At 40.9% G+C, this 72089-nt stretch overlaps 1 protein-coding gene and 1 pseudogene across 1 annotated transcript; one reads left to right on the forward strand and one right to left on the reverse strand.

The window, feature by feature from the left end:
- Positions 1-19664: 19664 nt before the first annotated feature.
- Cetn1 (centrin 1) lies at positions 19665-20551 on the reverse strand. The gene has a single exon (XM_021150919.2). The coding sequence runs from the start codon at positions 20459-20461 to the stop codon at positions 19943-19945; it is 519 nt and encodes a 172-aa protein (XP_021006578.1). The 5' UTR covers positions 20462-20551; the 3' UTR covers positions 19665-19942.
- A 9762-nt stretch (positions 20552-30313) lies between these two features.
- On the forward strand, positions 30314-48757 carry LOC110285101 (kinectin-like; annotated as a pseudogene).
- Positions 48758-72089: the final 23332 nt, after the last annotated feature.

Genomic DNA, 72089 nt, shown 5'->3' on the forward strand with positions numbered 1-72089 from the left:
ATACAAAGAGGGCAGAGAACTTCTGCTGTAGGGCCCAGAAAGACCTAGGCAGGGCATCACCTAAAATTTCTCTCTGCTTCTGGGACATTTTCCTCCCACCTGATGCAGTTTCCAACTGCGGTTAATCCACCTGATTATAAAATCCCTTTTATTAAACCCTATTATTTCTCTGGCCTAAAAAAGCAGCTTCTCGGCAGACTGCCTTCCAGTTGAGTTTCTAGTTCCCAATAACTCACTGAACCTAAGTGAATCCAGGGCACGGGTTTATTGGTGATTCGGTTTAGCCCGTAACAAACTTCTCCAGTATGAATTTTAATTCTTTTCTTCTTCCATGGAGCTCCAAACCAGCATTGCTTCTTCCAAAAGTTCTCTACCATTCCCAGGTCCCAGGTTGGAAGAAACAAGCTGGAGTAGACAGTCTAATATTGAATAAAATCAACTTCCAACCCAAAGTTATCAACAAAAAAAAAGGAGGGGCACTTCATACTCATCAAAGGAAAAATCTTCCAAGAGGAACTCTCAATTCTGAATAACTATGATCCAACTGCAAGGGCAACCACATTCATTACAGAAACTTTAATAAAGCTCAAACCACACATTGCCCCTCAAACAATAATAGTGGGAGACTTCAACACCCCGCTCTCATCAATCGACAGATTGTGGAAACCGAAACTAAGCAGGGGCACAGTGAAACTAACAAGTTATGAACCAAATGGATTTAACAGATATCTACAGAACATTTTATCCTAAAACAAAAGGATATACCTTCTTCTCAGCAACTCATGGTACCTTCTCCAAAACTGACCATATAATTGGTCACAAAACGGGCCTCAACAGATACAAAAATATTGAAATTTTTGAGTAGATGGCAGGAAATAATCAAACTCAGGGCTGAAATCAATCAAGTGTAAACAAAAAGAACTATACAAAGAATCAACCAAACGAGGAACTGGTTCTTTGAGAAAATCAACAAGATAGATAAACCCTTAGTCAGACTCACTTGATGGCACATCGGCAGCATGCTAATTATCAAAATCAGAAATGAAAATGGGGACATAACAACAGATCCCGAAGTAATCCAAAACACCATTAGATCCTTCTACAAAAGACTATACTCAACGATACTGGAAAACCTGGTTGAAATGGACAAACTTCTAGACAGATACCAGGTACCAAAGTTAAATCAGGATCAGATTAATTATGTAAACAGTCCTATATCCCCTAAAGAAATAGAAGAAGTCATTAATAGTCTCCCAACCAAAAGAAGCCCAGGACCAGATGGATTTAGTGCAGAGTTCTATCAGACCTTCAGAGAAGATCTAACTCTAGTTCTTCACAAACTATTCCACAAAATAGAAGCAGAAGATACTCTACCCAATTCATTCTATGAAGCCACAATTATTCTGATACCTAAAGCACAGAAAGACCTAACAAAGATAGAGAACTTCAGACCCATTTGCCTTATGAATATCGATGCAAAACTATTCAATAAAATGCTTGCTAACTGAATCCAAGAGCACATCAAAACAATCATCCATCCTGACCAAGTAAGTTTCATTCCAGGGATGCAGGGATGGTTTAATATACAGAAATCCATCAACGTAAACCACTATATAAACAAATTCAAAGACAAAAACCATATGATCATCTCGTTAGATGCAGAAAAAACATTTGACAAAATCCAACACCCATTCATGATAAAAGTCTTGGAAAGATCAGGAATTCAAGGCCCTTCTCAGTAGTCACCAATAATATAAAATATCTTGGCATGACTCTAACTACGGAAGTGAAAGATCTGTATGATAAGAACTTCATGTCTCTGAAGAAAGAAATCAAAGAAGATCTCAGAAGATGGAAAGATCTTCCATGCTCATGGATTGGCAGGATCAATATGGTAAAAATGGCTATCTTGCCAAAAGTAATCTACAGATTCAATGCAATCCCCATCAAAATTCCAACTCAATTCTTCAACGAATTAGAAAGGGCAATCTGCAAATTCATCTGGAATAACAAAAAACCTAGAATAGCAAAAACTCTTCTCAATGATAAAACAACCTCTGGTGGAATCACCATGCCTTGCCTAAAGCCGTACTACAGAGCAATTGTGATAAAAACTGCATGGTACTGGTATAGTGACATACAAGTAGACCAATGGAATTGAATTGAAGACCCAGAAATGAACCCAGACACCTATGGTCATTTGATCTTTGACAAGGGAGCTAAAACTATCCAGTGGAAAAAAAAACAGCATTTTCAACAAATGGTGCTGGCATAACTGGCGATTATCATGTAGAAGAATGGGAATTGATCCATTCCTATCTCATTTTACTAAGGTCAAATCTAAGTGGATCAAGGAACTCCACATAATACTAGAGACAGCGAAACTTATAGAGGAGAAAGTGGGGAAAGCCTTGAAGATATGGGCACAGGGGAAAAATTCCTGAATAGAACAGCAATGGCTTGTGCTGTAAGATCAAGAATTGAACAAAACACCCATAGAAGGAGTGACAGAGGCACAGTTTGGAGCTGAGACGAAAGGATGGATCATCTAGAGACTGCCATATCCAGGGATCCATCCCATAATCAGCCTCCAAAAGCTGACATCATTGCATACACTAGCAAGATTTTGCTGAAAGGACCTAGATATAGCTGTCTCTTGTGAGGCTATGCTGGGGCCTGGCAAACATAGAAGTTGATGCTCCCAGTCACCTATTGGATGGATCACAGAGCCCCCAATGGAGGAGCTAGAGAAAGTACCCAAGGAGCTAAAGGTTTCTGCAACCCTATAGGTGGAACAACAAAATGAACTAACCAGTACCCACCGGAACTCATGTCTCTAGGTGTGTATGTATGAGAAGATGGCCTAGTCGGCCATCATTATAAAGAGAGGCCCATTAGTCTTGCAAACTTTACATGCCTCAGTACAGGGGAACACCAGGGCCAAGAAATGGGAGTGAGTGGGTAGGGGTGTCAGTGGGAGGGTATGGGGGACTTTTGGGATAGCATTGGAAATGTAAATGAAGAAAATACCTAATTAAAAAAAAAAAAGAAAGTAGGAAAGGTCTTCCATGCTTGTGGATTGGCAGGATTACCTTAGTAAAAATGGCTATTTTATGAAAAGCAATCAACAAATTCAATGCAATCCCTATTAAAAGTCCAACTCAATTCTTCACAGAGATAGAAAGAACAATTCACAAATTCATCTGGAATAACGAAAACTCAGGACAATGAAAACTATTCTCAACAATAAAAGAACTTCTGGGGGGAATTACCATCCCTAACTTTAAGCTGTACTACAGAGCAATAATGATTAAAAACCAAATCATATTGGTACAGAGACAGACCGGTCAATGGAATAGAATTGAAGACTCAGAAATAAACCCACATATCTATGGTCACCTGATCTTTGACAAGGAAACCAAAACTATCCAGTGGGAAAAAGACAGCATATTCAACAAATGATGCTGATTTAAGTGGTAGTTGGCATGTAGAATACAAATTGATCCATATTTATCTCTTGTACAAAACTCAAATCCAAGTGGATCAAGGACCTCTACATAAAACAAGATACACTAAATATATTAGACAAGAAAGTGGGAAAGAGCCTTGAACACATCGGCATATGGGAAACAGAGCAGCAATGGCTCAAGTTCTAAGATCAGCAATTGACAAATGGGATCTCATGAAACTGCAATGCTTCTGTAAGGCAATGGACACTGTAAATAGGATAAAACAGCAACCAACAGATTGGGAAAAGATCTTTACCAATTCTATATCCAATAGAGGACTAATATTCAATATATACAAAGAACTTAAGAAGTTAGACTCCAGATAATCAAATAACCCTATTTTAAAATGTGATACAGAGCAAGACTATGAATTCTCAACTGAGGAATATCAAATGACAGGGAATCAACTAAAGTAATGTTCAACATCCTAAGTCATCAGGAAATGAAAATAACCCTGATATTTTAGCTTACACCAATCAGAATGGCTAAGATTCAAAGCTTGGGAGATAGCAGATGCTAGTGAAGAGAGAAGAAAGAGGAACACTCCTACATTGGTGGGATTGCAAGCTGGTACAACCACTTTGGAAATCTACAGTTCCTCAGAAGATTGGAAATAGCTCTACCTTGAAGACCCAGCTATATCACTCCTGGGTATAAAAAATGCTCCAACATGTAATAAGAATGCATGCTCCATTATGTTCACAGAACCCTTATTTATAATAGCCAGAAGGTGGAAAGAACCCAGATGTTCCCCAACAGAGAAATGGATGCAAAAAAAGGTGGTACATTTACACAATGGAGTACAATTCAGCTATTAAAACAATGACTTTACCTTGGTTTCAAACTCTGTAGCCAGTTCCACAGCACTCAAAAGAGGCTCCACTCCCAGGTGCTTTAGCATGTCCATGATCTTAGGATCAGGGGTGAGTAGGACACAACATCTGTTCCAACACCACTGGGAGTAACTAGGAAAAGCAGGATCCAGGGACACAGGAACCCTGCCAGACCAGTGGCTCAGTTTCCTCCTGGTATGTACGAGTTTACCTTGGGTACAAACTCTGCAGCCAGTCCCACAGCACTCAAAAGACGCTCAAATTCCAAGCATTCTACCACAGCCAGAATCATAGGATCATAAGATCTCAGGATCCCAGAAGCTGGGTCACACCAGGATCTCAGGGTCCCAGAGACAGCTTGACTCCCAGGAACTCTGACACACCCAGAATCTCAGGATCACAGAATCCCACAATCAAAGAGAGAGTTGGACTATGAGGAGTTCTGACACAACAAGGATCACAGGAAAGAAAAGCTCCAGTCAGATAGCAAAGACAGGTAGTACTAGAGATATTCAGATAGAGGAAGGCAAGCTGGAGAACATAAGCAACAGAAACCAACATTACTTAGCATCATCAGAACCCAATACTACCACCATAACAAGTCCTAGATACACCATCGCACCGGGAAAGCAAGACTCTGATCTAAAGTCACTTCTCGTGACCATGCTAGAGGACTTTAAGAAGGACATAAATAATTTCCTTAAAGAAATACAGGGGAACACAGGTAAAGAGGTAGAAGGCCTTAAAGAGAAAACACAAAAATCCCTTAAATAATTACAGAAAAACACAATCAAACAGGCAAAGGAAAGGAACAAAGGCATCCAAGATCTAAAAATGGAACTAGAAACAATAAAGACATCACAAAGGGAGACAACCCTAAGTTAGAAAATCTAGAAAAGAGATCAAGAGTCATAGATGCAAGCATCATCAACAGAATACAAGAGAGAGAAGAAAGAATCTCAGGGGCAGAAGATACCATAGAACACATTGACACAACAGTCAGAGAAAACGCAAAATGCAAAAATCTCCTAACCCAAACATCCAGGAAGTCCCGGACACAAGAAAAACAAAACTAAGGATAATCAGTATACAAAAAAGTGATTCCCAACTTAAAGGGCCAGTAAAAAAATTATAGAAGAAAACTTCCCAAACCTAAAGAAAGAGATGCCCATGAACATATAAGAAGCTTACAGAACTCCAAGTAGACTAGACCAGAAAAGAAATTCCTCCCATCATAATAATAATCAAAACACAAAATGCATTAAACAAAGAAAGAATATTAAGAGCAGTAAGGGGAAAAGGTCAAGTAACATATAAGGCAAACCTATCAGAATTACACCAGACTTCTCATCAGAGATTATGAAAGCTAGAAGATCCTGGACAGATGGCATACAGACCCTAAGAGAATGTAAATGCCATCCCAGACCCAGCAAAACTCTCAAGTACCATAGATGGAGAAAACAAGATATTCCATGACAAAACAACATTTACACAATACCCAGCCCTATAAAGCATAATAGACCGAAAACATCAATACAAGGAGGGAAACTACACCCTAGAAAAAGCAAAAAAGTAATCAGTCAGCAAGCATAAAAGAAGATAGCCACAAAAACATAATTCTAGTTCTAATAACAAAATTAATAGGAAGTAATAATCATTTTCATTAATATCTCTTAACATCAATAGACTCAGTTCCCCCTATAAAAAGACATAGACTGAGAGACTGGATATGTAAACAGGACCCAACTTTTTGCTGCATACAGGAAATGCATCTCATTATCAAAGACAGACACTACCTCAGAGTAAAAGGCTGGAAAACAATTTTCCAAGAACACATCAAAATGATCATTCACCATAATCAAGTAGGCTTCATCTCAGGGTTGAAGGGATGGTTCAATATATGGCAATCCATCAATGTAATCCACTACATAAACACACTAAGAAAAAACCCTCATGATCATCTCATTAGATGCTGAGAAAGCATTTGACAAAATTCAACATCCCTTCATGTTAAAAGTCTTGGAAAGATCAGGAATCCAAGGTCCATACATAAACATAATAAAAGTAATGTACAGCAAACCAGCAGCCAACATCAAACTAAATGGAGAGAAAAATTGAAGCAATCCCACTAAAATCAAGGACAAGAAAAGGCTGCCCATTCTCTTCCTATCTATTCAATATAGTACTTGAGGTACTAGCTAGAGCAATTAGACAACAAAAGGAGGTCAAAGGAATACAAATTGGAAAGGAAGAATTCAAAATATCACTATTTGCAGATGATATGATAGTATACTTAAGGGACCCCAAAAATTGCACTAGAGAACTCCTTAAGATGATGAACAACTTCAGCAATATGACTGGATATAAAATTAACTGAGCTCTGTTCACAGGACCAGGTGAGAACACTATCTTGTATTCCAGGTCCCAAAGAGACCAGTCTGTGCAGAAGAGCCTGTGGGGAGGAGAAGCAACATAGCTTCTGGGACAGGGACCCTTTCTAGCCTTCATCTTCAGCAAGGAGGCAGAGCTGAGATCCATACCTCTGCATACTTGCCTGCAGAGAGTACTCTGACAACTGAGACTCAGTACAGAGTTGGACTCCCAGGAGTGCTGACAGAGGCTAACAGAATCACAGAATGGACATGCTCCAGCCAGAGACAGCTATAACAACTAATGACAGAGATTACCAAATGGAGAAAGGCAAACGTACCAATCTTACTAAGAGAAACCAAGACCACTCAGCATCATCAGAACCCAGCACTCCCACCACAGTGAGTCCTGGATACCCCAATACACGTGAAAAGCAAGACTCAGATTTAAAATCATATCTCATGATGCTGGTAGAGGATTTTATGAAGGACGTTAATAGCTAACTTAAAGAAATACAGGAGAACATGGCTAAACAGGTAGAAGGTCTTAAAGAGGAAGCACAAAAATCCCTTAAAGAATTACAGGGAAAGACAACCAAACAGGTGATGGAATTGAACAAAACCATCCAAGATCTAAAAATTGAAGTAGAAACAATAAAGAAAACCCAAAGGGAGACAACTCTGGAGATAAAAACCCTAGGAAAGAAATCAGGAACCATAGATGCGAGCATCAGCAACAGAATACAAGAGATGGAAGAGAGAATCTCAGATGCAGAAGATTGCATAGAGAACATGGACACAACAATCAAAGAAAATGCGAAATGCAAAAAGATCCTAACGTCCAAGAAATCCAGGACACAATGAGAAGACCAAACCTATGGATAATAGGAGTAGATGACAATGAAGATTTTCAACTTAAAGGGCCAATAAATATCTTCAACAAAATTATAGAAGAAAACTTCCCAAACCTAAAGAAAGACATGCCCATGAACATATAAGAAGCCTACAGAACTCCAAATAGACTGGACCAGAAAAGAAATTCCTGCTGATACATAATAATCAGAACAACAAATGCACTAAATAAAGATAGAATATTAAAAGCAATAAGGGAAAAAGTTCAAGTAACATATAAAGGCAGGCCTATTAGAATTAAACCAGACTTCTCACCAGAGACTATGAAAGCAAGAAGGTCCTGGATAGATATTATACAGACTCTAAGAGAACACAAATGCCAGCCCATGCTACTATACCCAGCCAAACTCTCAATTACCATAGATGGAGAAACCAAAGTATTCCATGACAAAGTCAAATTAACACAGTATTTTTCCACAAATCCAGCCCTTCAAATGATAATAAAGGGAAAACCCCAACACAAGGATGGAAATTATGCCCCAGAAAAAGCTAGAAAGTAATCCTTCAACAAACCTAAAAGAAAACAGCCGCAAGAACAGAATCCCAACTCTAACAACAAAGATAACAGTAAGCAACAATTACTTTTCCTTAATATCTCTTAATATCAATGGACTCAATTCCCCAATAAAAAGACATAGACTAACAGACTGGCTATTCAAACAGGACCCAACATTTTGTGGCTTACAGGAAACCCACCTCAGGGAAAAAGACAGACACTACCTCAGAGTGAAAGGCTGGAAAACAATTGTTCAAGCAAGTGGTCTGAAGAAACAAGATGGAGTAGCCATTCTAATATCAAATAAAATCAACTTACAAACCAAAGTTAAAAAAACAAAGCAACAACAACAACAAAAAAAAAAACAAAAACCAAAAAACAAAAAACAAAAAACAAAAAACAAAAAACAAAAAAAACCAAGGATGGGCCTTCATACTCATCAAAGGAAAAATCTACCAAGATGAACTCTCAATACTGAATATCTCTGCTCCAAATGCAAGGGCAGCCACATTCATTAAAGAAACTTTAGTAAAGCTCAAAGCACACATTGCCTCTCAAACAATAATAGTGGGAGACTTCAACACCCCGCTCTCATCAATGGACAGACCTGGAAACAGAAACTAAACAGAAACACATTGAACCTAACAGAAGTTGTGAACCAAATGAATTTAACAGATATCTACAGAACATTTTATCCTAAAACAAAAAGATATACCTTCTTCTCAGCACCTCATGGTACCTTCTCCAAAACTGACCATATAATTGGTCACAAAACAGGCCTCAACAGATACAAAAATATTGAAATTATCCCATGCATCCTATCAGATCACCATGGAGTAAGGCTGATCTTCAATATCAACATAAATAATAGAAAGCAAACATTCATGTGGAAGCTGAACAACACTCTACTCACTGATACCTTGGTCAAGGAAGAAATAAAGAAAGAAATTAAAGACGTTTTAGAGTTTAATGAAAATGAAGTCACAACATACCCAAATTTATGGGACACAATGAAAGCAGTCCTAAGAGGAAAACTCATAGCTCTGAGTGACTCCAAAAAGAAACTAGAGAGACCATACACTATGAGCTTGACAGCACGTCTACAAGATCTAGAACAAAAGGAAGCAAATACAACTAAGAGGAGTAGACAACAGGAAATAATCAAACTCAGGGCTGAAATCAACCAAATGGAAGCTAAAAGAAGTATTCAAAGAATCAACCAAACCAGGATCTGGTTCTTTGAGAAAATCAACAGGGTAGATAAACCCATAGACAGACTCGCTAGAGGGCACAGGGACAGCATCCTGATTAACAAAATCAGATATGAAAGGGGAGACATAACAACAGAACATGAGGAAATACAAAACATTATCAGATCCTACTACAAAGGGCTATATTCAAAAAAACTGGAAAACCTGGATGAAACAGACAAATTCATAGATAGATACCAGGTACCAAAGTTAAATCAGGATCATATTAATGATCTAAACAGTCCTATATCCCCTAAAGAAATAAAACTAGTAATTAATAGTCTCCCAACCAAAAAATGGCCACGACCAGATGTGTTTAGTGCAGAGTTCTATCAGACCTTCAAAGAAGACCTGATTCCAATTCTCCTCAAACTATTCCACAAAATAGAAACAGAAGTTACTGTATCCAATTCATTCCATGAACCACAATTACTCTGATACCTAAAGCACATAAAGACCCAACAAAATAGAGAACTTCAGACCAACTTCCCTTACAAATATCGATGCAAATACACTCAATAAAATTCTGGCTAACCGAATTCAAGAATGCAAGAAAACAATCAGCCATCATGATCAAGTAGGCTTCCTTCCAGGGATGCAGGGATGGTTTAGTATACAGAAATCCAACAACGTATTCCACTATTTAAACAAACTCAAAGACAAAATCCACATGATCATCTTGGTAGATGCTGAGAAAGCATTTGACAATACCCAACACCCATTCATGATAAAAGTCTTGGAAAGATCAGAAATTCAAGGCCCAAACCTAAACATAATAAAAGCAATATACTGCAAATCAGTAGCCAACATCAAACTAAGCAGAGAGAAACACGAAGCAATCCCACTAAAATCAGGGACTAAATGAGGCTGCCCACATTCTCCTTACATATTCATTATAGTACTTGAAGTCAAGCAATTAGACATCAAAAGAAGATCAATAGATACAAATAGGAAGAAGTCAAAATATCACAATTTGCAGATGATATGATAGTATATATAAGTGACCCTAAAAATCCCACCCAGGAACTCCTAAATCTGATAAACAGCTTCAGTGAAGTAGCTGGATATAAAATTAACACAAACAAATCAGTGATCTTTCCTTTAACAAATGATAAACAGGCTGAGAAAGACATTAGGGAGACAACACCCTTTACAATAATCACAAATAATTTAAAATAGCTTGGTGTGACTCTAAGAAAGGAAGTGAAACATCTGTATGATAAGAACTTAAAGTCACTGAAGAAAGAAATCAAAGAAGATCTCAGAAGATGGAAAGATCTCCCATGCTTATGGACTGACAGGATTAATATAGTAAGAATGACTATCTTGCCAAAAGCAATCTACAGATTCAATGCAATCCCCATCAAAATTCCAACTCAATTCTTCACTGAGTTAGAAAGGGCAAACTTGCAAATTCATCTGAAATAATAAAATACCTAGGATAGCAAAAACTATTCTTAACAATAAAATAACCTCTGGTGGAATCACCATGCCTGACCTGAAGCTGTACTACACAGCAATTGTGATTAAAAACTGCATGGTACTGGTACAGTGTCAGACAGGTAGATCAATGGAATAGAATTGAAGACCCAGAAATGAACCCACACACCTATGGTCACTTGATCGTTGACAAGGGATCTAAAACCATCCAGTGGAAAAAAAAACAGCACTTTCAACAAATGGTGCTGGCTCAACTTGAAGTTATCATGTAAAAGAATTCAAATTGATCCATTCTTATCTCCTTGTAAAAAGCTCAAGTCTAAGTGGATCAAGGAACTCCACATAAAACCAGAGAGAGTAAAACTTATAGAGGAGAAAGTGAGGAAAGCCTCAAAGATATGGGCATAGGGTAAAAATTCCTGAACAGAACAGCAATGTCTTGTGCTGTAAGATTGAGAATTGAAGAAAGAAATCTAAGAAGATCTCAGAAGATCAAAAGTTCTTCCATGCTCATTGGCAGGATTAATATAGTAAACTGCCAAAAGCAATCTACAGATTCGATGCAGTCTCTCCAAATGAATTCTTCGTAGAGTTGGAAAGAGCAATTTACAAATTCATTTGAAATAACAAAAATCTCAGGATAGAGAAAACTATTCTCAACAATAAAAGAATTTCTGGGGGAATCACTATCCCTGACCTCAAGCTGTAGTACAGAACAATAGTGATAAAAAACTGTATGGTACAGAGACAGGCAGGTAGATGAATGGAATAGAATGGAAGACCGGGAAATGAACCCACACACCTATGGTCACCTGATCTTTGACAAAGGAGCTAAAATCATCCAGTGTAATAAAGGCAGCATTTTCAACAAATGGTGCTAGTTCAACTGGCAGTCAGCATATAGAAGAATGCAAATAAATCCACCCTTATCTCCTTGTACAAAGCTCAAGTCCAAGTGGATTAAGGATCTCCACATAAAATCACATACACTGAAACTTATAGAGGAGAAAGTGGGGAAGAGTCTGGAACATATGGGCACAGGGGACAAATTCCTGAACAGAACACCAATAGCTTATGCTCTAAGACCAAGAATCGACAAATGGGACCTCATAAAATTGCAAAGGTTCTGTAAGGCAAAAGACACTGTCAATAGGACAAAAGGGCAACCAACAGATTGGGAAAAGACCTTTATCAATCCTACATCTGATAGAGGGCTACTATCCAACATATACAAAGAACTCACGAATTTAGACTCCAGAGAACCAAATAACCCTACTAAAAATGGGCTACAGAGCTAAACAAAGAATTTTCAAGTGAGGAATATGGAATGGCCAAGAAGTACTTAAAGAAATGTTCAACATCCTTAGTCGTCAGGGAAATGCAAATCAAAACAACCCTGAGATTCCACCTCACACCAGTCAGAATGGCTAAAATCAAAAAACTCAGGTGACAGCAGATGCTGGTGAAGATGTGAAGAAAGAGGAACACTCCTCCATTGCTAGTGGGATTGTAAGCTGGTACAAGTACTCTGGAAATCAGTTTGGCAGTTCCTCAGAAAATTGAACATAGTACTACTTGAGGACCCAGCTATACCAGAAGATGCTCCAACATGTAATAAGGACTCATACTCTACTATGTTCATAACAGCCTTATTTATAATATCCAGGAGCTGGAAAGAACCCAGATGTCCTTGAACAGAGGAATGGATACAGAAAATGTGGTACATTTACACAATGAAGTACTACTCAGCTATTAAAAAGGACGAGTTCATGAAATTCTTAGGCAAATGGCTAGAACTAGAAAATATCATCCTGAGTAGGTAACCCAATAGCAAGAGAAAACACATGGTATGCTCTCACTGATAAGTGGATACTACTCCAAAGACTCCAAATAGCCAGGATGCAATTCACAGACCACATGAAGCTCAGTAAGAAGGCAGACCAAAGTGTGAGGTTTTTTTGGGTCCTTCTTAGAAGGAGAACAAAATACCCACAGGAGCAAATATGGTGATAAAGTGGAGAGCACAGACTAAAGGAAAGGCCATCCAGAGACTGTCCTACCTCGGGATTTGTCATATATACAGTTACCAAACCCAGACACTATTGTAGATGCCAAGAAGTGCTTGCTGAAAGGAACCTGATATGGCTGTCTCCTAAGAGGCCCTGCCAGAGACTTACAAAAACAGAGGTGGATGTTAGCAGCCAGCCATTGGACTGAGAGGAGTTAGAGAAGGGTCTGAAAGAATTGACGGGGTTTGCAACCCCATAGAAAAAAAACCAATATCAACTAACCAGACCCTCCAGAGCTCCCAGGGACTAAGCCATCAACAAAGGAGTACACATGGCTCCAACTGCATACATTTTAGAAGATGGCCTTGTCATGCATCAATGGAAAGAGAGGTCCTTAGTCCTATGAAGGCTAGATAGATGCCCCAGTGTAGGGGAAATGAGGACTGGGAGATGGGAGTGGGTGGGTGAGTGAAGGAACATGCTCATGCAGGGGGAGGGAGGATGAAATAGGGATCTTGGGGGGATCAGGAAAGGGGATAACTTTTGAAATATAAATAAAGAAAATACCCAATTAAAAAAAATGACTTCATGAAATTCGCAGGTAAATGGATGGAACTGGAAAATATCATCCTAAGTGAGGTAACCCAGTCACAAAAGAAAACACATGGTATGTACTCACTGATAAATGAATATTAGCCAAAAAGCTCACAATACCCATGATACAACTCACAGACCAAATGAAGCTTAATAAGAAGGAAGGTCAAAGTGTGGATGCTTCAAATCCACTTAGAGGAGGGAACAAAATAATCACAGGAGGCAGAGGGAGGGAAGGATCTGACTGTGAGAGTGGAGGGGAAGGGAAAAAGGGGGGCATGGCCAGGTATGGGAAGAGACAAGAGAGAAATCCAGAGGGCTAGGAGAACTAATAGAAATAAGTATGAGTGTGTGTGTGTGTGTGTGTGTGTGTGTGTGTGTGTGTGTGTGGTGAGAACTTGGGAATTCCAGATGGCAGAGATGCTAGATGTTCCCTAGACCCAATGGAGATGACATTAGCAGAAATATCCAATAGTAGGGAGACAGAACCTGAAGAGACCACATCCAGTAGATAAGCATGGTCCCCAGTGGAGTGATGAGACCACCCACCCATCTCATAAATGTTTAACCCAGAATTGTCCCTGTCTAAAGGAAATACAGGGACAAAGATTGGAGCAGATACTGAAAAAAAGGCCATCCAGACACTGTCCCCACAGTGTGTGATCCATTCCATCTGCAGACACCAAATCCTGACACTATTGCTGATGCCAAGGTGTGCTTGCAGACAGGAACCTGGTGTAGCTGTCCTCTGAGAGGCTCAGCCAGCACCTGACTAAGACAGATGCAGATACTCACAGCCAACTATTGGACTGAGCCTCAGGACCCCAATGGAAGAGTAAGGGGAAGGGCTGAAGGAGCTGAAAGGGATTACAACTCCATAGGAAGAACAACAGTATCAATTAACCACAGGATCCATCAGAGCTCCCAGGGACTAAACTACCAACCAAAAAATATACATGGGCTAGTCCATGGCTCCCACTACGTATGTTGCTGAGTACTGCCTCATCTGGCATCAGTGGGAGGGGATGTGCTTGATCCTATGAAGCCTTGATGCCCCAGAGAAGGGGGATGCTAGAGGGGTGAGGCAGGAGTGGGTGGGGGAGCACCCTCTTAGAGGCAAGGGGCGGAGGAGAGGGAAGGGAGGGTCCATGGAGTGGAGTCTGGGAAAGGGGATAACATTTGAAATGTAATCAAATAAAATGATTAATAAAAAAGTAATTTCCCCAAGTTTAGGCAGAAAGATGACTGTGGGTAACTCAGCATAGGTCTACCTCACTACACTGTTCACTGTTGTACCTGTGATGGCAAAGTCTGTTGCTTTCCTAATCAAGTGTTTGTGTTGAGCGTTTAACGCAAGGTAATCTCTTACTGGCTTAGCTTCTGTCTGTCCTGTGCAATTATTAAGAAATTCTTCTACACAGCAAATGCTACAGAGTTGTATACAACTTAGAAAATGACATCAGCACCCAGCATGGTGCTACACACTTGCAGTCCCAGCACAAAACAATGAGGAGTTCAAACCCACTCTTGAATTAGAGGCTAGCCTGAGCTACATGAAATCCTATCTCAAAACCAAAACCCCAAATTGCCCTCTCCAAAAATAAAATATAAAAGAAAATGGACAGAAAGAGAGCATCACCAGTTATGACCATTAAGTGAATGCCATTCCTTAAAACCACTAGGTTGCCTTGGTGATCAGAAACTTATCCCAAAGATGCTGTTATCACTACTCCCTTTCTGGAGCTGTTCCTTTAGAAATACCTTCAAAGGCAATTTACAGACTATTGAAAGAAATTAGACTCATCAGTTCAAAGGCACTTCCGACTTCACAGTACAGGTAACAATATCCCACTTCTCAAGCTCTTCATCTGAGTTGCCCACAAACAACTTGAGTTTGTTTGTTTGTTTAATTAAGCCTAGTTTGAATGAAAAATATATCTTCTCTTAATTTTCAGAATACATTTCTGGAACTTGTTAGGTTGTATCCAAATAGGGAGTTTCAAAAACTGTTCTAAATTCAACAGCATTATTAAGTCTGTGATTTAAGAGGCAAGGCTCCAGGGCTTTTGGGCTATAAAGCCCACAGCTCTTAACACTGTGACCAAAGATTGATGTTCTTCACAGAGAAAATCCTGCACTGTTTTGATAGTGCTGTGTTTTTCTGAGAGAAGATAACATACATTTCCCTGAATCACTTAACTCATCATTAATCTTCCTTGTCTTCTCTTTCAGGGGACCTGCATGGACAGCAAAGGAATCAAATCCCTTTAATTTATTTGACTTAATTTTTAAAAATAAATAATTATATACAGTTAAAAAAAAAGAGGCAAGGCTCCTTCTGTCCTACACAGACTGGCAAATGAGTTAAATGCAATAAATAGAGTTAGGGTAGGATATTAGTCTTGTGTACAAAGTCTAGAGCCAGAGTAAGTGAGATTGCAGCCTTTCCTTTAGCACTTATTAGTTACATAATTTTGAACAAGATGCTTAATCTCTCCATCGACTTAATTTCTTTTTTGATAATGGATATAATATTGAAGTATACAGATGATTTGAGTTAGTACTTAATACAGTATATGTGCTGTTTCAAGAGTTATGCTGAGTTCTATTGTTTATGTGCTGTATTAACTTCTTTGGTACAAAGTAAGTTAATTTTAGTAAGTTATTATCACATACATCACTTAATAACACTATCTTTAATTATAAACATATCAGATAAGGTCTAATGTAAGATGCATGCAGAAATAATCCTAAGGTTATTGTCATCAACAGTTCTTATGTAAGAAAATTATAAATCTGCAGTAGTTATATCAAAATGAAATGTTCAGGGCTAAGGAGATGGCTCAATGGGTAAATGTGCTTGTCTAGTAAACCTGACTTTGATCCCAGATCCCATTGTAGAAGAGAAGAATCAGCTCCTGAAAGTTTTCTCTGACTTCCACATGCACATCATAGCACATGTGTACCTGCATATATACACACTGGTAAAATAATAACTAATATAATAATAGTTTTGAGTCTGTAGGTTCTCTGCCTAGATATTTTGCTTCATATTATATCCTGGAAACACATCCTGGAGTGGAGATGCCTAATAGATCACCTAAAATTAATAGATAAAAACCATGCATGGCTCCTGGGGAAAGGACTTTAACCCATGCTGCTATACCTTGACTGTATAAGAGGAACACAATCCTGAGACAATATTGTCATTTATCAGGAAGGTTTCACGTTGAGAAGTCTTCTTTGGTAAGATTTCTTTTTATTTATTTTTATTATGTATATGTATGTTTGCCATATATGTGTGTGGGTGCCCAGGGAAATCAGAAGAGGACATCAGACCCCCATGGGGCTTCATGGGTTTCAGGCAGTTATAAGCTGTCCAGTGTGGGTCCTCTGCAGTAGCTCTCTTAACCACTGGGCTATCCCTCTGACACCTGAGGAGTCTTCCTGGAACCCCCATCTCTTGTCTTTTTCTCATGGAACCCAGTGGCACAAGTCCTAATTCTTTGGAGATCATGTGCCTCCAGAGCATTCTGTTTTCATGATAAATATCCTCAGTTCTCATTTTACTTTTCTCACACCTAAAAAAAAAAAGCAACTTAAGGAAGTATTTGTTTTCAGCTCATTGAGGTTGCTGTCTATGGTGGGAAGGCAAGGCAGCAGGAGAGGAAAGCAGCTCACCACTCTGTCCATGGTCAGGAAGCAGAGAGAGAGAAATGGTGGTGGCCCTCAGCTTGTTTTCTCCTTTTATTCTTTCTTTAAAAGTGTTTTACTTATGCACATGCATGTTGTAAATTAAACCTTCCTTATTCTAACATGAAAGAAGATGCTGTCCTTGGAGATTCACAAATCTCAAATTACAGAAAATTCAGATAATATGCTTCTGATGAGATGGAAGTTTTGAAAGCTAATGGCAAATACCAATAAGATAAAAATAAACGTGTTGTGGTCATAAGTGACCCAAAATGAAATCTTCACATAAAGTTGCTCATTAAATGCTTCAATTCTGGAAATTTTCTTGGCTTGTTTTCCTGCCTGATGGTGGCTGTCACTAAAGAAGGCAACTAATTTTCTGGACTTAATTCTCATATTAGGGACTAACTTGTCAAAGTAACCGTACTACCTGATTGCCATCAGAAAGGCTTTGATGAAGTAGCTGCAACAGAGAACTCACCCAGGCTGGAGACACTAACAATTCAGATTCAGAGTCTTCACGTGGACCATTGTAGTGGGCACACATGTAATAATCCAAGTAGTATGAACACATACTCTTGTCACAGTGAAATAGCTTACTAGAATTTATAAAATGACTGTTATTACCTAGACACTCTAATATTAACCACATATCACAAGAGAATAAAAAGCAAGTGCTCTAATAATTAGCAGACAGCAGCTTGAAGCTAAAAGCTAATAACACATGTACATAGTTTAATAACTAAAACTGCCATTGCTATTGCTAAGAATGAGTAGCTTAAAGTGTAGCTGTGCATGTATGGTTTGTCTGTATGCATGCATATGAAGAACAGGGTGTCTAGAGCATCTTCCTCTATTTCTATCATACTTATTTGAGACTCATTGAACCTGAGACTTACTAATTGGCTGCATTGGTTAGCCAGTGAGCTTAGGATCTTCCTTCCCCATCCCTTCCTCAACTCCTAGCACTGCAGTTAGAGGGGCATACTTGCTTCCTCATATATGGATTCTGGGTATCCAGACTCAAGTCCTCATAATTGAACAAAAAGTGATGTACCCACTAAGCCATGTCCTCAGCACCATAGATCAGTTATGTGAAGAAAAAAAACTGAACATGGTTTTGAACATGTGATTTCCAGTACTAGGATAGCTGAGACAAAAGTTTGAGTCTAGCCTGGGATACAAATGAAACTGTGTCTCAACAAGCCCAAGGGTTTGTGGCTCAATTGGTAGAGTGTTTGCCTAGCATGAAGGAGGACTGCCTTCTATCCCTAGCACTGCATAACCTGGGTATGGTAGTGATGAACTTCTATAATCCTTACACTTGGGAGGTAGAGGCAGGAAGATTGGAAATTCAAGGTCATCTTTGGCTACATGGTGAGTATGGAATCAGTCTGGAATACAGGAACCGGTCTCAACAAACAAAGGAACTAGTAAGCTTAATTTCTTTAAAAAGTTATAATTTGCTTAGGCAACAATTAAATTACTTTATCCTGTGCTAGGTCTTCCTGTCCTCTCTCCATACTCCTCAGTAGATAATTTAGACTCATTAAAGGAAGACACTGACATGCAGTCAAGCTAGAAAGGTCACCATTGCAGTTAATCACCTCCCAAAGGCAAGTCTATATACCTTTTCTTGTAGGCCTTAAAGTTGCTAGGCGAATAATCTAGTACTGAGCTAAAGTCCCGGTTCTGTGTGTGTAATGTATATGTTTGTGTGGATGTGTATACCAGCATACACATGTATATGTGCTCACCACCTTTCTTTTGAGGAAGGGTCTCACCATGAAGCCCTATATATCCTGAAACTCACTACTGGAATCAGACCATCCTTGAATTCACAAATTCTCCACTATCTGTCTCTCTATTGACAGAATTAGAAGGGTGTGCCACTACACACAGTTCACTACACAGACAGCTTTCTTCCTGAACCTAAAGCTCTCTAATTGGCTAAAGCTGGATACTGTAGGAGCTCTAGAAATCTGTATCTAGAAAGAAAGAAAGAGAGAGAGAGAGAGAGAGAGAGAGAGAGAGAGAGAGAGAGAGAGAGAAATCTGTCTTATCTGCTCTGCCTATCTCCAAACTTTGGGGATACCACTGGACTTTACCCTGAGTTTGGGATACCCATGATACCCCCGAGTTTGGAAATCCAAACTCAGATTTTCAAGATTGCACAACAGGCACTCTTTCAAGTGGGCTATCTCCTCAATACACTTTTGTTTTTTGAGACAGGGTCTCACTCTATACTCTCCAGATGACCTGGAGTTATGTAAGCCTAGACTAGCTTTGCACATTGCCTCCCAATTGAATTATAGCTGTGTGTCATCACACTCAACAAACCTACACTTCCTTTTTGAAGGGCAAGCAAGGGTTTATTGAGGAATATCTTTCCTTAATTTAAATAGTTCTTAAATACCCACATTAGTATCCTTCAGAGCAGTATGCACTTAAGTGGAAAGCTAGAATGAACTTTCTGGTAAATTCTAACTCACCATGCTAGTACACTGACGTGAAATGAAGGAATCACCAGAATATTCGTGTTATTTAGAGTCACTAAAGTGACCAGAGAACCACGATTTTATTTGACCGAGGAAGCTGTCCTCTCTTCAGATTAATGAATGGCAAGCAGTGAGTGGACTCCAGCCTCAAAGATCCTTAATTGAGATGTGTTCTTGAGAATTAAACAACAGAAACTCATATAGTAAGTATCTTCAAAATTTATAATTGATCTAGAGGCTTAGAAGCCAACCAAGACAAAGGAGGCAGGAAGAAGGAACAGACCACAGCTGTTCTGTTATTCTTTCACAAAAGCAGAAGCAGGGAACTTAGCCAGTCACTTAATAAAGGTTGGTCTTTTTCATGATCTTAAGAAACTCTTCCTCGTTCACCTCTCCGTCGCCATCGCGATCAGCTTCATCGATCATTTCTTGCAGCTCCTCGTCTGTGAGGCTTTCCCCCAGCTCATTCGCCACACGCTTGAGGTTTTTGAATGAAATTTTCCCAGTTTCGTCGTCATCAAACAACCTGAAAGCCTTCAGGATTTCCTCTTTGGTATCTTTCTCGGACATCTTCTGAGTCATCACAGCCAAGAAGTCATTGAAGCTGATCTTTCCTGTGGCCTCTTTGTCCACTTCTGAAATCATTTTCTTCATCTCTTCCTTCCTGGGTTCAAAGCCAAGTGCTCTCATGGCCACCTTTAGCTCCTTCACATCGATGGTCCCGCTCCCATCAGAATCGAAGAGGTCAAAGGCTTCCCGAACTTCTTGCTTTTGATCTTCGGTGAGTTCAGGCTTAGGACCCACCTTTCTCTTGTAGCTGGTAGAGGCAACGTTTGACTTCCTGAAGGTGGACGCCATCTTCCACAACAGTTGGGTTCTTAACGGTGCCCTGACATCGCACGTGTGAGAGGTGCCCTGCTAGTGCGCCTGCGCCCGTGCCTGCGCCTGCTCCAGCCCCTATGCGCAGGCGCCTGCGCCTGCGCCTGCGCCTGCGCCTGCGCCTGCGCCTGCGCCTGCGCCTGCGCCTGCGCCTGCGCCTGCGCCTGCGCCTGCGCCTGCGCCTGCGCCTGCGCCTGCGCCTGCGCCTGCGCCTGCGCCTGCGCCAGCCCCTATGCGCCTGCTACCTGGGCCACAAAGTCCCAAACCATCAATGAGATCTTATTTACCCTATAACCCAGTTTCCTCAGTTTGTTATTCAATTTCCAGCAGTTAATACCTACTGGCAAGAAAGTGCTGTAGCTATTGTCTCTATAATTCTTTGGAACATGCAGTTCTTTCCAGGTCATAGGCATCTGCAATGCCTGTGTATATTTATTTGAAAATCATCTGCTCCTTTTCCATACTAATTAAAAGGACAAATATAGGGTAATCAAGTTTGAGTTTGACACTTGGTATTAAATTCAAATAAGAAGGAAGACCATTAAATGGCACTCCATGTGTTCAGTAGACATGATTAGGAAACAGGTAAGATAAAGGCACTTACGTGTAAAATTTGAGGAAGTTTGTCTCCTATTGAACCTTAGTAAACTTTCCTGGCAGTTTCTCAAGTATGATATGTAATATCCAGTATAATTCACTTCTAGTACCTGGGTGTTTGTTGTAATTTCATTCAGTAGGCTTTTGACTTCAACAGATGAGGGTGAAGTGTTCTGGTATGTATTTGTAAAATTCTAGCTGTGTGTTTTTATTCTCACTCACTATTCGCTACCTGCTGTACAGAGCTCCACATTCAGGCAGAAACAACCACTAAGCAAGAAGGTATCTTTAGGGGCAAACTGTATTTACAAGGGAGATAGCTCCCTTTTTAACTCCACCTGAAAATTTATAGGGGAAACATTTAAGGAAAGAGTCAAGATCACCTAAAGGTAACTTTTGCTCTTAAAATCCTAACCAAATGCATGAAAATTTCATGTCCACCATCTTTCCTTTGAAGCCTGTGATACATGACCTTAAATTGAACGTGCCCAGTAATGGACACCTTACACCAAGCAAAGCTCAGAAGTGCCTACAATTTCTCCTTTCTTATAAGAGTATGTATAAGCTTCTGAAATAAAACTCCCACACTTTATTTGATGGCCTTGTTGTTTTGCAGATAATGTCAATGTTCTCCTTAGGTGCTGCAAGTAATAAATCTTTCTGTACACTTTCGTCTGGTCATGCTAGTAGGTTTCACACTCGTCTAGAGGAGAATCCACTGTATTCAGTTACAGTTGTCCCTCTCTGACTGCAGACAAGGAAGGTGATGGTGCAGCATAGTGGAAACCTAAAATTGTCTTTTGAAGTTAAACGGGCCCTTCTGGGAACCAAAGCAACAAGAGAAAAGTGGAAGCTTTTTAGGAAAGGAAGAAAGAAAGAAAGAAAGAAAGAAAGAAAGAAAGAAAGAAAGAAAGAAAGAAAGAAGGAAGGAAGGAAGGAAGGAAGGAAGGAAGGAAGGAAGGAAGGAAGGGGAAGGGGAAGGGGAAGGGGAAGGGGAAGGGGAAGGGGAAGGGAAGGGAAGGGAAGGGAAGGGAAGGGAAGGGAAGGGAAGGGAAGGGAAGGGAAGGGAAGGGAAGGAAGGGAAGGAAGGAAGGAAGGAAGGAAGGAAGGAAGGAAGGAAGGAAGGAAGGAAGGAAGGAAGGAAGGAAGGAGAAAAGTTACCTAGCAAATGCAGATAGCTGACTTAATTTTTAGTATTCTTTAACCCCCTTCCCCCAAAATGTATATTTACCAGTATTTGATCTGTACAACAGATGACATCTGGAAGATTTTTTTTGTTCCAAATGTTCTGTATTCCAGGCATCCAGAACAGTGCTTGACACATTGAAGGGATATTGCTATCCATTGACTTCTTGGATAATTAATATTGATCCTAAAATACCTTGTAAGTTACCAAATGAAAGGTGATTCAAAAGACCCAATAATGCTAGGAATATTTTACAAAACTCTGTTTTTATTTTGTTTTGTTTTGTTTTGTTTTGAAATTATGATTCAATGTTGATTATAAGGTGTGTTTAGAAATTTTGTTTAGTTATTTGGTTTTCCTGGAGTAAAATGCAGGATTGCATCTATGCTGTGAAAGTACTCTCCACTGAACCCCTGCCCAGCCTTTCATGGCATGTTCAGCTGGTCAAATCTTATTTCTTTCCCCCAGTGACAATGGACACAGGTTTTAGGTATAAGGTTTTTGAAAATAAATAAATTTTTAAAAAAGCTTTTTTGGTCCCTTCCCTCTCCTGCATTTCCTGTCTTTATTGCATCTTCTTTGAATTCTACATCTAATTATCTCTGCAGATTTGAAGAAGTTAACTTATCCCCTTCATGACATCCGTATCTCTCATTTGAAAACCCATACTAAAATTCCCTAATGTATTTTTATTTTAAAAACCCACAAAATCTTCAGAGACACTTTTCTAATGGGACTGGCAGATACAGACCTCAGGTCCTTCCAGGCGTGCGTTTCCTTTGGCAGCCCCTCTTTTGCCTAAATTTGAGACAAGCTATGATGTGTTGGGGAAAACTAAGGGCTAAAAGCTGCCATATAGAGAGCAATATTTGAGGCCAAGTTGAACTCAAAGCAAACTGGTTGTCATAGTTTCCAGATGTGTGCAATCAGCAGTCACAACAAAGGGCCACCAAAAGTTCTCTTCATAGGAAACAATTCCCTCAAAATCAGTTCTTGATGAACATTTTGTGTTCATAGTCTTAACCCTGACTTGAAAAGGAGACATTATGTCTCCTTTTGCCTCATTTGAACCTTGTATTCATTTCCTGTCTCATAGATAGAAAAAACAAAGCAAGGCATAGAAGAGGCCTGTAATGCATGTTTAATAGTATATAGTCAATAAATGTATTTTGAGGTCATACCTTGGCCTTGTCTGAACCCAGAACTTAAACATTGTTCATTACATCATGCTGACTTAGAATTGAGATTATTAGTAAAACATAGCATGGCTAGAGAGATAGGCTCCTGGTCATCATCCATGTACCTAGGAGTAAGTAAGTAAACAATCTTTGTAGAATAATTCAACAGGGATTTGCATCATTTGGCTGAATCCAGGGCACTTTGCTAGCTGCTAAGTGAAGAAGGCACCTCTGGGGACAAACTCATGAGTGGATATATAGAGAAAACTGGTGACTCTTTAAAAGAGTCTTAGCTGGGCTGGAATATGCCAATGCCTGTAATCCAAGCATTTTAGAGACTAAGGAAAGAAGAGTATCAGGAAGTTGGGGCCAGCCTGAGCTACATAAAAATAATCCTCTCCACCACACCCTCAAATTCTTAATGCACCTTCAAAGTAGTTCTTTTTTTTTTTTTTTTTTTTTTTTTTTTAACTAGAGCTCTTTGGAAAACTTTATGAGGAGGCCGTTGAGGCTACCAAATCACTCTGACTCATTCTTTTAAATGACTTTGCTCACTATAATACCAAGTTCTCTACCCAGAAGTGTTAGTTGTTGCTGCTTTCTTTTTTGAATATGTGATAAATGACCTAAGTGCAGCATGCTCAGAAATGTACCTCTGTTGGACAGTGGTGGTGCACACTTTTACTCCCAGCACTCAGGAGGCAGAGGCAGATGAGAGGCACCCTGGTCTAAAAAGTGATATCCATGGCTGCATGAGAAAGCCTGTCTTGAAAACAAACAAATAAAAAACAATTAAAAGGTGCATCTAAACTGAGAAAACCTCTATGTATATATGGGCATCATGTTCATGCTCAGTGCCCATGGAAGGATCCCCTAAAGTGGACTTACAGATAGTTGTGACTTGCAGGAGCAACAAATGTTCTTTACTACAGAGCCAAAGCTCCAGAAATGTGCTTTCTAATATGAACGTTATAAAGTAAAGTTCCTGGGGAGCAGGGGGCAGGGGGGAGCCACACTTTAGTTAAGGATTCTACAAAGCTGGTTGAATGATTGGAATTTTGTTGTTGTAGAGTTGGAATATAGCAGATCTACTGCCAAATTATCTTGGGATATCTTTAGTATGTATCTATCCTCATTTTATTTCTGTTGTTGTGATTAAACACACACACACACTGACAAAAAGCAAGTCAAGAAAGAGAAGTTTTAACTCACAATTTCAGGCTATGGTCGATCATTTCAAGGAAGTTAAGGTTTCAAGAACTTGAAACAGCTAGTCACATCCATAGTCAAAATCCGAGAGGGAATGAATATATGCATGCTAAATAGTGCTCAGCTTGCTTTCTCTGCTCTCATCCAGTGCAGGATACACACCCAAGAAATGGTGCTGCCCACAACGACCAGGTCTTTCCACCTCAAATAGTATATTAGACAATCTCCCATAGATATGCCTGTATACCAACCTTATCTAGACAACCTTTTCTTGAGATTCTCTTCCCAGGTTGTTCGAGATTGTGCCAACCCAACAAAACTAAGAACCATAGTGCCTGAAATAGCCAATCATTGTCCACCTTTGTGTCTGAACATCTCTGTGACCACAAGCTAAAACCTCCTAGGGTACATTAACAGACAGTTAACTTCTACCAACCCAAGAGCTAAAAGTGCCATCAGGTGGCATCCAAAACCTAATACCCAGAGAGTTTCCTGCTTCTTTGTAACCAGTCTACCTGTTTTCATCTGTATTTGAGAAATGACTTGATTCTGACTTCATTTTACTCTAGAGCTATAGAAGTTTCATGAAATCATTTCCACACTGGAAGATGTCATTTAGAGCAATCTAAATTCATGTATGCACCATGATTATCCATATCTTGCTTAAGAATCAATTCTTATTCCCTTTGAGGTAAGAGCTGTGATTTTGTAGATGATATGTATGGGTTTCCCTGTAAAAGGCCCCTTGAATCTTCTTTTATGGATAGCATTTCATTCCAGACAATCTCACTGCTGTGAGTAATATATGTCTCTACTCTTATGTCCTGGTTGTTTGTTGTTTTTAAAACAAAATCCTAAATATTTTATTTTACCAAATGAAGACTCAGGACACTGATGTACAAGAAGGAAAAGTTCCTCTTCCTCCTGTTCCTCCTCTTCTTCCTCCTTCTCCTCCTACTTCTCCTTCTCCATTCTTAAATACCCTTCAACTCAAAGACCCTCCTTTCTCTCTCCTGGGTTTTCTGATGTTCATTTCCACTCAATTGTTTGCTTGTTCTGTTTCTTGACCTATTGTTGACTTTATTTAATCCTGTTTACAGAAAACTTTTGGGTTAAAGGTATGGGTTAGGACTGAGCCACATTGCAACCACTTGTTTACAGTAAACAGAAAGCTTTTGGATAAAAGGTGTGTGCTATGGCTGAGCCATACCACAACAAGGTTTTTCCAATTCACAATCTTGGGATTCACAATGTGATCAAATGTCCTGCAGCAGTTGCTTTTGGCTTTACACTCACCAAGAGGCAAGCACATTGGGTTCAGTGGCATAACCATGAGAACACACTGTCTTAGTTAGGGTTTCAATTGCTGTGACCAAGTTCTATGTCCAAAAAGCAAGTTTAGGGGGAAAGGGTTTATTTGGCTTACATTTCCACATTGTATTCTATTATTGAAATGAGTTAGGGAAGGAACTCAAACAGGGCAGGAACATGGAGACAGGAACTGATGCGAAAGCTAGAGAGGGTGCTGCTTATTGGCTGATACCCATGGCTTGCTCAGCCTGCTTTCTTATAGAACTCATAACCACCAGCTCAGAGATGGTACCACCCACAAAGGGCTGAGCCCTCCCCCATCTATAACTAATTAAGAAAATGTCTTATATCTGGATCTTATGGAGGCATTTTCTCAACTGAGTTTCCCTCCTTTCAGTTAACTCTAGCTTGACATAAAACTAGCCAAGTCAGTGTCCATGCTTTTTGTTTACCTTTATTCTTAGAAGGAAGTATTATTAGAATGTATGTGAGTACACATGTCCATGAATACAGGTGTGGTGTGTGTCTGCTTTCAAATGGGTGGCATGAATCAAACTCATATAGCAAACATAGCAAGCTCACATGACCTTTACTCACTGAGTCATGTCACAAGGTCCTACCTTTGTTCATTTTCAATTCTTTCTTATGATATTTATTATATACTTTTCAATTCCATATACAAGTTAGTAACACATGGTTGGCATTTGTCTGAGGTTACAATATATGCACTTGGAAAATTAATGGAAATAATCAGTTTGTTTGTTTGTGGTTTCTCTGTGTGTGTGTGTGTGTGTGTGTGTGTGTGTGTGTGTGTGTGTTCAGGGATGTCCTAGGTAATCAATTGTGGATTCTCTGAAGGAAAGGATATGGTTGTTTCAATCTAACCATGCATAATTAAGAGCTGAAACAGAGAGGACAGAACCATTAGAAGTCAACCACAGTATCTATAGCCGGGTGAGATCAAGTACACAGGTGCCTCTTCCCACTGACTCGGGTTCTGATGGACTTGCATGGCAGGAGAAATTATGTTTCAGAGTCTTTTAAATTTTAAGTTGCACTCAGAAGATTGAGTGAATCCCAGTGTCACCCAAGGCAGAAAACATGCATAGTAAAGTGCCTAGAGGCTGCCTGCTTACTTTCCTACAAGCACAGATCAGAGAGGCTCCAAAAATAAGCATGATGACTACACTGGACCCTGGAGAGTGCATTCCAAAATCAACAATACAAAACAAAATATGTGCTCCTATTATGTGGAGCTATTTACAAGAAATTGACTGAGCAGCAAGCATTTACAGTCCCAGTGGTATCTTGAATGGGACTATGAAGCCAAGCCCAGCGACTCAGCCTCAGTCCTTTTGGAAAGCTCAGGGACAGATTTTAGTGTCCAGACGAGGGCTACATGAATTCTCCTTCTCTGAACTTTGGTAATGAATAAGTACTCCTTTCAAAAACAAAACCAGACTGTAATTTATAAAGAGAATTTGTCAGAGCTTCACAATTCCTTCAACTTTCACCCAAATATTCCATTAGCAAAGAAGAGCATGAGGCAATCAGTTCACTGGGAGCCAGAAGAGCGTGAGGAAGAAGCTACAGCAGAGGGAAATGTTTTATCTTTTCAAAAAGCTAAGTTTACTTTTTTTATTTATTATGGTACCAAATTCCATCTCTCTTCTCAGGGTGTCTGAGCACCTGACAGTATACCTGCTTAGAGAGGACTGGATGAAGTCCAGAATGGGTAGGGTCCACAGTCCACCTCTTCCCTTCTGGCCACATGCCCACCAGGCCAGGAGAGTGTGAAACAGAATCCTGGAGGATAAGGATCCTGGTTGGGCTAACAGTGAGTGGGGAAGGGAGAAAAGTGTTCTTTGAGAATCTTAGTGTTACAGATCCTTTAGGCAAAGGCCTTCTCTGACAATCCTTAAGGAAGCAGCTCTCTGAGACAATCTTAGCTTGTTTGTATTTCTTTATTAGAAGTAGGTTTCAACACATACCCATGCTGGAGCTAGCTACAGTCCCTTCATCTTATATGTTTAGAACTTGTATATTTTAGCAAACATGTAGACACAGAGATGGTATTTAATATGGGGTCTGATCTACAATACAAATCTACCAACTAAGATCTCCACTTCATACATCATTTGAGTTTGTTAGTTAACAATGAAAAGGGAAGGAGGAAGAAGAAGAATGATCCAAAGTATTTTGAACCTGGTAGATGGGTATGGGAGTGCACATCTGACATCTCAACATCTGGAACCTGAGACAAGGCAGGAGAATTGCACATTTTCTCTAGCTTGGGCTATATAGTGAAACCCTGTCTCAAATATGAAAAAAATAATAATCAATCAATTAACTAACTGTTTCTAACTTTCTATCTTTTTCTCTGAATCTCACTATGTAACCCTAGCTGACCTGGAATCCACTATATAGACAAGCTATATGACCAAAACCAGCTGTGTCTACTGTCAAAAACAGAATGAGTGATTAGAACTGCAGTGATAAGCCACTGCGGAGGGGCCTCTGAGTGCACTACCTGAAGGTAGAGCTTGTGCTGCCATGTCATCCCGGCCTGATTCCTGCTGTGCATGATTCTGCATAAGCTCACATTAAGAGAAGACTCTTATCTCCTTGTACAAAGCTCAAGTCTAAGTGGATCAAGGAACTCCACAAAAAACCAGAGACTCTGAAACTTATAGAGGAGAAAGTGGGGAAAACCTTGAAGATATAGACACAGGGGGAAAATTCCTGAACAGAACAGCAGAACAGAACAGCAATGGCTTGTGCTATAAGATCAAGAATTGACAAATGGAACCTTATAAAATTACAAAGCTTCTGTAAGGCAAAAGACACTGTCAATAAGACAAAAAGGCCTCCAACAGATTGGGAAAGGATCTTTACCAATTCTAAATCTGATAGGGGACTTATATCCAATATATACAAAGAACTCAAGAAGATGGACTCCAGAAAATCAAATAAACCTATTTAAAAATGGAGAACGGAGCTAAACAAAGAATTCTCAATTGGGGAATACCAAATGTCTGAGAAACACCTCAAAAAATGTTCAACATCCTTAATCATCAGGATCAAAACAAATCAAAACAACCCTGAGATCCCACCTCAAACCAGTCAGAATAGCCAAAATCAAAAATTCAGATGACAGCAGATGTTGGCAAGGCTGTGGAGAAAGAGGGACACTCCTCCATTGCTGGTGGAATTGCAAGCTGGTACAACCACTCTGGAAATCAGTCTGACAGTTCCTCAGAAAATTGGACAGAGTACTACTGGAAGATCCAGCAATACCTCTCCTGGGTATATCCCCAGAAGATATTCCAACTTGTAATAAAGACACATGTTCCACTATGTTCATAGAAGCCTTATTTATAATAGCCAGAAGCTAGAAAGAACCCAGATGTCCCTCAGTAGAAGAATGGATACAGAAAATGTGTTACATTTACACATGGAGTACTACTCAGGTATTAAAAACAATGAATTTATGAAATTCTTAAGCAAATGGATGGATCTGGAGGATATCATCCTGAGTGAGGTAACCCAATCACAAAATAACACACATGATATGCACTCACTGATAAGTAGATATTAGCCCAGAAACTTAGAATACCCAAAATATAATTTACAAAACACATGGAAACTCAAGAAGAAGGAAGGCCAAAGTGTGGATACTTAGTTCCTTCTTAGAATGAGGAACAAAATACCCATGAAAGGAGCTACCGAGACAAAGTTTGGAGCAGAACCTGAAAGAATGACTATCCAGAGACTGCCCCACTTGGAGATTCACCCCATAAACAACCACCAAACCCAGACACTAGGCAGATGCCAACAAGAGCCTGCTGACAGGAGCCTGATATAGCTGTCTTCTTCGAGGCTCTGCCAGTGCCTGGCAAATACAGAAGTAGATGCTCACAGTCATCCACTGGACAAAGTACAAGGTCCTCAATGAAGGAGCCAGAGAAATACCCAGGGAGCTGAAGTGGACTGAAGCCCCATAGAAGGAACCTCAATATGAACTAACCAGTACCCCCCAGAGCTCCTTGGAACTATACCACCAATCAAAGAAAACACATGGTGGAACTTGTGGTTCTATCTATATATGTAGCAGAGGATGGCCTAGTTAATCATAAATGGGAGGAGAGGCCCTTGGTCCTATGAAGGCTCTATGCCCAAGTATAAGGGAATGCCAGGACCAGGAATGGGAGTAGGTGGGTTGGGGAGCAGGGGGAGGGGATAGGGGATTTTCAGGGTGGGGGACTAGGAAAAAGGGTAACATTTGAAATGTAAATAAAGAAAATATCTAATAAAAATTTTTTTTAAAACAAGAGAGAGAGTGAGAAGACCATGAAGCTGTATGAGTCAACGTATTTCATTGTCCTCATCCCTTCAGTAGTTATTACCGTCATTTTCCTTTTCTTCCAGCTTTTCATGAAAGAAACATTGTATGATGAAGTTCTTACAAAACAAAAAATGAGAAAAGTTGATTTCTACAAAAACAGATCAAAAGAAGGCAGAAAAGAAGAATAAAAAGAAGAAATCCAGGACACTCGCCAGCTACCCACAACACCCGCCACAGGATCTTAAGACTTCTGGTGAGTGGAGCACAGCTTCTGCTCCAATCCAATTGCGCGGGACCTGAGACTGCATTAGTTAGGGAAGCAGAAACCGGCCTGAGTAGGGCCACAGGCAATATCCGGCCGGATCAGCACCGGGGTAGCGGGAGCGCAGGGTTGCCTGACACCCGCCAGCTACCCACGACCCCCGCCGCAGGATTTTGGGACTGCTGGTGAGCGGAACACAGCTTCTGCTCCAATCCAATTGCGCGGGACCTGAGACTGCATTAGTTAGGGAAGCAGAAACCGGCCTGAGTAGGGCCACAGGCCTCATCCAGCCAGGTCAGCACCGGGGTAGCGGGAGCGCAGGGTTGCCTGACACCCACCAGCTACCCACGACCCCCGCCGCAGGATTTTGGGACTGCTGGTGAGTGGAACACAGCTTCTGCTCCAATCCAATTGCGCGGGACCTGAGACTGCATTAGTTAGGGAAGCAGAAACCGGCCTGAGTAGGGCCACAGGCCTCATCCGGCCGGATCAGCGCCGGGGTAGCGGGAGCACAGGGTTGCCTGACACCCGCCAGCTACCCACGACCCCCGCCGCAGGATTTTGGGACAGCTGGTGAGTGGAACACAGCTTCTGTTCCAGTCCAATCACGCGGGACCTGAGACTGCTCTGGTTGGGGAGAGAGAAATCCGGCCTACATAGGGCCACAACCCTCTTCCGGTCAGAAAAGCACCGGGGCAGCTGGGGCGCAGGGTCGGCTGACACTCACCAGCTACCCACAACACCCACCACAGGATCTTAAGACTTCTGGAGAGTGGAACACAGCTTCTGCTCCAATCCAATTGCACGCGGGACCAGAGACTGCATTAGTTAGGGAAGCAGAAAAACGGCCTGTGTAGGACCACAGGCCTCTTCCGGCTGGTCCAGCACCGGGGTACCGTCAGCTACCCACGACCCCCACCGCAGGATTTAGAGACTGCTGGTGAGTGGAACACAGCTTCTGCTCCAATCTTTAAACAGTGACAACGATAACAACTAACCCCAGAGATTACCAGATGGCGAAAGGTAAACGTAATAATCTTACTAACAGAAACCAAGACCACTCACCATCATCAGAACCCAGCACCCCCACTTCGCCCAGTCCAGGGCACCCCAACACACCGGAAAAGCTAGACACGGATTTAAAAGCATATCTCCTGATGATGATAGAGAACTTCAAGAAGGACTTTAATAACACACTTAAAGAAATGCAGGAGAACACTGCTAAACAGGCAGAAGACAATAAAGAGAAAGCACAAAAATCCCTTAAAGAATTGCAGGAGAACACTGCTGAAGAGTTAGAAATCCTTAAAGAAAAACACGATAACATAATCAAACAGGTAGAAGTCCTTAAAGAAAAACAGGAAAACACATCCAAACAGATGATGGAAATGAACAAAACCATACTAGACCTAAAAAGGGAAGTAGACACAATAAAGAAAACCCAAAATGAGGCAACACTGGAGATAGAAACCCTAGGAAAGAAATCTGGAACCATAGATACGAGCATCAGCAACAGAATACAAGAGATGGAAGAGAGAATCTCAGGTGCAGAGGATTCCATAGAGAACATCGGCACAACAATCAAGGAAAATGTAAAACGCAAAAAGATCCTAACTCAAAACATCCAAGAAATACAGGACGCAATGAGAAGACCAAACCTACGGATAATAGGAGTGGATGAGAATGAAGATTTTCAACTCAAAGGACCAGCAAACATCTTCAACAAAATTATAGAAGAAAACTTCCCAAATCTAAAGAAAGAGATGCCCATGAACATACAAGAAGCCTACAGAACTCCAAATAGACTGGACCAGAAAAGAAATACCTCCCGACACATAATAATCAGAGCAACAAATGCTCTAAATAAAGATAGAATACTAAAAGCAGTAAGAGAAAAAGGCCAAGTAACATATAAAGGCAAGCCTATCAGAATTACACCAGATTTTTCACCAGAGACTATGAAAGCCAGAAGATCCTGGACGGATGTTATACAGACACTAAAAGAACACAAATTCCAGCCCAGGCTACTATACCCAGCCAAACTCTCAATTAACATAGATGGAGAAACCAAAGTATTCCACGACAAAACCAAATTCACACATTATCTCTCCACGAATCCAGCCCTTCAAAGGATAATAACAGAAAAAAACCAATACAAGGACAGGAACCACGCCCTAGAAACAACAAGAAGGTAATCCCTCAACAAACCTAAAAGAAGACAGCCACAAGAACAAAATGCCAACTTTAACAACAAAAATAACAGGAAACAACAATTACTTTTCCTTAATATCTCTTAATATCAATGGACACAACTCCCCGATAAAAAGACATAGACTAACAAACTGGCTACACAAACAAGACCCAACATTTTGCTGCTTACAGGAAACTCATCTCAGAGAAAAGGATAGACACTACCTCAGAATGAAAGGCTGGAAAACAATTTTCCAAGCAAATGGCATGAAGAAACAAGCTGGAGTAGCCATTCTAATATCTGATAAGATTGACTTCCAACCCAAAGTCATTAAAAAAGACAGGGAGGGACACTTCATACTCATCAAAGGTAAAATCCTCCAAGAGGAACTATCAATCCTGAATATCTATGCTCCAAATACAAAGGCAGCCACATTCATTAAAGAAACTTTAGTAAAGCTCAAAGCACACATTGCACCTCATACAATAATAGTGGGAGACTTCAACACACCACTTTCACCAATGGACAGATCATGGAAACAGAAACTAAACAGGGACACAGTGAAACTAAGAGAAATTATGAATCAAATGGATCTGGCAGATATCTACAGAACATTCTATCCTAAAACAAAAGGATATACCTTCTTCTCAGCACCTCATGGTACCTTCTCCAAAATTGACCACATAATTGGTCACAAAGCAGGCCTCAACAGATATAAAAATATTGAAATTGTCCCATGCATCCTATCAGATCACCATGGACTAAGGCTGATCTTCAATAACAAAATAAATAACAGAAAGCCAACCTTCACGTGGAAACTGAACAACACTCTTCTCAATGATACCTTGGTCAAGAAAGGAATAAAGAAAGAAATTAAGGACTTTTTAGAGTTCAATGAAAATGAAGCCACAACATACCCAAACTTATGGGACGCAATGAAAGCATTTCTAAGAGGAAAACTCATAGCTCTGAGTGCCTCCAAAAGGAAACTAGAGAGAGCACACATTAGCAGCTTGACAACACACCTAAAAGCACTAGAACAAAAGGAAGCAAATTCACCCAAGAGGAGTAGACGGCAGGAAATAATGAAACTCAGGGGTGAAATCAACCAAGTGGAAACAAGAAAAACTATTCAAAGAATCAACCAATCAAGGAGCTGGTTCTTTGAGAAAATCAACAAGATAGATAAACCCTTAGCCAGACTCACTAGAGGGCACAGGGAAAGCATCCTAATTAACAAAATCAGAAATGAAAAAGGAGACATAACAACAGATCCTGAAGACATCCAAAACACCATCAGATCCTTCTACCAAAGGCTATACTCAACAAAACTGGAGAACCTGGATGAAATGGAGAAGTTCCTAGACAGATACCAGGTACCAAAGTTGAATCAAGATCAGGTTAATGATCTAAACAGCCCTATATCCCCCAAAGAAATAGAAGCAGTCATTAATAGTCTCCCAACTAAAAAAAGCCCAGGACCAGATGGGTTTAGTGCAGAGTTCTATCAGACCTTCAAGGAAGATCTAATCCCAGTTCTTCACAAACTATTCCACAAAATAGAAACAGAAGGTACTCTACCCAACTCATTCTATGAAGCCACAATTACTCTGATACCTAAACCACAAAAAGACCCAACAAAGATAGAAAACTTCAGACCAATATCCCTTATGAATATTGATGCAAAAATCCTCAATAAAGTTCTTGCTAACCGAATCCAAGAACACATCAAAACAATCATCCATCCTGACCAAGTAGGTTTCATCCCAGGGATGCAGGGATGGTTCAATATACGGAAATCCATCAACGTAATCCAGTATATAAACAAACTCAAAGACAAAAACCACATGGTCATCTCGTTAGATGCGGAAAAAGCATTTGACAAGATCCAACACCCATTCATGATAAAAGTCTTGGAAAGATCAGGAATTCAAGGCCCATACCTAAACATGATAAAAGCAATCTACAGCAAACCAGTAGCCAACATCAAAGTAAATGGTCAGAAGCTTGAAGCAATCCCTCTAAAATCAGGGACTAGACAAGGCTGTCCACTTTCTCCATACCTATTCAACATTGTACTTGAAGTCCTAGCCAGAGCAATTCGACAACAAAAGGAGATCAAAGGGATACAAATTGGAAAAGATGAAGTCAAAATATCACTTTTTGCAGATGATATGATAGTATATATAAGTGACCCTAAAAATTCCACCAGAGAACTCCTAAGCCTGATAAACAGCTTCGGTGAAGTAGCTGGATATAAAATTAACTCAAACAAATCAATGGCCTTTCTCTACACAAAGAATAAACAGGCTGAGAAAGAAATTAGGGAAACAACACCCTTCTCAATAGTCACAAATAATATAAAATATCTTGGCGTGACTCTAACTAAGGAAGTGAAAGATCTGTATAATAAAAACTTCAAGTCTCTGAAGAAAGAAATTATAGAAGATCTCAGAAGATGGAAAGATCTCCCATGCTCATGGATTGGCAGGATCAACATTGTAAAAATGGCTATCTTGCCAAAAGCAATCTACAGATTCAATGCAATCCCCATCAAAATTCCAAATCAATTCTTCAACGAATTAGAAAGTGCAATCTGCAAATTCATCTGGAATAACAAAAAACCTAGGATAGCAAAAACTCTTCTCAAGGATAAAAGAACCTCTGGTGGAATCACCATGCCGGACCTAAAGCTCTACTACAGAGCAATTGTGATAAAAACTGCATGGTACTGGTATAGTGACAGACAAATAGACCAATGGAATAGAATTGAAGACCCAGAAATGAACCCACACACCTACGGTCACTTGATCTTCGACAAGGGAGCTAAAAACATCCAGTGGAAGAAAGACAGCATTTTCAACAAATGGTGCTGGCACAACTGGTTGTTAACATGTAGAAGAATGCGAATCGATCCATTCCTATCTCCTTGTACTAAGGTCAAGTCTAAGTGGATCAAGGAACTTCACATAAAACCAGAGACACTGAAACTTATAGAGGAGAAAGTGGGGAAAAGCCTTGAAGATATGGGCACAGGGGAAAAATTCCTGAATAGAACAGTAATGGCTTGTGCTGTAAGATCGAGTATTGACAAGTGGGACCTCATTAAACTACAAAGCTTCTGCAAGGCTAAAGACACCATCAATAAGACAAAAAAACCACCAACAGATTGGGAAAGGATCTTCACCTATCCTAAATCAGATAAGGGACTAATATCCAATATATATAAAGAACTCAAGAAGGTGGACTCCAGAAAGTCAAATAACCCCATTAAAAAATGGGGCTCAGAACTGAACAAAGAATTCTCGCCTGAGGAATACCGAATGGCAGAGAAGCACCTGAAAAAATGTTCAACATCCTTAATCATCAGGGAAATGCAAATCAAAACAACCCTGAGATTCCACCTCACACCAGTCAGAATGGCTAAGATCAAAAATTCAGGTGACAGCAGATGCTGGCGAGGATGTGGAGAAAGAGGAACACTCCTCCATTGTTGGTGGGATTGCAAGCTTGTACAACCACTCTGGAAATCAGTCTGGCGGTTCCTCAGAAAATTGGACATAGTACTACCGGAGGATCCAGCAATACCTCTCCTGGGCATATATCCAGAAGATGTCCCAACCGGTAAAAAGGACACATGCTCCACTATGTTCATAGCAGCCCTATTTATAATAGCCAGAAGCTGGAAAGAACCCAGATGTCCCTCAACAGAGGAATGGATACAGAAATTATGGTACATTTACACAATGGAGTACTACTCAGCTATTAAAAAGAATGAATTTATGAAATTCCTAGCCAAATGGATGGACCTGGAGGGCATCATCTTGAGTGAAGTAACACAATCACAAAAGAACTCACACAATATGTATTCATTGATAAGTGGATATTAGCCCAAAACTTAGGATACCCAAGATATAAGATACAATTTGATAAACGCATGAAACTCAAGAAGAATGAAGACCAAAGTGTGGACACTGTGCACCTTCTTAGAATTGGGAACAAAACACCCAGGGAAGGAGTTACAGAGACAAAGTTCGTAGCTGTGATGAAAGGATGGACCATTTAGAGACTGCTGTATCCAGGGATCCGTCCCATAATCAGCTTCTAAACGCTGACACCATTGCATACACTAGCAAGATTTTGCTGAAAGGACCCAAATATAGCTGTCTCTTGTGAGATGATGCCGGGGCCTAGCAAACACAGGAGTGGATGTTCACAGTCAGCTATTGGATGTATCACAGGGCTCCCAATGGAGAAGCTAGAGAAAGTACCCAAGGAGCTAAAGGGATCTGCAACCCTATTGTTGGAACAACATGATGTACTAACCAGTACCCCGGAGCTCTTGTCTCTAGCTGCATATGTATCGAAAGATGGCCTAGTCGGCCATCAATGGAAAGAGAGGCCCATTGGACTTGCAAACTTTATATGCCCCAATATAGGGGAATGCCAGGGCCAAAAGAATGGGAATGGGTGGGTAGGGAAGTGGGGGGCGCTATGGGGGACTTTTGGGATAGTATTGGAAATGTAATTGAGGAAAATATGTAATAAAAATATATTAAAAAAAAAATTATAAGCATGGGTGATTGGGACGGTGGGGAGGAGCCGGAAGGAGGCAGGGGAGGGAATCCATGATTGGAATATATTGTATGAACGAAGTATTTTCAATAAAAAGGAAGAACTTTCCTAAAAAAAAAAAAAAAAATTTAAAAAAAAAAAAAAAAAGAAGAAGAAATCCAGAATGAGGCCCTTCATGAATCTGATTCTGAGCATGTATCTCGGGACTTTAAATTATCCAATGCTTCACCCATGGAGGATGAACAGTTTGTACTTGCTCCATTGAATGTGGTTGAAACTTCCAGTAGTGTTAGGGAAAGAAAGAAGGAGAAGAAACAAAAACCTTCACTTGAAGAGCAGATCACCTTGGCTCCGGGACTCCGCCGAACTTAGTCTACAGGTTAGAGTGAGGACCACAGAGGCAGACAGCTTCTGGGACAGGCGGGAGCCACAGAGCCGCTGAGGCAGCACCCTTTTGGGGCCGCAGACATCCGGCACCCTCCCAGTCGGAGGACAGTGACCTGCCCTGCAGGGAGCACCATCTTGGCTCCGGGACTCCGCCGAGCTTAGTCTCTACAGGTCAGAGTGGGGACCACGGGGGCAGACGGCTTCTGGGACAGGCAGGAGCCACAGAGCCGCTGAGGCAGCACCCTTTTGGGGCCGCAGACTTCCGGCACCCTCCCAGCCGGAGGACAGAGACCTGTACTGCAGAGAGTGCCATCTTGGCTCCGGGACTCCGCCGAACTTAGTCTACAGGTTAGAGTGAGGACCACAGAGGCGGACAGCTTCTGGGATAGGCAGGAGCCACAGAGCCGCTGAGGCAGCACCCTTTTGGGGCCGCAGACATCCGGCACCCTCCCAGTCGGAGGACAGTGACCTGCCCTGCAGGGAACTCCATCTTGGCTCCGGGACTCCGCCGAGCTTAGTCTCTACAGGTCAGAGTGGGGACCACGGGGGGCAGACGGCTTCTGGGACAGGCGGGAGACACAGAGCTGCTGAGGCAGCACCCTTTAGGGGCCTCAGTCATCCGGCACCCTCCCAGTCGGAGGACAGTGACCTGCCCTGCAGGGAGCGCCATCTTGGCTCCGGGACTCCGCCGAACTTAGTCTACAGGTTAGAGTGAGGACCACAGAGGCAGACAGCTTCTGGGACAGGCGGGAGCCACAGAGCCGCTGAGGCAGCACCCTTTTGGGGCCGCAGACATCCGGCACCCTCCCAGTCGGAGGACAGTGACCTGCCCTGCAGGGAGCGCCATCTTGGCTCCGGGACTCCACCGAGCTTAGTCTCTACAGGTCAGAGTGGGGACCACGGGGGCAGACGGCTTCTGGGACAGGCGGGAGCCACAGAGCCGCTGAGGCAGCACCCTTTTGGGGCCGCAGACTTCCGGCACCCTCCCAGCCGGAGGACAGAGACCTGCCCTGCAGAGAGCGCCATCTTGGCTCAGGGACTCCGCCGAACTTAGTCTACAGGTTAGAGTGAGGACCACAGAGGCAGACAGCTTCTGGGATAGGCGGGAGCCACAGAGCCGCTGAGGCAGCACCCTTTTGGGGCCGCAGACATCCGGCACCCTCCCAGTCGGAGGACAGTGACCTGCCCTGCAGGGAGCGCCATCTTGGCTCCGGGACTCCGCCGAGCTTAGTCTCTACAGGTCAGAGTGGGGACCACGGGGGCAGACGGCTTCTGGGACAGGCAGGAGCCACAGAGCCGCTGAGGCAGCACCCTTTTGGGGCCGCAGACTTCCGGCACCCTCCCAGCCGGAGGACAGAGACCTGCCCTGCAGAGAGTGCCATCTTGGCTCCGGGACTCCTCTGAACTTAGTCTACAGGTTAGAGTGAGGACCACAGAGGCAGACAGCTTCTGGTATAGGCGGGAGCCACAGAGCCGCTGAGGCAGCACCCTTTTGGGGCCGCAGACATCCGGCACCCTCCCAGTCGGAGGACAGTGACCTGCCCTGCAGGGAACTCCATCTTGGCTCCGGGACACCGCCGAGCTTAGTCTCTACAGGTCAGAGTGGGGACCACGGGGGCAGACGGCTTCTGGGACAGGCGGGAGCCACAGAGCTGCTGAGGCAGCACCCTTTAGGGGCCGCAGACATCCGGCACCCTCCCAGTCGGAGGACAGTGACCTGCCCTGCAGGGAGCGCCATCTTGGCTCCGGGACTCCGCCGAACTTAGTCTGTACAGGTCTGCTGACAGAGGATACTCAGAATCCCCAGAAGAACAACCTCTGAACAGAGACAACTATAACAACTCCAGAGATTACCAGATGGCGAGAGGTAAAGGTAAGAATCTTACTAACAGAAACCAAGACCACTCACCATCATCAGGACCCAGCACTCCCACTTCGCCCAGTCCAGGGCACCCCAACACACCTGAAAAACTAGACCTGGATTTAAAAGCATATCTCATGATGATGGTAGAGGACATCAAGAAGGACTTTAAAGAACTACAGGAGAACATGGCTAAAGAGTTACAAGTCCTTAAAGAAAAACAGGAAAACACAACCAAACTGGTAGAAGTCCTTAAAGAGAAACAGGAAAACACATCCAATCAGATGATGGAAATGAACAAAACCATACTAGACCTAAAAAGGGAAGTAGACACAATAAAGAAAACCCAAAATGAGGCAACACTGGAGATAGAAACCCTAGGAAAGAAATCTGGAACCATAGATGCAAGCATCAGCAACAGAATACAAGAGATGGAAGAGAGAATCTCAGGTGCAGAAGATTCCATAGAGAACATGGGCACAACAATCAAGGAAAATGGAAAATGCAAAAAGATCCTAACTCAAAACATCCAGGAAATACAGGACACAATGAGAAGACCAAACCTACGGATAATAGGAGTGGATGAGAATGAAGATTTTCAACTCAAAGGACCAGCAAACATCTTCAACAAAATTATAGAAGAAAACTTCCCAAATCTAAAGAAAGAGATGCCCATGAACATACAAGAAGCCTACAGAACTCCAAATAGGCTGGACCAGAAAAGAAATACCTCCCGACACATAATAATCAGAACAACAAATGCACTAAATAAAGATAGAATACTAAAAGCAGTAAGAGAAAAAGGCCAAGTAACATATAAAGGCAAGCCTATCAGAATTACACCAGATTTTTCACCAGAGACTATGAAAGCTAGAAGATCCTGGACAGATGTTATACAGACACTAAAAGAACACAAATTCCAGCCCAAGCTACTATACCCAGCCAAACTCTCAATTAACATAGATGGAGAAACCAAAGTATTCCACGACAAAGCCAAATTCACACATTATCTCTCCACGAATCCAGCCCTTCAAAGGATAATAACAGAAAAAAACCAATACAAGGACAGGAACCACGCCCTAGAAACAACAAGAAGGTAATCCCTCAACAAACCTAAAAGAAGACAGCCACAAGAACAGAATGCCAACTTTAACAACAAAAATAACAGGAAACAACAATTACTTTTCCTTAATATCTCTTAATATCAATGGACTCAACTCCCCAATAAAAAGACATAGACTAACAAACTGGCTACACAAACAAGACCCAACATTTTGCTGCTTACAAGAAACTCATCTCAGAGAAAAAGATAGACACTACCTCAGAATGAAAGGCTGGAAAACAATTTTCCAAGCAAATGGTCTGAAGAAACAAGCTGGAGTAGCCATTCTAATATCAGATAAGATTGACTTCCAACCCAAAGTCATCAAAAAAGACAGGGAGGGGCACTTCATACTCATCAAAGGTAAAATCCTCCAAGAGGAACTATCAATCCTGAATATCTATGCTCCAAATACAAAGGCAGCCTCATTCATTAAAGAAACTTTAGTAAATCTCAAAGCACACATTGCACCTCATACAATAATAGTGGGAGACTTCAACACACCACTTTCACCAATGGACAGATCATGGAAACAGAAACTAAACAGGGACACAGTGAAACTAACAGAAGTTATGGATCAAATGGATCTGGCAGATATCTACAGAACATTTTACCCTAAAACAAAAGGATACACCTTCTTCTCAGCACCTCATGGTACCTTCTCCAAAATTGACCACGTAATTGAGCACAAAACAGGACTCAACAGATACAAAAACATTGAAATTGTCCCATGCATCCTATCAGATCACCATGGACTAAGGCTGATCTTCAATAACAAAATAAATAATAGAAAGCCAACCTTCACGTGGAAACTGAACAACACTCTTCTCAATGATACCTTGGTCAAGGAAGGAATAAAGAAAGAAATTAAGGACTTTTTAGAGTTCAATGAAAATGAAGCCACAACATACCCAAACTTATGGGACGCAATGAAAGCATTTCTAAGAGGAAAACTCATAGCTCTGAGTGCCTCCAAAAGGAAACTAGAAAGAGCACACATTAGCAGCTTGACAACACACCTAAAAGCACTAGAACAAAAGGAAGCAAATTCACCCAAGAGGAGTAGACGGCAGGAAATAATCAAACTCAGGGGTGAAATCAACCAAGTGGAAACAAGAAAAACTATTCAAAGAATCAACCAATCAAGGAGCTGGTTCTTTGAGAAAATCAACAAGATAGATAAACCCTTAGCCAGACTCACTAGAGGGCACAGGGAAAGCATCCTAATTAACAAAATCAGAAATGAAAAAGGAGACATAACAACAGATCCTGAAGACATCCAAAACACCATCAGATCCTTCTACCAAAGGCTATACTCAACAAAACTGGAGAACCTGGATGAAATGGAGAAGTTCCTAGACAGATACCAGGTACCAAAGTTGAATCAAGATCAGGTTAATGATCTAAACAGCCCTATATCCCCCAAAGAAATAGAAGCAGTCATTAATAGTCTCCCAACCAAAAAAAGCCCAGGACCAGATGGGTTTAGTGCAGAGTTCTATCAGACCTTCAAAGAAGATCTAATCCCAGTTCTTCACAAACTATTCCACAAAATAGAAACAGAAGGTACTCTACCCAACTCATTCTATGAAGCCATAATTACTCTGATACCTAAACCACAAAAAGACCCAACAAAGATAGAAAACTTCAGACCAATATCCCTTATGAATATTGATACAAAAATCCTCAATAAAATTCTTGCTAACCGAATCCAAGAACACATCAAAACAATCATCCATCCTGACCAAGTAGGTTTCATCCCAGGGATGCAGGGATGGTTCAATATACGGAAATCCATCAACGTAATCCAGTATATAAACAAACTCAAAGACAAAAACCACATGGTCATCTCGTTAGATGCGGAAAAAGCATTTGACAAGATCCAACACCCATTCATGATAAAAGTCTTGGAAAGATCAGGAATTCAAGGCCCATACCTAAACATGATAAAAGCAATCTACAGCAAACCAGTAGCCAACATCAAAGTAAATGGTCAGAAGCTTGAAGCAATCCCTCTAAAATCAGGGACTAGACAAGGCTGTCCACTTTCTCCATACCTATTCAACATTGTACTTGAAGTCCTAGCCAGAGCAATTCGACAACAAAAGGAGATCAAAGGGATACAAATTGGAAAAGATGAAGTCAAAATATCACTTTTTGCAGATGATATGATAGTATATATAAGTGACCCTAAAAATTCCACCAGAGAACTCCTAAGCCTGATAAACAGCTTCGGTGAAGTAGCTGGATATAAAATTAACTCAAACAAATCAATGGCCTTTCTCTACACAAAGAATAAACAGGCTGAGAAAGAAATTAGGGAAACAACACCCTTCTCAATAGTCACAAATAATATAAAATATCTTGGCGTGACTCTAACTAAGGAAGTGAAAGATCTGTATAATAAAAACTTCAAGTCTCTGAAGAAAGAAATTATAGAAGATCTCAGAAGATGGAAAGATCTCCCATGCTCATGGATTGGCAGGATCAACATTGTAAAAATGGCTATCTTGCCAAAAGCAATCTACAGATTCAATGCAATCCCCATCAAAATTCCAAATCAATTCTTCAACGAATTAGAAAGTGCAATCTGCAAATTCATCTGGAATAACAAAAAACCTAGGATAGCAAAAACTCTTCTCAAGGATAAAAGAACCTCTGGTGGAATCACCATGCCGGACCTAAAGCTCTACTACAGAGCAATTGTGATAAAAACTGCATGGTACTGGTATAGTGACAGACAAATAGACCAATGGAATAGAATTGAAGACCCAGAAATGAACCCACACACCTACGGTCACTTGATCTTCGACAAGGGAGCTAAAAACATCCAGTGGAAGAAAGACAGCATTTTCAACAAATGGTGCTGGCACAACTGGTTGTTAACATGTAGAAGAATGCGAATCGATCCATTCCTATCTCCTTGTACTAAGGTCAAGTCTAAGTGGATCAAGGAACTTCACATAAAACCAGAGACACTGAAACTTATAGAGGAGAAAGTGGGGAAAAGCCTTGAAGATATGGGCACAGGGGAAAAATTCCTGAATAGAACAGTAATGGCTTGTGCTGTAAGATCGAGAATTGACAAGTGGGACCTCATGAAACTACAAAGCTTCTGCAAGGCTAAAGACACCATCAATAAGACAAAAAAACCTCCAACAGATTGGGAAAGGATCTTCACCTATCCTAAATCAGATAAGGGACTAATATCCAATATATATAAAGAACTCAAGAAGGTGGACTCCAGAAAGTCAAATAACCCCATTAAAAAATGGGGCTCAGAACTGAACAAAGAATTCTCGCCTGAGGAATACCGAATGGCAGAGAAACACCTGAAAAAATGTTCAACATCCTTAATCATCAGGGAAATGCAAATCAAAACAACCCTGAGATTCCACCTCACACCAGTCAGAATGGCTAAGATCAAAAATTCAGGTGACAGCAGTTGCTGGCGCGGATGTGGAGAAAGAGGAACACTCCTCCATTGTTGGTGGGATTGCAAGCTTGTACAACCACTCTGGAAATCAGTCTGGCGGTTCCTCAGAAAATTGGACATAGTACTACCGGAGGATCCAGCAATACCTCTCCTGGGCATATATCCAGAAGATGTCCCAACCGGTAAAAAGGACACATGTTCCACTATGTTCATAGCAGCCCTATTTATAATAGCCAGAAGCTGGAAAGAACCCAGATGTCCCTCAACAGAGGAATGGATACAGAAATTATGGTACATTTACACAATGGAGTACTACTCAGCTATTAAAAAGAATGAATTTATGAAATTCCTAGCCAAATGGATGGACCTGGAGGGCATAATCTTGAGTGAAGTAACACAATCACAAAAGAACTCACACAATATGTATTCACTGATAAGTGGATATTAGCCCAAAACTTAGGATACCCAAGATTTAAGATACAATTTGCTAAACGCATGAAACTCAAGAAGAATGAAGACCAAAGTGTGGACACTGTGCACCTTCAAAAAATTTGGGAACAAAACACCCAGGGAAGGAGTTACAGAGACAAAGTTCGTAGCTTTGATGAAAGGATGGACCATTTAGAGACTGCCGTATCCAGGGATCCATCCCATAATCAACTTCTAAACGCTGACACCATTGCATACACTAGCAAGATTTTGCTGAAAGGACCCAAATATAGCTGTCTCTTGTGAGACGATGCTGGGGCCTAGCAAACACAGGAGTGGATGTTCACAGTCAGCTATTGGATGTATCACAGGGCTCCCAATGGAGAAGCTAGAGTAAGTACCCAAGGAGCTAAAGGGATCTGCAACCCTATTGTTGGAACAACATGATGTACTAACTAGAACCCCGGAGCTCTTGTCTCTAGCTGCATATGTATCGAAAGATGGCCTAGTCAGCCATCAATGGAAAGAGAGGCCCATTGGACTTGCAAACTTTATATGCCCCAATATAGGGGAATGCCAGGGCCAAAAGAATGGGAATGGGTGGGTAGGGAAGTGGGGGGCGCTATGGGGGACTTTTGGGATAGTATTGGAAATGTAATTGAGGAAAATATGTAATAAAAATATAAAAAAAAAAAAACCAGAAATACCATGCAACCCAGAAATTCCAGTCAGTGGGTCTCTACATAATGGATTCTAAGTCCTACTATAGAGATACTACATATTCTTGTTCATTTTCTGAGTGTTCATAACAGGGTATTAAAAACTAAGCTTACATTTCAACCTAATAAATAGAAAAAGAAAATATGGTACACAGAAAAAAAAAAAAAAAAAAAAAAAAAAAAAAGAAGAGCAGATCACCAAAGAAAGTGATGCATCAAAGATTTCAGGCAAAAAAGTAGAACTTGTCCTAGTTACAAGCAGCCCCACCCCAAGCAGCTGCCTTGAAGAAGAAAGCAGGGCAGAAGACATCTAAAAGTGGAAGCAATGAACAAGATTAAAAGATGTAAATGCTGATGGCACCTTTAAAAAAGCAAGAAGTATTACTTTTCCATCGAGACACTAAACAAGAAGGTGGACTAGGAAAGAAGAAAGACTTGTCAAAGAAGCAAAAGACAGAAAACATCTTGGTGGATGAGCCCCTTATTCATGCAACTACCTGCATTCCTTTGATGGATAATGCTAACTCAAATCTCGTGGTGGATAAGAGAGAAATTATTGATAGGATTAAACCTGATCATGTAGAAGGAATCCAGAAATCTAGAACAAAAAAAGCTGAAGATTGAAACTGACAAAGAAAATGCTGATGTGAAATTTAAAGATTTTCTTTTATCCTTGAAGACTGTGAAGTTTTCTGAAGATGAGGCTCTTTGTGTTGTAGACCTGCTGAAGGAAAAGTCTGGTATGATAAAAGATGCTTTAAAGAAGTCAAATAAAGGAGAATTGAGTGGTCTTCTGCATCAGCTTCAGGAGAAGGAGAAGCTGCTCATTGCCATGAAGGAAGATGCTACTGCCACAAAGGAGTGCTGTAAGCAGTTGACTCAGAAAATGATGACAGAGAACGAAAGAAGCAGTGTTGTTATAGCAAGGATGAAAGATCAGATTGGAACACTAGAAAAGAAACACAATATATTTCAAAACAAAATGCATGTCAGTTACCAAGAAACTCAGCAGTTGAAGATGAAGTTTCAGCAAGTTCAGGAACAAATGGAAGCAGAAATAGCTCATTTGAAGTAGGAAGATGGTATCCTGAGAGATGCTGTCAGTAACACTACAAACCAGCTGAAAAGCAAGCAGACTGCAGAGCTAAATAAACTGTGCCAAGATTGTGGGAGGCTGGTGAGCAAGCTGAATGAGAAGACAGGAAAGTTGCAGCAAGAGGGAGTCCAGAAGAAGAATGCAGAACAAGCTACTACCCAGTTGAAGGTTCAACTACAAGAAGCTGAGAGGCAGTGGGAAGACGTTCAAAGCTATGTCAGGAGGAGGATGGTAGAGCATGAGGCTGCACAGCAAGACTTACAAAGTAAATTTGTGGCCAAAGAAAATAAAGTCCAGAGTCTACATAGGAAGCTCACAGACACCTTGGTATCAAAACAGAAGTCGGAGCAAAGACTGACACAGTTAATGGAATCAGAGCAAAAGAGGGCAAGCAAAGAAGAGTCTCTGCAAATACAAATGCAGGAGATTTTGGAACAAAATGAGGCTTTGAAAGCTCAGATTCAACAATTCCATTCCCAGACAGCAGCTCAGATCTCTGCTTCAGTTCTAGCAGAAGACTTACATAAGGTGATTGCAGAAAAGAATAAACAGCTAAAGCAGACTGAAGATTCATTAGCAAGTGAACAGGATCATTTAGCAAGCAAGGAGGAGGAGCTTAAGGATGTACAGAATATTAATTTCTTATTAAAAGCTGAAGTGCAGAAATTGCAGGCCACACCTGAAGTGGAGAAGATGCAGAAGAATATTCACATAAAGGATGATAAAATAAGACTGCTTGGGGAGCTGCTGCAGCACGAGGTTGCCAGCAAAATGGAAGAATTTAAGATTCTGAATGACCAGAATAAATAAAGCATTATAATTGGAAGTTCAAAAGTTGCAGACCGTTGTTTCTCAACAACCTAATAAAGATGTTGTGGAACAAATGGAAAAATGCATTCAAGAAAAAGATGAGAAGTCAAGAACTGTCAAAGAATTGCTGGAAGCTAGACTCATTCAGGTGGTCACCAGAGAAGAATTGTTGAATGCCATAAGAACAGAGAACTCCACCCTGATGAGAGAAGTTCAAGAGTTGAAGGCTAAGCAGAGCCATCAGGTTTCTTTTGTGTCTCTAACTGAAGATCTTAAGAGAGTGACCCATGAGAATGATGGACAGACAGATCAAGTCTGTGGAAGAGCTTCTAGAAGTTGAACTTCTCAAAGTTGCTAATAAGGAGAAAACTGTTCAGGCTTTGAAACAGGAAATAGAAGTTATAAAAGAAGAAATGGGAATGCCCATCTTGAAAAGGCTCACCAGCTGTCTGTCACTTCTCAAGTCCAGAGCTGCAGAACTGATTAAGAGACAAGGAAGAGCAGGTGAACAGCATGCAGGTTGCTTTAGAAGACAGGGACAGAGACCTGACAGAGAGAGGGAAGAGCACACAGTTGAAGAACTGGAAAGTATGTTGAAAGAAAAGAAATTAAGAGAATAGAAGCTAAATTGAAAGACATAGAGAGTGATCTTTCTACGAAATCAGAGCTGTTAAAGGAGGTGCAAGATGAAAACAAATTATTTAAGTCCCAACTCAATCATCAGAACCACCAACAGGCATCTTTTCCCTCTCAAGAAAAATTACAAAGAGTAATTTCAGAAAAAGAGAAAGAAATAACTATCTCTGCAATGAGTTAGTCTTGGAAGAATGCTGCTGAACATCAGAGGAAAAAAAAAACAGTGAAAGACAGCAACAAGTAGAAGCTATTGAGTTTGAGTCCAAAGACCTTCTCAAGAGGTTATTTTCAATGGTGTCTATCCCTTCTAATTTGAATTACAGTGAAAGGTTGCATGGCTTTGAAGAGAAGGCAAAAGCGTGCATAGCTGGAACTTTGGACACAGAGGTGGTCAAGGTTTTGGAGCACAGACTGAAAGAAGCTAATGAAATGCACATGGTGCTACAGTTGGAATGTGAAAAATACAAATACAAATTGGTCCTTGCAGAAACAGAAGGGATTTTGCAAAAGCTTCAGAGAAGTGTGGAGCAAGAAGAAAGTAAGTGGAAAATTAAAGCTGAAGAATCTCAAAGGACGATGAAGCAGCTGAGAAGAGAAAGAGAACATTTGGAAATGGAGCAAGAGAAGGCTGAGATGGAGTGACCAACTTATGTGACAGAGAGCTCAAGACAGTTAAATGAAACACACTCAAAACTTCAAAACAAACAAACCGAGAGAAAGAAAGTAGCTGATGAGTTGCTGCATAAGGCTTAACAGTCACTAAACTTTCTTCACTCAAAAATTTCACTCAAAGCTGCTAGAGACACTGTTGTTACTGAGAATAGTGACATTTCCCTAGAAATGGAGACTCCTGAGAAAGAAATGTCTGTAAGTCTCAATCAGACTGTGACACAGTTACAGCAATTGCTTCAGGAAGTAAATTGACAACTCACAAAGGAGAAGTAATCCAGGTGTGGGGTACAGACACTAAGAACTGCTGCTTCCTTGTACATAACACAGTACAGATGACATTACTCAATGTAAAGTGATCTTCATGTCACTCAAGAAATGTTCCCTCTCATAGTTTCTAGGTGGCAGCTTTGACCACTCTTGTTTTGTTCCTTTTGTGTACACATTTTGAAGTCTTTTGGTTTAGACGGAAAGAACTATAGCATAGTTACTGCAGCCTCCTGGCAGGCAGCTTGGTTGTGATGTGGCTACGTGGGTTGGTCTGCTGCAGTGATGCCTTCAATTACCCTTTAATTGATTCTGATCCTACTTCAGGGCAAGTGTCCATGGGCATTTACCTTCTTTTTATGACTGGTTGCTTTTGGCTTTGTTTTATCAATGTTGGACTGAAAATAAAGGCATTCTAGCTTTGTAACATGGAAAAAAAAAAAAGAACTGCAGTGATATGGAGAGGTTTTTATGTGGCAGGTCCAAGCTTTATTACCTAGTCTAGGCTAGCTTTAACTAGCTGCACAGCCATTCCTTGTCAATCTCTGAGTTAGGACTAGCATCCTGTGACCAATAGATTAAAACCACCTTGGAATCTATTAACAAGCTACTATGTTTCACCAATCCAAAAGCTAAAAATGTTATTGAGAAGGTTAGACTGACTCCATGACAGGCTTCAAATTGGCAGTTCAGGAGACTATGCCTAAGAACTGGACAAGTCCAGGAGAGCCCAGGCAAGTCATGTCCATCCTGTGTTTCTGTTTTGGGTTTAATCTGGAGGCCAATAGGGACAAAGTAGATTCTTACTTTGTCAACTGGCCAGGGGCACTGGAAGATGCTCCCCACCCCTACCAGAAGCCGGAGAACTTGCTAGTTCTCATCTTGATTCTGAACTGGCCGTGGGTCTATGGGCTTCCCATGCACGGGGAAGAAGGCCATCTGAGGCAGTCTATTCATTTTAGTTTTGTTTTCTCAGGAACATGCTTCTGTGTCTGTCTCTGTATATTGTTTGTGCTTTTTGTCTTCTTGTACAAATTTCTCTTTGATAAAAGAACCACTGGGCCTGGTCCTAAACCATTTTAAGGACTTTCACCAAGACTTCAGTCTGGTTGTTCATCCTTGCAAACTAACCATCTTTTGCAGGAATGAATGACCCACCTGTGGCCTGACTTTCCATCTCCCCATGATTTATAGGGTGAAAGTTTAGTTTATGAGGCCTGGAGCCACCCGGACTAAGTGCCATATATCACCAGGTGACAATACCTGGTCTAGAAGCCCCTGTTTGGATGAGACCTCTTTTTATTATAGGTCTTGCCACTCCCAACCCTACCTCCTCTAAAAAAGAGTCAGCCTTGGCCCCTATAATGGGCCCCCTTTCTGCTCCCAAGAAGGATCTCAGTCTCCCTCCTTATGTTCTTGTTCCTACAGCTGCTGCACCTGCCCAGCCAGCACAGACAAATGGAGGAACAGCCCATGACTCCCCTGACTCTCCTGACTCCACTTGGAGTCCTCCTCACATTCCGACCAGTACTGCCAAGAGGGCTGACTCTACTACAGCCTTACCCCCTCTGTGCTACAGCACCCCTAGATGCTCAGAGGAGACAATTCATGGCATATGTGTCATTTGCCAGTAATGATCCTTATAATTGGAAGTTGCAGAACCCCCCATTCTTAGGAAGATCATCAGCTCTCACAGATCTTCTAGATTCAATTATGCTGACTCACCTGCCCACCTGGAATGACTGTCAGCAATTGCTCCAGGTCCTCTTCAAAACAAAGAAGAGAAAGAGGATCCTGGGAATTGGTTCTGGGAGCAAATGGGCTGCTCACTCAAATCCAGGCTGATATCGATGTAGCCTTTCCCTTGACTCTACTATCCCACTGGGATTTTAACACTGCTGAAGGTAAGGAACAGCTCCAGGTCTTCCACCAGATTTTGACGGGGGGCTTTTGAGAGGCCATCAGAGGGCCCACAAATTTATCTAAGCTGAGTCAGGTGATGCATGTAAAGAATGAAAGTCCCAGGGAATAACTAGCAAGCCTTTTTTAAGCCTACAAGACCTACACTCCTTTTGACCCCGAAGCCAGAGAGCACCAGTCAGCTATGAACGTGACTTTTATTAACCAAGCTGCCCCTGACATCCGTTGGAAGTTTCATCCACTGAATGGCTTTGCAACCTGCCTCTGGCACCCAAAAGCTAAACCCTATTTGACTTTAAATGGTAAGACTTGAAGAGAGACTTCAAGGGACAATTGACTTGGACATGCCTGCCTCAAGGATTCAAGAACTCACCTACCATCTTTGAAGAGGCACTACATGAAAAGGCTTGGGTGACTTCTGATGGGCCCACCCCCAGACAACTGTGCTCCAGTATGGAGATGGCATCCTGATGCTTGGCTCCCTACTTGGAGACATGCCAGGAGGCCACATGAGACCTGATACAGGAGCTGAGTCAACTTGGCTACTGAGTGAGCATCTGCTTAGAAGGCCCAGCTTAGTCAACTTGGGGCCACCTATCTAGGGTACATATTCAAGGGAGCAGCCATATTCATGCTGTCAGACACCTAGAAGCAAACCATCCTTAACATCCCATAACCTGAAGGCAAGTATGAAATCCGCCTGGTTTTGTAGACTTTGGGTGCCAGGGTTCACTGAGATAGCCAAACCATTGTATGAGGCCACCAGGAGCCAAGAAGACAAAATAAAAAGGATCCCTGAGATGGACATGGCTTTTAAGACTTAGGAAGAGCCTTACTTGAACTGCCAGCTTTGGCGTTTCTGGACATTGAAAACCTTTCCAGATGTATGTGGATCAGAGAAAGGGAATAAGCAAAGAGGGTGCTCACCCAAACTTTAGGGCTATGAAAAAGATCTGTGGAACCAAGGAAAAGACCTGTGGTTTATTTATCTAAGAAGCTGGACCCAGTGGTCAAAGGATGGCTAGCCTGCCTCAGGATCATAGCTGCCACTGCCCTGCTAGTCAAGGATGCTGACAAAATAACCATGGGGCAGGAACTTGTTATCACCATCCCCCATGCTATTGAAGGAACCCTCAAGAATCCACCTGATAGTGACTGTCCAACACTATACTGGTGCACTTTCAGCCTATACTTTTAAATTCCCCTCAAATAAGATATAACCCATCATCTGCCCTAAATCCAGCCACCCTGCTTCTGACCCATCCTCAGACATGCAGCATTTTTGCTCTGTAGTTCTGGGGCATGTCGAGAACATCATGCCAGACTTGACTGACATACCCTCCCCAGATGCAGAATGTATCTACTTCACAGATGGGAGTAGATTCATACAGAATGGAATCAAGTATGCAGGGGCAGCAGTAATAGACTTGAACTGTTATTTCAGCAATTGTTTTGCCACTGGGAACTTCAGCCTAGAAAGCTGAACTAAAGGCTTTAACCCAGGCTTTAAAAGTGGCAAAAGGAGGCATAGCCAACATTTACACTGACAGCAGATGGGATTATTGACTGCTGAAGGAAAAAAAAAACATCAAAAATAAGGAAGGAACACTTACTTTATTGAAGGAATTATGGTTTCTTCTCAAAGTGGCCATGATTCATTACCTTGGGGCATCAGAAAGGGACATCAGAAATAGTCCAAGGGAACAGGGTAGCTTATAAAGTCAAGAGAGACACCACCCAAGTTTCTATTGCCAATATCCTGGTAGCTTTGCCACCCCTTGCATTCCCAGCCATCATTTGATATACTGCTGAAGATGCCAGGTGAAATGCCAAGGAGTTTACAGAAGAGACTGTTGGTTACTGACCTCTGAAGGCTGCACCATCATAGCTACTAAGAAGTTTGCTAAGCAACTCATGCATCAGAGTCATCAAGCTTCACACCTGGTCACCAAAAGATGAAAGAATTGTTGTGAGGGGCAAGATACAAAATATTTGACTTAGGATACTTGGTTGATCAGGTATTCTCAGACTGTGCTACCTACCAGGATATGAACTCCTCAGGCCCCAAACAAGGAGCTGCTCCAGGAACCATAATCAGGTGTCAACAGACAGGTACTGATTGGGAAATAGATTATACAGAAACATACGGATATAAGTATTTGCTAGTTTTTATAGATACCTTTTCAGGATGGGTAGGAGTCTAACCAACAAAGACAGGGATTGCCAACATAGTGGTAAAGAAGCTTCTGGAAGACATCATACACAGGTATGGTTTGCCTATCTTGCTTGAGTCTGACAATGGACTAGCATCCATCTCTCAGATAACTCAATCTCTAGCACATTCTGGGGACCCAAAGGAAATTACATTGTTCATACTGACCCCAGAGTTCAGGGCAAGTAGAGAGGATAAATCCAGCTTCTTGACCAAATTAACCCATGAAACTGGTGGTAACTGTGCATCTCTCCTACCTTATGCCTTATATAAGTCTAGGAACACCCCCTATATTTTAGGTTCCCCCACCCTCCTAAATGGGAGGCGCTCTCCCATGTTGCCTGATCTCCAGTCTGATATCTTAGCTGCGTATGACCAACAAAGGTTTTTTAAATTCTTGGAAGCCCTCCATAGGTTTCAGAGGCAACTCTGGCCCAACATCCACCAGGTTTCTGAGTCTGGTCCTCCTTCTAAACCCCATTGCTTTGAACTAGGTGACAAAGTCTGGATTAAGAAACAACCACAATAGCCTGCTGACCAGGGGCACAAGTCCCTTCTGGTCAGCGCCAGCACCAGGTCACCTTGGTCGTGGAATCAGAGGACACCCCCACAGTCCCCAGAGGACTCCCCATGCTATCTTAGGATCACTGGTGAGTGAAACACAACATCAGTTCTAATCCAATCGCTCAGGACCTGAGACAGCAGTAGGGAAGCAGGAAAACGGCCTGGCAGGGGCACAAGTCCCTTCCGTTCAGCACCAGCACCGGATCACCTTGGGCATATAATCGGCAGACACGCCACAGTCCCCAGGGGACTCTCCACAAGATCTTAGGATCAGTGGAATACAACAACTGTTCCAACCCAATTTTTATAAGCCTGTGACAGCAGGAACAAGGACAAGGGAGCCCTGCCTAACCAGAGGCTCAGGTTTCTTCTAATCAGTAATGGTTTACCGGGTTTTGAACAGACCAGACAGCTCCATGGTCCTCAAAGGTGACACCATTTCCAGGTACTGTAACATGCCCAGGATCTTAAGATAACAGAATCCCAGGATAACAGGTGCTTAGTCACACCAGGATTTCAGGGTCTCAGAGGAAGCTAGACTGCCAAGAACACGGACACACCCAGAATCTCAGGTTCACAAAAGCCCACAATAAAGGATCACAGAGAAAGCTGGACTCTGAGGAGTCCTGAATTACCTGGGATTATAGGATGGACAGGCTCCAATCAGCTATTTGAGGGCAGCAAGCATTTGAGATAATCAGATGGCATGAGGCAAGCTTAAGAACAGAAGCAACAGAAACCAAGGTTACTTGGCATCATCAGAACCAAACTCTCCCACCATAGCAAGTCCTGGATACACCATCACACCAGAAAAGCAAGACATGGATCTAAAGTCACTTCTCATGATGATGATGGAGAACTTTAAGAAGGAAATAAAGGAAAACAGGTAAACAGCTAGAAGCACTTAAAGAGGAAGCACAAAAATACCTTACAGAGTTACAGGAAAACACTAACAAACAGGTGATGGAATTGAACAAAATCATCCAGGATCTAAGAGTAAAAACAATAAAGAAATCACAAAGGGAGACAACTCTGAAGATAGAAATCCTAAGAAAGAAATCAGGAACCATAGATGTGAGCATCAGCAACAGAATACAAAAGATGGAAGAGAGAATCTCAAGTGCAGAAGACTCCATAGAAAAAATGGACACAACAATCAAAGAAAATGCAAAATGCAAAAGGATCCTAACTCAAAACATCCAGGAAATCCAGGACACAATGAGAAGACCAAATCTAAGATAAAAAGGTATAGATGAGAATGAAGAATTTTCGATTTAAAGGGCCGGTAAATATCTTCAACAAAATTATAGAAGAAAACTTCCCCAACCTAAAGAAAGAGATGACCATGAACATACAAGAAGCCTATAAAATTCCAAATAAACTGGACCAGAAAAGAAAGTTCTCCCGACACATAATAATCAGAACAACAAATGCACTAAATAAAAACAGAATATTAAAAGCAGTAAGGGAAAAAGGTCAAGTAACATATAAAGACAGAACTATAAGAATTACACCAGACTTCTCACCAGAGACTATGAAAGACAGAGGATCCTGGACAGATGTTATACAGACCCTAAGAGAACACAAATGCCAACCCAGACTACAATACCCAGCTAAACTCTCAATTACCATAGATGGAAAGACCAAAGTATTCCATGACAAAACAAAATTCATATAATATCTTTCCATGAATCCAGCCCTCCAAAGGATAATAAAGAAAAAACACCAATACAAGGACAGAAATCACACCCTAGAAAAAGGAAGAAAGTAATCCTTCAACAAACCTAAAAGAAGAATCACAACTCTAACTACAGAAATAAGAGGAAGCAACAATTACTTTTCTTAATATCTCTTAATATCCATGGACTCAATTCCCCAGTAAAAAGAAATAGACTAACAGACTGGCTACAAAAACAGGACCCAACATTTTGATGCTTACAGGAAACCCACCTCAGGGAAAAAGACAAACACTACCTCAGAGTGAAAGGCTGTAAAACAATTTTCCAAGCAAATGGTAGGAAGAAACAAGCTGGAGTAGCCATTCTAATATCTGATAAGATTGACTTCCAACCCAAAGTCATCAAAAAAGACAAGGAAGGGCACTTCATTCTCATCAAAGGTAAAATCCTCCAAGAGGAACTATCAATTCTGAATATCTATGCTCCAAATACAAGGGCAGCCTCATTCATTAAAGATACTTTAGTAAAGCTCAAAGCACACATTGCACCTCACACAATAATAGTGGGAGACTTCAACACACCACTTTCACCAATGGACAGATCATGGAAGCAGAAACTAAACAGGGACACAGTGAAACTAACAGAGGTTATGAAACAAATGGATCTGACAGATATCTACAGAACATTTTATCCTAAAACAAAAGGATATACTTTCTTCTCAGCAACTCACGGTACCTTCTCCAAAATTGACCACATAATTGGTCACAAAACAAGCCTCAACATATACAAAAATATTGAAATTGTCACATGCATCCAATCAGATCACCATGGACTAAGACTGATCTTCAATAACAAAATAAATAATAGAAACCAACACACACGTGGAAACTAAACAACACTCTTCTCAATGATACCTTGATCAAGGAAGGAATAAAGAAAGAAATTAAGGACTTTCTGGAGTTTAATGAAAATGAAGCCACAACATACCCAAACTTATGGGACACATTGAAAGCATTTCTAAGAGGAAAACTCATAGCTCTGAGTGCCTCCAAAAAGAAACTAGAGAGAGCACACATTAGCAGCTTGACAACACACCTAAAAGCTCTAGAACGAAAGGAAGCAAATTCACCCAAGAGGAGTAGACGGCAAGAAATAATCAAACTCAGGGGTGAAATCAACCAAGTGGAAACAAGAAGAACAATTCAAAAAATCAACCAATCGAGGAGCTGGTTCTTTGAGAAAGTCAACAAGATAGATAAACCCTTCACCAGACTCACTAGAGGGCATAGGGAAAGTATTCTAATTAACAAAATCAGAAATGAAAAGGGAGACATAACAACAGACCCTGAAGAAATCCAAAACACCATCAGATCCTTCTACAAAAGGCTATACTCAACAAAACTGGAGAACCTGGATGAAATGGACAAGTTTCTAGACAGATACCACGTACCAAAGTTAAATCAATGATCTAAACAGTCCCATATCCCCTAAAGAAATAGAAGCAGTCATTAATAGTCTCCCAACCAAGAAAAGCCCAGGACCAGATGGGTTTAGTGCAGAGGTCTATCAAAACTTCAAAGAAGATCTAATCCCAGTTCTTCACAAACTATTCCACAAAATAGAATCAGAAGGTACTCTACCCAACTCATTCTATGAAGCCACAATTACTCTGATACCTAAATCACATAAAGACCCAACAAAAATGAGAACTTCAGACCAATTTCCCTTATGAATATTGATGCAAAAATCCTCAATAAAGTTCTCGCTAACCGAATTCAAGAACACATCAAAACAATCATCCATCCTGACCAAGTAGGTTTCATCCCAGGGATGCAAGGATGGTTCAATATACGAAAATCCATCAATGTAATCCATTATATAAACAAACTCAAAGACAAAAACCACGTGATCATCTCGTTAGATGCTGAAAAAGCATTTGACAAAATCTAACACCCATTCATGATAAAAGTCTTGGAAAGACCAGGAATTCAAGGCCCATACCTAAACATGATAAAAGCAATCTACAGCAAACCAGTAGCCAACATCAAAGTAAATGGTGAGAAGCTGGAAGCAATCCCACTAAAATCAGGGACTAGACAAGGCTGCCCACTCTCTCCCTACCTATTCAACATTGTACTTGAAATCCTAGCCAGAGCAATTAGACAACAAAAGGAGATCAAGGGAACACAAATCGGAAAAGAAGAAGTCAAAATATCACTTTTTGCAGATGATATGATAGTATACATAAGTGACCCTAAAAATTCCACCAGAGAACTCCTAAGCCTGATAAATAGCTTCGGTTGAAGTAGCTGGATATAAAATTAACTCAAGCTAGTCAATGGCCTTTCTGTACACAAAGGATAAACAGGCAGAAAAGGAAATTAAGGAAACAACACCCTTCTCCATAGTCACAAACAATATAAAATACCTTGGCGTGACTCTAACTAAGGAAGTGAAAGATCTGTATGACAAGAACTTCAAGTCCCTGAAGAAAGAAATTAAAGAAGATCTCAGAAGATGGAAAGACCTCCCATGCTCATGGATTGGCAGGATCAACATTGTAAAAATGGCTATCTTACCAAAAGCAATCTACAGATTCAATGCAATCCCCATCAAAATTCCAACTCAATTCTTCAACGAATTAGAAAGGGCAATCTTCAAATTCATCTGGAACAACAAAAAACCTAGGATAGCAAAAACTCTTCTCAAGGATAAAAGAACCTCTGGTGGAATCACCATGCCTGACCTAAAGCTGTACTACAGAGCAATTGTGATTAAAAACTGCATGGTACTGGTATAACGACAGACAAGTAGACCAATGGAACAGAATTGAAGACCCTGAGATCAACCCACATACCTATGGTCACTTGATCTTTGACAAGGGAGCAAAAACCACCCAGTGGAAAAAAGACAGCATTTTCAACAAATGGTGCTGGCACAACTGGCGGTTATCATGTAGAAGAATGCGAATTGATCCATTCCTATCTCCTTGTACCAAGGTCAAATCTAAGTGGATTAAGGAACCCCACATAAAACCAGAGACACTGAAACTTATAGAGGAGAAAGTAGGGAAAAGCCTCGAAGATATGGGCACAGGGGAAAAATTCCTGAATAGAACAGCAAAGGCTTGTTCTGTAAGATCAAGAATCGATAAATGGGACCTCATAAAGTCGCAAAGCTTCTGCAAGGCAAAAGACACCATCAATAAGACAAAAAAACCACCAACAGATTGGGAAAGGATCTTTACCTATCCTAAATCAGATAGGGGACTAATATCCAATATATATAAAGAACTCAAGAAGGTGGACTCCAGAAAATCAAATAACCCCGTTAAAAAATGGGACTCAGAACTGAACAAAGAATTCTCACCTGAGGAATACCGAATGGCAGAGAAGCACCTGAAAAAAAATGTTCAACATCCTTAATCATCAGGGAAATGCAACTCAAAACAACCCTGAGATTCCACCTCACACCAGTCAGAATGGCTAAAATCAAAAATTCAGGTGACAGCAGATGCTGGCAAGGATGTGGAGAAAGAGGAACACTCCTATTGCCCGCGCTTTTGTTCCCCCTGGTAAGATCACACTCAGGGCAACCGGAATCTTCTGCGGCACAAGCTTTATTGCTTACCCCTTCAGGAGCCAGTGGAGAAGAGAGCGCCAGAGAGAGAGAGATAGAGAGATCCCCTGAATGGAGAAAACCTGTCCCTTTTATGGAGGACTGTCCTCCGCCTCGGACGTGTCGCTCCCTGATTGGCTGCAGCCCATCGGCCGGAGTTGTCGTCACGGGGAAGGCAGAGCACATGGGGTGGGAAACTACCCCAGCGCATGTGCAGATGGTTTGTTTACACAGGTGCCAGTGCCATCAGCGCCATCTTGTAATGGCCAATGTGAGGGCGGCTCCTTACACACTCCTTCATTGTTGGTGGGATTGCAAGCTGGTACAACCGATCTGGAAATCAGTTTGGCGGTTCCTCAGAAAATTGGACATAGTACTACCAGAGGATCCAGCAATACCTCTCCTGGGTATATATCCCGAAGATGTTCCAACCGGTAAGAAGGACACATGCTCCACTATGTTCATAGCAGCCTTATTTATAATAGCCAGAAGCTGGAAAGAACCCAGATGCCCCTCAACAGAGGAATGGATACAGAAAATGTGGTACATTTACACAATGGAGTACTACTCAGCTATTAAAAGGAATGAATTTATGAAATTCCTAGGCAAATGAATGGATCTGGAGGGCATCATCCTGAGTGAGGTAACATATTCACAAAGGAACTCACACAATATGTACTCACTGATAAGTGGATATTAGCCCAAAAACTTAGGATAACCAAGATATAAGATGCAATTTGTTAAACGCATGAAACTCAAGAAGAATGAAGACCAAAGTGTGGACACTGTGCCCCTTCTTGGAATTGGGAACAAAACACCCATGGAAAGACTTACAGAGATAAAGTTTGGAGCTGTGAAGAAAGGATGGACCATCTAAAGACTGCCATATCCAGGGATCCATCCCATAATCAGCTTCCAAACGCTGACAACATTGCATACACTAGCAAGATTTTGCTGAAAGGACCCAGATATAGCTGTCTCTTGTGAGACAATGCCGGGGCCTAGCAAACACAGAAGTGGATGCTCACAGTCAGCTATTGGATGGATCACAGTGCCCCCAATGGAGGAGCTAGAGAAAGTACCCAAGGAGCTAAAGGGAACTGCAACCCCATAGGTGGAACATTATTATGAACTAACCAGTACCCCAGAGATCTTGACTCTAGCTGCATTTGTATCAAAAGATGGCCTAGTCGGCCTTCACTGGAAAGAGAGGCCCATTGGACTTGCCAACTTTATATGCCCCAGTACAGAGGAATGCCAGGGCCAAGGGGTGGGGGTGGGTGGGTGGGGGACTGGGAGGGAAGTGTATTGGGGACTTTTTGGATGGCATTGGAAATGTAATTGAGGAAAATACCTAATTAAAAAAAAAAAAGAAGTTATGAACCAAATGGGTTTAACAGATATCTACAGAACATTTTATTCTAAAACAAAAAGATATATCTTCTTCTCAACACCTCATGGTACCTTCTCCAAAACTGACCATATAATTGGTCACAAAACAGGCCTCAGATACAAAAATATTGAAATTGTCCCATGCATCCTATCAGATCACCATGGACTAAGGCTGATCTTCAATACCAACATAAATAATAGAAAGCAAACATTCATGTGGATGCTGAATAGCACTCTACTCAATGATACCTTGGCCAAGGAAGAAATAAAGAAAGAAATTAAAGACTTTAGAGTTTAATGAAAATGAAGCCACAAGATACCCAAACTTATGGGACAAAATGAAAGCAGTCCTAAAAGGAAAACTCATAGCTCTGAGTGACTCCAAAAAGAAACTAGAGAGACCATACACTAGGAGCTTGACAGCACACATAAAAGCTCTAGAACAAAAGGAAGCAAATACATCCGAGAGGAGTAGACAGCAGGAAATAATCAAACTCAGGGCTGAAATCAACCAAGTGGAATCAAAAAGAAGTATTCAAAGAATCAACCAAACCAGGAGCTGATTCTTTGAGAAAATCAACAAGAGAGATAAACCCTTAGCCAGACTCGCTAGAAGGCACAGAGACAGGATCCTAATTAACAAATTCAGAAATGAAAAGGGAGATATAACAACAGAAACTGAGGAAATAAAAAACACCATCACATCCTTCTACCAAAGGCTATACTCAACAAAACTGGAAAACCTGAATGAAATGGACAAATTTCTAGACAGATACCAGGTACCAAACTTAAATCAGGATCAGATTAATGACCTAAACAGTTCTATATCCCCTAAGGAAATAGAAGCAGTCATTAATAGTCTCCCAACCAAAAAAAAAGCCCAGTACCACATGGGTTTAGTACAGAATTCTATCAGACCTTCAAAGAAGACCTAATTCCAGTTCTTCTCAAACTATTCCACAAAATAGAAACAGAATATACTCTACCCAATTCATTCTATGAAGTCACAATTATTCTGATACCTAAACCACATAAAGACCCAAGGAAAATAGAGAACTTCAGACCCAATTTCCCTTATGAATATTGATGCAAAAATACTCAATAAAATTCTCGCTGACAGAATCCAAGAACACATCAAAACGATCATCCATCATGACCAAGTAGGCTTCATCCCAGGGATGCAAGGATGGTTTAATATACAGAAATCCATCAACGTAATTCACTATATAAACAAACTCAAACACAAAAACCACATGATCATCTTGTTAGATGCTGAGAAAGCATTTGACAAAATACAATACCCATTCATGATAAAAGTCTTGGAAAGATCAGGGATTCAAGACCCATACCTAATCCTAATAAAAGCAATATACAGCAAACCAGTAGCCAACATCAAACTAAATGAAGAGAAGCTGGAAGCAATCCCATTAAAATCAGGAACTAGACAGGACTGCCCACTTTCTCCCTACCTACTTAATAGAGAACTTGAAGTCCTAGCCAGAGCAATTAGACAACAAAACGTGGTCAAGAGGATACAAATTGGAAAGAAAGAAGTCAAAATATCACCATTTACATATGATATGATAGTGTATATATAAGTGATCCTAAAAATTCCACCAGAGAACTCCTAAATCTGATAAACAGCTTCAGTGAAGTAGATGGATATAAAATTAACTCAAACTAATCAGTGGCCTTTCTCTACACAAAGGATAAATAGGCTGAGAAAGAAATTAGGGAAACAACACCCTTCACAATAGTCACAAATAATATAAAATACCTTGGTGTGACTCTAACTAAGGAAGTGAAAGATCTGTAGATAAGAACTTCAAGTCTCTAAAGAAAGAAATCAAAGAAGATCTCAGAAGATGGAAAGATCTCCCATGCTCATGTATTGGCAGGATTAATATAGTCAAAATGGCTATCATACCTAAAGCAATCTACAGATTCAATGCAATCCCCATCAAAATTCCAACTCAATTCTTCACTGAGTTAGGAAGGGCAATTTGCAAATTCATCTGAAATAACAAAAAACCTAGGATAGCAAAAAGTATTCTCGACAATACAAGAACCTCTGGTGGAATCACCATGCCTGTCCTCAAGCTGTACTACAGAGGAATTATAGTAAAAACTGCATGGGACTGGTACATCGATAGACAGGTAGATCAATGTAATAGATTGGAGACCCAGAAATGAACCCACACACCTATGGTCACTTAATCTTTGACAACGGAGCTAAAACCATCCAGTGGGAAAAAAAAGACAGCATTTTCAACTAATGGTGCTGGCAGTTATAACTGGCAGTTATCATGTAGAAGAATGGGAATTGATCCATTCTTATCTCCTTGTACTAAGGTCAAGTCTACGTGGATCAAAGAACTCCACATAAAACCAGAGACTCTGAAACTTATAGAGGAGAAAGTGTGGAAGAGCCTGGAAGATATGGGCACAGGGGGGAAATTCCTGAACAGAACAACAATGGCTTGTGCTGTAAGATCGAGAATTGACAAATGGGACCTCATAAAATTGTAAAGCTTCTATAACGCAAAAGACACTGTCAATAAGACAAAAAGACCACAGATTGGGAAAGGATCTTTACCAATCTTAAATCAGATAGGGGACTAATATCGAAAATATATGTCAAGAACTCGAGAAGATGGACTCCAGAAAATCAAATAACCCTATTAAAAAATGGTGTACAGAGCTAAACAAAATTTCTCACCTGAGGAATACTGAAAGGCTGAAAAGCATCTGAAAAATTGTTCAACATCCTTAATCATCAAGGAAATGCATATCAAAACAACCATGAGATTCCACCTCACACCATTCAGAATGGCTAAGATCAAAAATTCAGGTGACAGCAGATGCTGGCGAGGATGTGGAGAAAGAGGGACACTCCTCCATTGTTGGTAGGATTGCAAGCTGGTACAACCACTCTGGAAATCAGTCTGGCGGTTCCTCAGAAATTTGGACAAAGAACTACCGGAAGATCCAGCAATTCCTCTCCTGGGTATATACCCAGAAGATATTCCAACTTGTAATAAGGACACATGCTCCACTATGTTCATAGCAGCCTTATTTATTATAGCCAGAAGCTGGAAAGAACCCAGATGTCCCTCAACAGAGGAATGGATACAGAAAATGTGGTACATTTACACAATTGAGTACTACTCAGCAATTAAAAACAATGAATTTATGAAATTCTTAGGCAAATGAATGCATCTGGAGTATGTCATTCTGAGTGATGTAACCCAATCAGAAAAGAACACACATGGTATGCACTCACTGATAAGCAGATATTAGCCCAGTAACTTCGAGTACCCAAAATACAATTTGCAAAACACATGAAACTCAAGAAGAACGAAGACCAAAGTGTGGATACTTTGCTCCTTCTTAGAACAGGGAAGGAGTTACAGAGACAACATTTGGAGCTAAGACAGAAGGAAAGACCATCCAGAGACTGCCCTACCCGGGAATCCATCCAATAGACAACCACCAAACCCAGACACTATTGCATATGCCAGAAAGATTTTGCTGACAGGACCCTGATATAGCTCTCTCTTGTGAGGCTATGCCAGTGCCTGGCAAATACAGAAGTGGATGCTCATAGTCATCTATTGCATGGGACACAGGGTCCCCAATGGAGGATCTAGAGAAAATATCCAAGGAGCTGAAGGGGTCTGCAACCCTATAGGTGGAACAACAATATAAACTAACCAGTACCCCCTGAGCTTATGTCTCTAGCTGCATATGTAGCAGAAGAATACAGGGAAATGCCAGGGCCAAGAACTGGGAGTGGGTGGGTAGGGGAGCAGGGTGGGAGGGGGGGTATAGGGAACTTTCAGGATAACCTTTGAAATGTAAATGAAGAAAATATCTAATAAAAATTGAAAAATAATAAACAACCACAAGACTCTGGAATCTCACTGGAAAGGACCTCATACCAGGATCCTGACCACACCTATGGCTGTTTGGGTGGCTAGGATTAGGATGTGGATATACCACTCCCATGGTAAACCTGTCAGGGGATAGAAAATCCAGCAGTTGAGGTCCCAAAGGAAAAGATTTTCAGGTGAACTGCCACAAGAGCAATGAAATGTCACCCCATACCCTGTTGATCCGCTAAAATTGTGACTCCAGTGCTCCTGATCCTGCTTGCTTGCTACTTACACTTTGCTGCACCAGCCACCAGCCCCCTCACTATCTGGGTACCCCTAGGGGACAATGCGACAACCTTGTCATCAAGTTCACATTGGCTGGCAAGAAGGCCAATTGAACTGCCAGTTCTCATCTCATCTCTCCCAGGACTTAACACAGAACTGTTGGTAACCGAACAGAGACTATGCCCACCTCTGCAACCACACTGTAACCCCTACTGTTGCAGGATACGTGCTACCCCCAAAGAATGCTTGGTGGGCTTGCACCTGGGGGCTTACTCCATGCATTTATGGCCTGATGGTAAATTCAGCTGAGGAGCTTTGTGTTTTAATTCTGCTTGTAACCAGAATGACTCTGGGGAGAATGTCTTCAACCAGCTAGCACCTCCAAACCACTGAGTTAAAGGGGTGGCCATTTCTGCTGTGTTACTAGGTTCTCTCCTTGGCATAGGGCTGGCTGGAGATGCTAGTATAGGGGCCTCAGCCCTACAAGGCCCTGTGGATGGCAATATATACATTGGAGACAGAAAAGTTCATCACAGTAAGGGACCCTAAGAGCTTTTTCCAGTCCCTCACCCTCCTTACAGCTTCCCCCTCCCACCTGGGGCCAAAGCTAATCCAAGTTCCATTCTCCCCACCCACAGGAACATTCTTGAGAGAAAAAAAATTCTCAGAATGTACTGACTGATATTACCTGACCCTCTGGAAAGTCCCAGGTAGAGTTCAAATGCTTGTCATACTTGCTAGCCAATAGATTTAAAGGTCAATATGCTTAGCCAGTAAGTTTGAACCTTGCTGATGTAACCTGTGTGCCCCTAAAAAGTGTAAAATCTGCTTATAATAGCCATTCAGAGTCGCCTTCTAGTCCCTCACCTAGAGGGACTGATTTAGGGTTGACCCCCATTGTGCCAGAAAATAAACCTCCTGCTTTTGCATCCATCTGCATCTCAGTGTCTCACGTGGGGACATCTCGAAGTGACTGAGGATTGGGATCTTACAACAGTCCATAGGATTCTCCATCCTTCTTGGCAGACGTAGTCTTACGGAACAGAAGAAGTCTAGACGTGCTGTTCCTCCAGCAAGGAGGACTCTGCGCAGTCTTAGGTGAGGAATGTTATTTCTGTGTTGACCACTCAGACATGGTCAAAGAATCCATGGCCTTAGTCAGAAAGAGACTACAAGACAGAAGAATATGTTAGCTTTGACTTGTGACCCCTGCATAATCAATACTTTAGTTTTAGTTAGGTTTGTTAAGGAACAGATTTTTTTTTTTTTTTCGAGACAGGGTTTCTCTGTGTAGCCCTGGCTGTCCTGGAACTCACTTTGTAGACCAGGCTGGCCTCAAACTCAGAAATCCACCTGCCTCTGCCTCCCAAGTGCTGGGATTAAAGGCGTGCGCCACCACCACTTGGCCTAAGGAACAGATTTATTCTCAAACAACAATATCAGCCCATAGGAACATCTCGAGGATTCAAGATGGCCCATTACTGAAAGGGGGAATGAGAAGGCTAGGCTGATTCCATGACAGACTTCAAATTGGCAGTTCAGTAAAGGCCCAAATCTGTTTCTAAGAACTGGGCAAGTCCAGGAAAGTCAGTTATTAGGAAAACAAACAAACAAACAAAAAACAGAGACTTCAGGCAGCTAGTCAGAAACTGCCCTGCCATATGACCTGAGGGCAGCAGTTTCCAGACTTCCTCAGCAACAGTTTCCAGCCCCTGGGCCAGGTAAAGGTTCTGGTGGAATGTCCCTAGAGATGGACTCAACAGATTAAGATAAAGGGCACCTACCCCAGAATTCCCCTAATATGCTTTAAATCTGGCTTGCAAGCTCACATTGGGGTCTCTCTATTTTGATAATGGGAGATTGTTACATGCTGAACTTCTGTAGACTAAAACATTCCTTGTGTTTATGTACTATTTGAGTCTGAGGTGTCATTCTTCAGCAAATCATGGACCCTTACATCATCAGATATCATCTAAGGCCTATAGGAGAGATTCTTCCATCTTGTTGTGACCTACCTCTCTGATATTTCTACCAGTGTATTTTTGTAATGCCTTGATTTATGACTTTCTTTGTCTTTCTGTTATAAAACTTCATGGAACCCTTCCACACTGAAGCCCCTGCATTTCCTTGGCCATGGTCACTCAGATTTGGCTCTAAAATAAAGTAGTTTATTCTCTTTGAGGCAAGAGATGTGGATTTTGTACCAATACCTCCCTCTGCCTCCTAAATTCTGGGATTAATAACTTGAGCCATGACACCAGCCCTTCCTCTTCAATTTTTGAACTTGGAATCTCAGAAATCATTGCTTTGGTAGGAAGACTGAAGAAAATAAAACAGAATCAATGTTGCCATCTGCTCAACAGACACTCATGGCTCTATCTAATTCTACCTCCTCAGAGGCCCCACTAGATGCAGGAAGCTGACAAGATAAGAAATTAAAGTCCTAAGAGTGCCTGGTGTGTGTGTGTGTGTGTGTGTGTGTGTGTGTGTGTGTGTGCGCGTGTGTGTGTGTAAGCTGTTCTGATATACCAGCTTTCATTGTCCAACAGCCTTGGAACTTCAGCTTGGAAGCCTTATTGAGGCTGTGAATAGGAGAGAATTTTCAGTCAGCAAAAGTTGAAAGGTCAGAGGCCCATGGGGGAGTCAAGTAACAAAAAAAGCCCTGTGAGCTGCTGATAAGGACATTTTTAGGGATTAGCAGCGACCTGGGGAGTTTGTGACCTTTTTAAAGACATTAAAAATCCAAATTAAAAAATCACAAAAGAAAGCACTGTGCAGACAGGAAAACAGGGCCTGTGAGTGTGCTTACCCAGTCTTTGTGATGCTCACTTCTGCTGTGATTCAATTAATGATGACACTTCTCAGGAACAAGGCTATAGACAGGAAAATTAGGTTAGGGTTGACACGATGACATATTATGTTCCCTGCTCCAGACAGAGGCTTTTATTTTGGGGATATTGAAAAATTCCATTGCCATTTGGGAGGAGTGACAATTGGGATCATCCATAAATTAAAGTGATCACGCTCTACACAATAGTTAGGATCATAAACACTGTACATGTCCTCAAGTGTCATATGTGAAAGCAGTGCTGAATAAAACATATAGCTAGCAATCCTAAATAAATAAAAACAGGCACTCTGCATAGGAGAGACAAGGAAACTGCCACCTTTGACTCAGGTTAGCATTTCTTCTCCCAGGATAAATAAATGTAAAAGTTCTAAACTGGAATAAACAGCCAAGAAGCTAGGCCAAAACCTGCTTTATTTTCATTGCAATTTTTTACTTTTTCTATGTTTTTGAGATAGAGTTTCATACTATAGTTAAGTTAGCCTAGAACTATTTAGACCAGGATGGTCTTGAATTCAAGATGATCCGCCTGCCTCAGCCTCTTCGTGCTGGAATTACAGATATATGACACCAGACCTGTCTACTTTTTGTGACAATAGATAATTTTAATGATAGATAATCTAATGAACCAAATATATTTTTAAGCTTCTATTTTTTTTTAGTTATGTGTATGTGTGTTGGTATACGCATATGAGAGCTGCTTTTTGCAGAGGTCGGAGGTTTTGAATCCCCCCAGAATGGAGTTATAGGATGTGCTTGGAACTGAACTCAAACCCTGTGTAATTTCAATCCCTGCTCTTAACCACTGAGTCATCTCTCTGGCCCAAACCAGATCTTGTCTTTACACCACATTTAGTTGACATATGGGGACAAGGTTGTCAAGGTGCATGTGTGGAAATTAGAGGACAACTTTTTTTTTCTTTATTTCTACTCTTTAATTTAGTGTACATAGGATATTCCCTGTAAAATTTTCAGCCATCTGTGAAGTTAGTATTTCCACTCTAGAGGACAACTTTTGGGAGTCAATTCTGTCCTTCCACCACTTGGGTCAGGGACTTATCTCAAGTTGGGTGATAAACACATTTAGACACTGAGCTATCCATTTTGTTCCTTGTAAAAACAAAACAAAACAAAACAAAACAAACAAACAACAACAACAAAAGAAAAAACAAATTTGAAATTGGACATACTACTCCCGGAAGACACAGCAATACCACTCCTGGGTATATACACAGAAGATGGTCCAATTTGTAATAAGGACACATGCTCTACTATGTTCATAGCAGCCTTATTCATAATAGCCAGAAGCTGGAAAGAACCCAGATGTCCCTCAACAGAGGAATGGATACAGAAAATGTGAACAATCAAAACTATCTCAAAATGCAAAAGGAAATCCTAACAGGGTGTCTTAGTCAGGGTTTCTATTCCTGCACAAACATCATGACCAAAAAGCAAGTTGGGGAGGAAAGGGTTTATTCAGCTTACACTTCCACATTGCTGTTCATCACCAAAGGATGTCAGAACTGGAACTCAAGCAAATCAAGAAACAGGAGCTGATGCAGTGGCCATGTAAGTATGTTTCTTACTGGCTTGCTTCCCCTGGCTTGCTCAGCTTGCTCTCTTATAGAACCCAAGAATACCAGCCCAGGGATGGCACCATCCACAATGGGCCCTCCCACCTTGGCCACTAATTGAAAAAATGCCTTATAGCTGGATCTCATGGAGGCATTTCCTCACCTGAAGCTCCTTTCTCTGTGATAACTCCAGCTTGTGTCAGTTTGACACATAAAACCAGCCAGTACACAGGGTATGTTGAATTATATCTGTAATTCCATCACTGGGCAGGTTGATTGGATTGCCAAAAATTCAAGGCTACCTGGACTATGTAGTGAATTCCAGAACAGCCTAAGCTGCAAAGTAAAATTATGTTAAGAAAAAGAAGACAAAACAACAACAACAAAAAGCAATTATTTTACATACATTAAAGAAACTGAATAATAAAAAACTGATGATAAAAATTTTCAAATCATAAACACTGAATTCACAAAATAATTAAAGTAATTCAAAGTCATTTTCTCAAAAGCAAGAAAAACCCATGTTTTTATTGTGAATGAATACTAAGACTTCCTGAATGCTAAGTGCTTCATCAACTAAGCTACATCCAGGCCCCTCTACAATGATTGCCATGTCTCATGGTTTCTCCTGCTGTTAACAATGAATACCTTAGCTTGTTTTCTCTTCTTTTTATTTTTTTAAGATTTGTTTATTTACTTATGTGAGTACACTGTCACTCTCCTCAGATACACCAGAAAAAGGAATCAGATTCCATTACAGATGGTTGTAAGCCACCATGTAGTTGCTGGGAATTGAACTCAGGACTCTTGAAGAGCAGTCAGTGTTCTTAATCTCTGAGCCATCTCTCTAGGCCCTTAGCTTGTTTTCTTGATCAGACTTGCCATATTTTTAGTGATTTTATTGTTGGCTAACAGTTAATTTTTTTTGTTAATTATTTTTATTAGCATACTTCTCCCTGCTAATTTCTGCTGTCTGTATTTTTCTTCTTTATGTCACCTATCATGACTTCTTAGCTTCTTAAGCTACACGTTTTTGTTTGTGTGTGTGTGTGTTTGTTTGTAGAGTTTCTCTGTGTAATAGCTCTGACTGTCCTGAAACTTACTTTGTAAACCAGGCTGTCCTGGAACTCTTAGAGATCTGCCTCCTCTGACTCTTGAGTGCTTTAAGTAATATCTTTAACTCACTAAATTTCAGCCTTTTTTCTTCACCACTACAAGCATTTAAGGTTATACATTTTTGTTATATCCCTTTGAAATATTTAAATAATTAATAGTAATTAACATTTAATAATTTTAGCCATTATTATTAAAAATCTTTTTTCTTATGTTATTGAGACATTAAATACTTCATTGGACTTTGAAGTCTTGGTTTAGGAGTGAAGGACCAATGGGTAAGGAGAAGCATTGAGAAGCAAAATAAATTAAATCTTGGTTCAATAAATACTTGCTGAGTCTGGTTCTAACCAGTTTATTTCTGTGCCTGACTTTAATGGCTAGCATAACAGAAAAATATATACCCCACAGAACTAAGAACAAAAAAATGAGAGATGGTGGCTCACATCTGTGATCCCAGCCCTGTGGAAACAAAAGTAGGAGGGTTGGAGGCCTGCCTGGGCTATATAGTGGACTCCATACCAGTCTTAGGATCTTGAGTATGTACCCTGAGCTGCTCTCCAGATTTTGTTATCCACTTATGATAAATGTATCGAAATCCACTGACAATCTGCATTCAAAAGAGTTAAGAACTAATATTTTCATGTGTAAGCAAATCCAGGGACTCTAATATAATGTCTCTCAAGCAGGAAAGTTTCTTAGTAATAGAAATATTTCTAAATATTCTTTGTGAAACTTTTTAAATTTCTTTTCTTTGTCATGAAACTTTCCATTAAATTCCCATTCAGTTGATGATCTGTAGTGCCCCTGCTAGTTGATTCTAACTAACAATATGACAATATTTACCTCAGAAGAGAGCCTGAGTTGAAAAAATACTTCCATCGGGTTGGCCTGTAAACATGTGTAGGGAAGGAAAATTGTCTTATTAATAGATGTAGGAAGTCTCAGCCTATTGTGGGCTGCACTGTTCCCTAACCAGGGAATCTTGAACAATACAAGAAGAAACAGGATGAAAGCAAGCAACGATGCATTTATTCTTTCTTCACTGTTAACTAAAGGGGTGATGCTTTAAGTTTCTGCCTTGACTTCTCCACAGTAACAGACTACAATCTGGAATTGTAAGCCAAAATAAATTACTTCTACCTAATAAAGCATTCCTACCTAAGTTGGTTTTGGTTAGGCTATTTTATCACAGCAGAAGGACGAAAATTAGGATAACACTAATGGATATTTCATTATATTACAAAGATTACAGAAATCAATTACACACATTTTTATTTATTATCATTATGTATTTCAGATCATAAGCAAGTAGAAAAACTGAGGACAAGACTATCACCCTCCTTTTGTTTTTTAACCCCACATCACCAGTATGCGTTTAGGGTCCTAGGTAACTAAGGGTTTGTTGTACTTAGAATGCAGGGCTCATGCAGTAGGTTCTTCATCAGTAATGACTCAGTGAATAAATAAGTGAATGACTTAATTATTTGTCCTTTTTCGCAGACTGTGATCTGAAGAAACTATTCAAAGTATTTAATATAAATCTTGCACATAGTAGATGCTAAATGTGTTGGGCAAGAAGGAAGAAAAGAAAACAAACAAAACAGGTAGAAAGGAGAAACAGAGAGAGAGTTCTGTGTGCTCTTATCCAGTATCTGAATGGAAAGCAATGCCTGATGAGCTTGGCCAGCTCAACTTTGACCTTATTTTAAGCCTTTGTTTTCTTGTTTGCTTGTGTGTGTGTGTGTGTGTGTGTGTGTGTGTGTGTGTGTGTGTGTGTGTGTTACTTATTAATGAGTGCAGTCAAAAAGGAATCCTAGGATAGCCATTGACTATCTATATTTGAGAACATTTTCCCAAGGACTAGGAGAAATCATGAATTCTATTTCCATGGAGTTTTTGAGGCTAATTGACAGCTGGAAAATATTCTTTAACTATCTTTTTTAAAAGATAAAAATCCAACAGAGGTTTGTGCATGGAGTGTATGCCTCTTACCTCCACCCTGGAAGCACTGTGGTGGTACTAGGGTTCCTAGTTCAACTGAAGAGCACTTCAATTTTTCACAAGGGATAGTGAATGAAGTTTGAATATTCAGTGCAGCGCTCTTAAGTGGGGAACTCACATTTTACCTCATGCCAGGTTGTTTAATCAATGGCTTTCACACAGTTACCCAGTTACCTACAGGGAGATTCCAGTAATACTTTAAGAAACCATCCCACTGTGAGCTCTTGCTGTGAAAGTATTTAAATAATTAAAAACAT

The sequence above is a fragment of the Mus caroli genome, unplaced genomic scaffold (assembly GCF_978045245.1).
Source record: "Mus caroli unplaced genomic scaffold, Mus_caroli_1 scaffold_19, whole genome shotgun sequence".
Lineage (NCBI taxonomy): Eukaryota > Metazoa > Chordata > Mammalia > Rodentia > Muridae > Mus > Mus caroli.

Excerpts from the sequence above, each read along its gene's own strand:
- Cetn1 (XM_021150919.2), bottom strand. The coding sequence starts at position 20,461 with ATGGCGTCCACCTTCAGGAAGTCAAACGTTGCCTCTACCAGCTACAAG.